The 72089-nt window shown below is 39.7% G+C and overlaps 2 protein-coding genes across 2 annotated transcripts; one reads left to right on the top strand and one right to left on the bottom strand.

Annotated features, from left to right (window-relative positions):
* Nucleotides 1-33843: 33843 nt before the first annotated feature.
* Nucleotides 33844-37602, top strand: LOC147642226 (pentatricopeptide repeat-containing protein At1g06140, mitochondrial-like). The gene is made up of 2 exons (XM_086804121.1): nucleotides 33844-34052; nucleotides 34128-37602. Exons 1-2 carry the CDS (start codon nucleotides 33972-33974, stop codon nucleotides 36006-36008), a joined length of 1962 nt encoding a protein of 653 aa, XP_086660247.1. The 5' UTR covers nucleotides 33844-33971; the 3' UTR covers nucleotides 36009-37602.
* A 21906-nt stretch (nucleotides 37603-59508) lies between these two features.
* Nucleotides 59509-60784, bottom strand: LOC147642225 (uncharacterized). The gene is made up of 2 exons (XM_086776333.1): nucleotides 60469-60784; nucleotides 59509-60368 (listed from the first exon to the last, which is right to left on the bottom strand). The coding sequence occupies exons 1-2, from the start codon at nucleotides 60782-60784 to the stop codon at nucleotides 59509-59511; spliced, it is 1176 nt and encodes a 391-aa protein (XP_086632459.1).
* Nucleotides 60785-72089: the final 11305 nt, after the last annotated feature.

Raw genomic sequence — 72089 nt, 5'->3', positions numbered from 1 at the left:
AAGGCACTCAAGAATAATACACATGAGAGTTTTATTTTTTTTGGGAATTACACATCCAAAGTTAGACCCACGTTTGTCCGAGATGGGGTCAGGAACCAGACAACCATCCTAGTGTAAAGCATCTAGTGATGGCATTCACATGTTAACTATTCAAACCTATGTTGGTACCTTACACAGGTCTCTCCTTAATGGAGTTATAATCCTAATAACTTACAACTTACAAATTAATGAGATATATCTTAAACATTTCTCTAAACAAAGTTTCGGTCTATCCTTCTAGTCATTCAGTCACAGTGATTTCTTAATTAGATCACCCTATATTTTTCCTCAAAAGATTTCCTCCCCGATCTTATTTCTCAAATTTATTGTACAAATATCTTGCGTGTGCACCCCCAAGATACAAGCACAATTTCATAGAATGGTTGTCTCAAATCACTTCGATGGCCAGTAGAGATGATTGATTCGTCCTCATATGATAAACAATCACTTGTTTTAATCGCTTGATAGTTAATCTTTAAATAACAAATCCTAGGAACTAAGATTGGCTTTGATACCAATTGTAAGGTCCTCGCCCTAGCTTGCTCAAGGGGATCCTTTTGATAGGCAGCTAAGTCCCCTTTATCTTCGATTGATGACACCTTGATCCCTTGGAAATACAAGGATACGAGCAAACAAAGGGACCTAACTCTATCTCGCAGGGGAAACATAATTATTCTAATAGAAATCTATTCCTTCGATCAAATGGCACTCAATGTGCGTAATCAAGGATGGAACAAGTTCACACTTGGTTCAAGGCCTTTTCCCTCTTTTCTTTATTAGGCACACGACCACTAGCTCATTCTCTTAAAATTGACTTGTTTGGATGCTATTCTATTACGGATCGTAAATAATAATTATGTTGGGAAGTTACCCAACTCATCGAGTCCAGCCATAGGATGGTGCCATCGAGACATCCATCCACCCACTTTCCACCCATGCACCAAATCATTTTTGTTATCTAATTAGGTCCTACCATACTGTGAAACATATAAAAATAGGTTCTTTAATTATTTCCCGTCACTCACTGATTCATTAAGACAGTTCTTCCAAAATAGCTGAAAACAAATGGAAAGGAGTCCTTATCTATGTACGCTAAGAAGTATTGGTACCTTTCTTTCTTCGATCCGAATATCAAAGAAAAGGAAAGCATAAATGGATTTGTGCAAAAGCTAGACAAAGAATTCATGCAAGTGGTCCAATGCATTATGGAAGGTGATGAAGACATTGCTCTCGATGAGATCTTATTATTTGGTGAGATTATTTTGCATGCCTACCTCGTCACTTAGTGGGAAATCTACAAGGAGTTCACTTCAGTCCAAATTTCTCATTAGAGACCATTACTTCCATGAAGACTCTTCAAGTGAATGATGATGCCGATGGGGAATGCCAAGAGATTTCTATGTATGCATTGGTGGCTGAAAATGAACCAATGGGGATAACCATGGGGATGCAAGTGTAGATGAGGATAATGAAGGAAAATTGCATGGTTCTCTTGATGAGAATGGTTATGGGAGTAGTGATGCTTGTGATGAGACTTTTCTCGATGAAGGGGATGACTATTATAGTAATATTCATGATGGTGAATTTCAAGAGGCCAACGTGTATTATGATCATGAAGATGAGATAAATGTTGAAGATCCATATGATGATAATGTGGATGATAGTGGGGAAGCGAATGATTGTGATCCATATGAGTACGATGCCTATGAGGACATCTATGGTGATGATCTACACACACACACACACACAGGTATATATATATAGATATATATATATATATATTGATGACTCATGTGAGAAATATGATGGTGGTTCATTGAATGGCCATGATACCCATGCCTCTAATGATGTGATGATGCACATCCTTTTAACCTCGGCATAAGTGTGAGAAAGAGCTTCATCGCTTACACTTTTCTTATGAGTATGAGTGGATTCATTTCCTTATCATCTAGGTGGATGATATACACATGATGGATATATGTGCGTTTATGCATCTACAAATGGGGTTAAGGGATATACATATTATGGATATAGGTACGTTTATGCATCTACATATGGGGTTAAGGGATATACATATTATGGATATAGGTACGTTTATGCATCTACATATGGGGTTAATGGATTTCCTTTTGACCCGAGCATTTTTGGTGGCTATCTTTCTTTGGTTGGGAAATGGCATGGATTCAAATTTGATCCGAGAATAAGACATTCCACATGATGAATGTGCATGGATTGAAGTTTGATTTGGGAATAAGACATTCCACATGATGAATGTGTTTGAGGGGTTAAATGGTGCTTGAAAACAGTGATATAACTTGCTGAATTTCGAAAATTCATTGTTTGGACAGCCCTATACCTTTTGTTGTTGGATGCAAAATCATGGAAGCTTCACAAGGTTCATATGCCATTATGGAGTATGTGATATGGCTTGATTCGAGGGCATTGGGTGTAGTTTACAACCCATATACATGTGCTTTTGGCTCCAACATACATGGCTCATGCATGAGCATGCTACTTAACATGAGTCCTTGATGGTATTCTCCATTCATACGAGATTGCACATGCATACCTAAGGTTTCAAGGACGAAAACTCTTGGGTGGGGATGGTTTATAAAAAATTTAAAAAGGGGCTTAAGTCAATTCGAGAACAAGACCAAGGGATCAAGGGTGAAAGGGGACAAGGGTTGGGACTAGTTTTGGCCATGCCCATGAACACTTTTAAGTGTGGTGTGAAAGGTTGGCGTAGTATATAAGGCAATATGGTTCCTAATCTCTTGGTAACCTGGACTAATCACTTTGCTAATAGAAAATTACCATTTCTTTCCCTAATCATAGGGTAATCATCCTAAGCTAGACTAATCCAAGGCTAAGCTAGGTTAATCCAAGGCTAATCTAGGGGTAGCTTTCTTTCATGCTTCAACTAGAGCTAGGGGCATGCAGGCAAAGCATAACACTCCTAGAGAAAACAAAGCCGCGATGAAGGGGGTCAACGGTTCTATGGCCAAAAGGTAAGACAAGGGCACCCAAGAGAGACACAATGAACACTGGCTAATGGTTATGTTATGCATCATCATTGAGCCTAAGAGCTCTATGTTGTTTGTTGACCATACTTCTTCTTTTTAGAGAGAGAAAATGCAGCAAAAAGAAGGTGCATGGGAGGCCATCAGAGCAAGCAACATCACCAAGCTTAAAAGAGCTCTCCATTTTGGAGTTCTAGAAGGAGCAGGAAGGTTGTGCCACCATAGCATCACGAGGTGAAAGGAAGAAGAAGCCACAGGACGCTGCCATATCATGAGGGGTAATATGAAGTAATAAATTTCTAAAATTCCAAAGCCCTAGATTTCCACCCCATTTCACATCTTGTCCTCTTGTCCACTCACATTGGGCATCTAACTTTTTTGCATCTTCACACTATGTCCAGCCCATTACCCTTCTTTTTTCAGGCCCATTACCTCTTTTTTCTAGCCATTGCTTTTCTACATTTTCTTGGACCTTGGGGTATTTCACATGTAGGTGTATGTTGAGGCTTGTTGGCACATTTTGGCATGTACATAGGGGCTGTTTACATGCAAGTCACTGATTTGAGCACTTTGGGTATTGTTTACATGACTTGTATTTTGTGGAGGTTATTCACACACGCGGATAGCAGTTAGTGGTGATTTTGGTTTGGATTTGGCATGCTTTTATACATGGTGCCCATGCATGTGGACAAGGAGGCTTATACAAAGGGTGTCTCCTAAAGAGCCTTGTAGCCCTTCGTTGTTGCTAATGCCTACCTCATCGCATGCATTTACAACATCAACATACCTCTTGTATGATTTCATTGGAAATAGCCATACGTATCTTCTTGCACGCAGATCCCTAATCATTTTAAGCACATGCTCCCTCGTTTTGTGAAAGAGCTCAAGAGCTCATGCTCCCTCGTTTTGTGAAAGAGCTCAAGAGCACATGCTCCCTCGTTTTGTGAAAGAGCTCATTGTAGCCGTATGTATTAACAACACCAAAATTATGAAATAACTCCATGATGCACCAAAATCCTGAGTCTTGGTCAAATTTGTCAACCCCTATCGAAATCCCTAATGACAAGAACCGATGTATCCCCGTGTCAGAAGATACGTATGGCTGTTTCCAATGAAATCATACAAGAGGTTTTCCAAAGTATCAGCAATGTTGATGTTGTTAATGCATGCGATGAGGTAGGCATTAGTACAAAGGGCTACAAGGCTCTTCATCAATTGCTAGGAGACACCCTTCGTATAATAAAGGTATCATGCACAACCTTTTCCTGCTACCAAAGAGGGTTCATCTAGCAAAGGGAGTGAGCAATGAAGATGTAAAATGTAGGATTTGGGATTACTACCACATCAATGATACACTTATCATTGCAACATGGGGAAAGAAGAAGATTGTGGATGGTAATGTTTCATTCAAATTAAATGAGTTCAACAACATTTTTGTTGAAATGCGAAAGCTAAAAAGGCAATTATATTGTTCTATGGTTTTCCTTGTGGATGTAAGTATCACAAGTAACCTTGTACGCATTAGGTCTGTGCTCATTTATAGGGAACGACTTAACATTTTGTTTGATTTTCGTGTTTTTTAGGTTCCAAGGTCTCCTTCGTGCTGAAGTTGGATGAGTGCCAGATTGTGAAGGGAAGAAGGCTAGAGAGAATGAGTGTCACACTCATGAACCACACTATGGTGGTAGCCTTTAAGTCTCCATCTACTACCACTGTTGTTGCAGAAGGGCCCGATGATGAGGTAGAGAGCACAGTTGATTTTAAAGAGCAAGGGCATGACAATATTTCACACACTAAACCATTGTTCAGTGTTCAATCAGAGAAAGATATATGGTGGTTATTAGGAGCATTTGAGGTTCCCAAGGAGACACACGAGGTGCTATCATGGGTCTTTGAGAGGTTGCCTTGGGTTAGTGATATGATAAAGTCACAAATAGGGGGTGAGAAGCTGGATGTTGATGGTTTAGGGAGCTTTGATGTTGATTGGCATCTTGGCAAGGATCTGATAAAGTGTATGCTGGGTTGCACTCAAGGTGCAAATACAACTCACCCATGCCCTTGGTGCATGCATGGATTGAAATAAAAAACCAAGAAGAAACGCAAGGGGACGGCCAATGGTGAAGAGGAATGCAAGGAAACAGGAAATTATGAGGGAGAGTGGGATGGTGGTGTCCTTTCATCACCTATGTTGGTGCCTCCAAACAGGGACTTAAGGGATAATAGTTGGAACCCCATAATTCCTTTCCCTATTAGGAATGTTCACTTTTGTACTTTGCATGCTTTCATGCGTATCTTTGACCGCCTCTTAAAGTGTCACATAGACCATGCGTTCACTATGCCTAATAAAACTCGACAGGATGAGGTGATTGCTAGAGTGGACTGCTTGGATGCAAACATTGATGTTTGTGTGAGCAAGTGTGGACAAATTTCAATAAGATAGTGCGGTTGATGAGTCAAAGCAGCACAACAGACAAAAATCGTAAATAATTTCAAGAAGAGTTGAAAAGCTTCATTGAAGCTGTGGTCCACACATGAGGTGAATTGAATATTGTGCATTACATGGTAATATAATACTTTTAAAGGTTTTGCAAAATACATTTCTTCTTCTAATATGAATGGTGGTTTTGTTTGCTATCTGCAGCACATCTTATACGCTCATGGTGAATATTTCATGAATGCCTATGGGGCTTGCTTGACATGTGGAGCACCCAAGGAATGGAGAAAAGTCATTACCGTGCAAGGGGAGTCTATTTCAAGAACACAAGACATGGAGGTGGCAGGACTCGATCAAACTATCTGTGGGATCCCACTGCCCCCTCTGCGCACCGGATTCCCGGATAGCGGAAGCAGCCCCCTCATGCGCGGGGCAGGGTTTCTCACTCGGGGCCTCGCCCACGAATGTCCGGGCACGAGACTAGACTGGTGGTCACTCCGAAAACCGAAACCAGGAAAATTTTCCATGCCCGGAAAGCGAGGACGATTCCACCTTTTTGAATTTATCTTAACGAGTTTTCTAACAAGATCACAATCTAAATTATCCTCTATCTGAATAAACCAAATAGAAGGAAACTATCACTGATATAATTTGATCATTTGAGCAATTCAACGCTTTTTTCCTAATCAAGATTAGGCACAACCGTTGATCCACTCAATCGAGAAATTTATCAGGGAATTAACTATCTACTCGAATCCTAGTATAATCCTAAGATTTTCTAGTTTGATTATTAAAACTCCACTGATTCCAGCCTAACCCCATCCGGCCCATGGGTTAGCCACCACCCTGCCACCACTGGAATCGATAGATCCAAACAAGTACTCACCCACCCATAATTGAAATGCCTTTCTTTACTTTAGCTTTAGAAAACAGATATGCACACACTCCTCTTTAAAACTTTAAAAAAATCCATTGACAAACAATTTACTGGTTACATATGTCATACTTCAAAATTTCCATTGAGTCTTTGTTTCTCACAAAACACTATCACTCTGGACTCTCCGTTGAGACCAGCGAGTCAACAACGAGATCCAGGTGATAGATTACAAAATAACATTGGTCTGTCATACAATATCTTCCTCGACATACGTATGGGTGTCCTCGGCACTGCGAGCCCGTGCATCGCCTGGTCAGAACCCTCCAAGATCCTCCTTAGGTGTCTTGGCACTTCACTCAGGGACCGCTTCGTCGGCCCTCATCCATCGTACCGGAAGCGCACCTTTTTAGCCATACCGAGGCTGGTTAAGACCTCAGTAGGCTTTGTCGCGTGAGCTGTCCCTCGAATACTCCCCGTCCTCGCCAGCTATATTACAACCAAACTTCCCTTAGATAAACATATATGCCAAATGCTCCCTCCAGCATTTTGGTGTAAGACAGTCTTTTAAGAAAACAGGGTTTCTATGCAAGTTTATAGTTCTGGTTTTGTTTGAATACCATGAATAAATCTTAAATCCGTATCCCAATACCTCTAGATCCAGGTCTGAATTCTAAATAGAATTCCTCGAATTCTGTTAACTTGATCCTCAGATCAAAATCAAAAGTCTTAACTAGTTTCAGATTCGGTGGGTGTTTTGAGTGCATTTTTCCTGAACTGATCACATCGTCATTGACGAAGGAATTAGGTCTTGGTCAATAGTCTGAATCAGAGTTTAGGTCTAGAAAGGTTCTTCCTAAACTATCTTTCTCGAAAGGTACTATTTCAATTTCTCTTTTTCTAAATTTCGTTCGATGAATATTTGCTTACAGATTTCTAAAACATGAATTTCTTATGAGGAATAAAATAATCATTTATCTCAATCTCCGACTTCGATAGTTTAATTGAATTTTCTCATTACCATCTCAATGAATATGAAACGGTAGCATTTCTTCTCACAGATTATCTACTTATTCATTTTTTCATTTTTTACGAAAATTGAACAGAGGATTAAGGAGAACCTTTATTTAATTATTATAAAGATTCTATATGCATCTAATTATGCATAAAATCCGATTCTGATGAAAGTCACACTTTTATCATTAAAAAAATCATTTATGGTGAAAATCACTCTTTTAATTTTAAAAAAATATCTTTTATGCACCCATTTATGCATAAAAACCATTTATGATGAAAATCACACTTTTAATATAAAAAATATCTTTTATGCACATGTTTATGCATAAAAATCATTTATGATGAAAGTAACACTTTTATAATAAAAAAATAATCTTTTATGCATACTTCTATGCATGAAAATCAAATATGATAAAAGTAACACTTTTATAATTAAAAAAAATCTTTTATGCATACTTCTATGCATGAAATTCAAATATGATAAAAGTAACACTTTTATAATAAAAAAATAATCTTTTATGCATACTTCTATGCATGAAATTCAAATATGATAAAAGTAACACTTTTATAATAAAAAAATAATCTTTTATGCATACTTCTATGCATAAAAATCAAATATGATAAAAGTAACACTTTTATAATAAAAAATAATCTTTTATGCATACTTCTATGCATGAAATTCAAATATGATAAAAGTAACACTTTTATAATTAAAAAAATAATCTTTTATGCATACTTCTATGCATGAAAATCAAATATGATAAAAGTAACACTCTTATAATAAAAAAATAATCTTTTATGCATACTTCTATGCATGAAAATCAAATATGATAAAAGTAACACTTTTATAATTAAAAAATAATCTTTTATGCATACTTCTATGCATGAAAGTCAAATATGATAAAAGTAACACTTTTATAATAAAAAAATAATCTTTTATGCATTAAAATCCATTTTGATGAAAGTAACACTTTCATAATAAAAGAAAATTAATCCTTTATGCATAAAAATCTATTTTTATGAAAGTAACACTTTCATAATAAAAGAAAATTATTCCTTTATGCATAAAAATCCATTTTGATGAAAGTAACACTTTCATAATAAAAGAAAATTATTCCTTTATGCATAAAAATCTATTTTGATGAAAGTAACACTTTCATAATAAAAGAAAATTATTCCTTTATGCACAAAAATCTATTTTGATGAAAGTAATACTTTCATAATAAAAGATAATTATTCCTTTATGCATAAAAATCTATTTTGATTAAAGTAACACTTTCATAATTAAAAAAAATTATTCTTTTATGCATAAAAATCTATTTTGATGAAAGTAACACTTTCATAATAAAAGAAAATTATTCCTTTATGCATAAAAATTAATAATAATCAATATGCATCTTCTATGCATGAAAATGACACTTTTAGAGTATAGAATTGATAGGAATTACTCTTTTAGCATAATAAAAGATAATTCTTATTTCCAAAAATTTCACCATAACCTCTTTTGTATGGGTGACCATTTTTCAATTTTTTCTACTTAATTTTGTCTTTAAAATTAACTCTAATTGATTTAAAGTAACCTATACTAATCAAAATTCACTTATAAAAGAGAAAACATTATAAAAGTTTAATTCCAACAATTATCACTTAACTAGGATAAAGAAGGGTTGATTCTAAGAAAAGAGAGGGGAAAAGCCTTTCGATCAAGGCAAAGCATCCATTTATCACTTCAAACAATCATAAACATTAGAAAAATATGAAATCAATAAAGAAAATTACAAAAAAACTCTACTTACATAATTTCTTGGAGCTTTCCTTTGGCTTGATGGTTTGAGGGTTCAACTCTTGTTTGTAACAAGAGTGGCCACCAATCTTTTAGAAGAAGGAAGGTCAAAAACTAATGAATTATTGAGTGTCAACAAAGGAGGAGAGGGCTTCTATTTATAGGAAAAAGTGAGCTTCTAACCAAGCCAACTGATTCTAGAATTTTCCAGATCAGTTTGGTCAATTTTTGACCATTTTTGGGTCAGTTTTGGTCACTTTTTGGGTCTAGTTGAAACATGAGAGAGGAGAGATAAAAATATCCCATTATTTGGGAGTTTAAAACTCATTCAAGCATGTGAAATAGGCGTCTCCTTCATGAGGGGAATTCCCCCATGCAGAGGTGTCAAAAATGCATCATTTCACCTAAATATCTCTCTTTTTTAACTATTAACCTTGTCCTTAGTCAACTCTTCATCTTATGTGAGTATTTACTCATTTTTGGGAGATTTTTCTTTTATTCTTTTATTTATCTCCTCCCTACATTTGGATGAATCTTATTGGTCCATAGGAACCTTAATTTAAAATTTCGAAAAAATCTTCACCCCCAGGATAATGTCTCTTGAACAGATTATACTTAATTTCTAATGCACCTTCTGAAAATCTTTTTGAACTTCTGTTTCAGGGAAACTTATTTTAATAAGATGAGAATTTTTTATATCCAAAAATATTTAATATCTGAATATTATCTCTCTAGAATATTTTCTCTCTCTAGGTCAAAACTGGTAGAAACAAAATCTTTTATATTTCTGAAGAGGGATTTGATTATAGGGGAAGATGCTGGACATCTTGAGAGCCTGGGGAGGAATCTTACATTCTCTCCCACTTGAAAAATGCGAGATGCCCTCATCTCGCAAACTGGGGGTAAAACCACAACAGATCGACTTCATTCTCCTAGGTGGCATCTTCAAAAGGATAGAACTTCCATTTTACCAATAATTCTCTGAGAATTCTGTTTTCCTGAGAATCTTTTCTAGAACATCAAGAATTTCTTCAGGTTGGAGTTCCATCTGCCCTTGGGTTGAAGAGATTAAGATTTCATCATCAAGCACATGATTTGGGCTTGGCACATATTTCTTTAGAAGGCTTACATGAAATACATTATGAACTTTGAGATGAGGAGGCAGAAGAAGCTCGTAGGCTAAGTCACCTACTTTCTTTGTAATCAGATATGGCCCACAATATCTGGGGGATAACTTCTTGTACTTCCCAAGAGATAAAGAACTTCTTTTGGGCCGTACTCGAGTGAAGACCATATCTACTTCTTTGAATTCTCTGTCTGTCCTCTTCTTATCTGCATACTACTTCTGTCGATCCTGGACAGCTTTAATATCTTTACTTTTACGAATTGCCTGCATCTACTGCTCCATGTCGTCAAGCATTTGTTTGGACATCTCGACCCTAATCAATGGGTTGGACCAAGTTAATGGAGTTAAGTAATCTTGTCCATACAAAGCTTTGAAAGGGCTCATCCCAATACTTCTGTGAAGAAGCATTGTAGGCGAACTTGACTAGGTGCAGATAGCTTAGCCACTTCTTGGGTTCCCTGCCCACAGTATGACCGAAGTATATCTTCGATTACTTGGTTTACCCTTTCAGTTTGACCATCGGTCTCAGGGTGATAAGCTGTGCTGAGATCCAAGAAAGTTTCCACTGCTTCAAAAAATGCAGTCCAGAACCTTGAAGTAAACTTGGGATCTCGATCACTTACTATTCTCCTGGGTAGGCCATGCAATCTGAAGATTTTTTTGAGGAACACTCTGGCCACATCCACTGCAGTGTAGGTTTCTTTTACTGGGATCAGATAGGCAACTTTGGTTAGTCTGTCAACTACCACGAAAATGGAGTTGTAACCTGATTGTACTGAAGGTAATCCAGTAATGAAGTCCATACTGATACATTCCCACTTCATCTGGGGGATGTCCACTAATGGATGTAACTTCCCAGGCATTTTTACTCTTTTAGCTTTGACTTTCTGGCATGTGTCAGGCATTGACGTACATGATTCAGTATATCCTTTTTCAGACCAAGCCAAAAGAAGCTTTTCTTTACAGACATGTAGGTTTTGATGAAACCTAGATGTCCTGCTATAAGGCTGTCATGGGCTTCATTCAAAATTTGACCCTTGGTTCCCTCATCATTGGGAATGCATAGCCTGCGATTATAATACATAATGCCATCATCCAGGCTATACCCTTGAACTCTGTTCAACTCCTGCGGAGTTTTGCTTTCCTGCATAAGTAGGGTAGCAATAGGGCCAAAGAATCTATCCTGCATGATCTTCTCACTTGCTTGAATAATCAAAGGATTTGATATTACAGTAATTGCAAGCAAGGAGGCTTTTCTGCTAAGGGCATCTGCTACCACATTTTCTTTGCCTAGGCGGTACTTGATTTCAAAATCAAATTCCTGCAGGGTCTGCATCCACCTTCTTTGGCGCATGTTGAGGTCCTTCTGAGTAAAGATCCACTTTAAGCGCTGATGATCTGTCATCAAAGTGAATCTTTTTCCCAGTAGGTAATGTCTCCACAACTTTAAGGCATAGACTACTGAAAGTAATTCCAGGTCGTGGGTGGACAGCATAATTCCTCTCATGCGTTCTGAGCTTTCGGAATTCATAGGCCACTGCATGACCTTCCTACATGAGTGCACCTCCCAGGGCAAAACCACTTGCGTCAGTTACTACCTCAAAGGGTAGAGAGAAATCTGGCAGCTTTAGAACGGGATTGGTTACCAAGGCGGTCTTCAGCTTATCAAAAGCACTCTGGCACTTGGCAGACCACTGAAATGGGGTTTTGTTTTTGAGAAGGTTAGTCAAGGGGGAAGCTATGAGAGCATACTTTGGTACAAAAATTCTATACCAACCAGTCAATCCCAAGAATCCTCTGACTTCTTTCACTGTCTTTGGTTCTGGCCAGTCTATGACTGCTTGGACTTTTGCGAAATCTGGAGAAATTCCATCTTTGGATACCAAAAAGCCCAAGTATTCAACATGGTCAGCAGAGAAAGTGCATTTGCTCTTTTTGGCAAAGAGTTGATGCTTCCTTAGAATCTCAAGAACTTTTCTAACATGAGTCTCATGGTCAGCTGCATTCCTTGAGTAAATCAGAATGTCATCAAAGAAAACTAGAACAAAATCATCCCAAGAATCCTCTGACTTCTTTCACTGTCTTTGGTTCCGGCCAATCTATGACTGCTTGGACTTTTGCGGAATCTGGAGAAATTCCATCTTTGGATACCAAAAAGCCCAAGTATTCAACGTGGTCAGCAGAGAAAGTGCATTTGCTCTTTTTGGCAAAGAGTTGATGCTTCCTTAGAATCTCAAGAACTTTTCTAACATGAGTCTCATGGTCAGCTGCATTCCTTGAGTAAATCAAAATGTCATCAAAGAAAACTAGAACAAAATCATCCAAGTATTCTCTGAGGATGTCCTGCATTAGGTGATTGAATGTAGCTGGGACATTAGTTAATCCAAATGGCATGACAGTAAATTCATAATGCCCATAGCGAGTATTGATGGCTATTTTTGGTATATCTTGATCATTGATCCTGATCTGGTAATACTCGGATTTGAGATCTATCTTTGTGAAGATTTGGGCTCCATTTAGCCTGTCCAGAAGCTCATCAATTCTTGGGATTAACTGTCAGCAGACCTCTATAGTCTACACAGAGTCTAAGCGTTCCATCTTTCTTTTTCTGAAAGAGAACTGGCTGTTACCATATTATAGTAGTGATGTGTGTGAACACACTTAGGACCGCCGGGGCACTTTTTCCCTCACTAGGAGGTTTTTTCCCCCGTGCATTGTATATACGCCCATTATCTTCTAGGGCTTGTCATCTTTCATTTTTGGCACTCATAATACACTACTGTGTTGTGCTCAAGCTTCCTCATCTTCTTGAAGTTGTGTGTGCATTCCTGCAACCCTAATTCCAACAATTGGTATCAGAGCAGGCTTCCTCCTCCCGGGCAGCATCACCGACACCTGCCGCTTCATCTCCTCCGATTGCAACGAGGTTTCACGAGCGTCTGCAAGTTAGTATATGCCGTGGGTGAGCCCGTAGGGCTCGGTCGTTTCAGAATTTTGATCTGAAGTCATTTCGCCCTCCGTTTTTGCATTCCAAGTACTGCGCAGGCAAAATCGTCCTACTGTCCAGATTTTCTGTCAAGATTAAAATCTGCAGGACAGGTGCCCATTCGTCTGTTTTGGGCTGTGCAACATAGCACAGGTCGATTTTATACAGGTTTACCTCTTACAGACAGCATTTACATCTAGTAGTACAGTCATTGGCCATGGCTGACAACAATGATGTATTCCGCATGTTGGCTGCTGAGGATAAGTTGGATGGCACCAACTATCCATTGTGGGCATATATGATGCGACATGTATTGGTAGCAAAGGGGTTATGGAACATTGTGCAGGGTATTGATGCACGTCCTATTGTGGCTGGGAATGCTGCAAACACATCAGAAACAGGTACTGTTGATGATGGTGCAGGCACAAGTGCTGTAGCAGCTGTTCGAGAACCACCACTTTCAGCAGAGCAGATTCGTTGGGATGGTAGAGATGCGCAGGCTCATGCCTTGATTGCGCTGTCTGTCAAACGTACCATTATCCCACATATTCGCTCCTGCAGGACTTCTAAGGATGCTTGGGATGTACTTGCCACATTGTATCAGGCAAGAAATGAGGCTCGTGTTGCTTACCTCCAAAAACAGTTGGAGAGTGAGCATATGAACGAAGGTGATTCTATGGATAGCTTTTTGACAAAGATCAAGGATTTCAAAGAGCAGCTCATTTCTGCAGATGAAATCCTGTCAGACAGTTCACTTGTGCAGACTGTTTTGAATGGTCTACCAGATTCTTATCAGGGTTTTGCTTCCACTCTTCGCTTGATGATGAAAGGCAATCCCAATGCCTTATCATTTGAGGAGTTAGTTTCTGTTTTGCTGCAAGAAGACCAGTCAAGGCAAAACAGGAATATTATGCGTGTCGCAGATCAAGCTTTCGTTGCTAGTCAGAGAAGCGGGAAAGGTAAAGCTGGCTTTTCTTCTAGTAAGCAGAAATCTGCAAATGCTGCGCAACCAAAGAAGGAAGACAAAGATGAGAAGAAGGGTGACAAACAGAAGACATTTTGCAAGTACTGTAAGGGAAATGATCATGTCATCAAAGCGTGTCCTAAGCTGGCTGCGAAAGAGGCTAAGAAGAAAGAGGCTGGTATGGCTGTTGCAGATGCCTCTCCTTCTAACAATGAATCTGCTAATGTTGTTCAAGATACAGAATGGGCATTCAATGCGCAGTGCAGTTATGACCCATCTTTGCATGACACATGTATGTCTGCAGTAGATTCAGATGTATGGTACTTTGACAGTGGTGCCACTAAGCATATCACCTCGCAGCGCAGTTTATTCACTTTCCTTGAGTCTGCTCCCGCAGGGAATACTGTCACTTGTGCCAATAACTCCTCTTATCCCGTTAAAGGAGTTGGACAGATTGTGCTGAATGTTGCAAATTGCAACACCTTTACACTTTTTGATGCATTGTATGTGCCAGGGATCAAAAAGAATCTGCTGTCAGTATCCGCATTTGCCAAAACAGGTTTGGTTGTAAAATTTGTGGATGACAGATGTACTGTTCATGATCTCTCTTGTGGTGACATCATTGTAGCATCTGGTTCACTATGTCGAGGGCTGTATAAGCTCAATATGGATGGCAAATGTGTAGAGGATTTAGCATGTGCTATTATGGATACGCAGGCTATTTCAGATGCAAAACTGTGGCATGCACGTTTTGGTCATCTGAATTTTGCAAGTTTGCTGCGCCTGCAGAAATCTGAAATGGTGTCTTCTTTGCCTAAGCTTGAGGCACCTGTCAAGCATGTTTGTGAGGGCTGCATATTGGGTAAAATGCAGCGTGCTTCCTTTCCCAAAGATGGATCAGTGAGAGCTGAACGCAGATTGCAGCTTGTTCACAGTGATGTTTGTGGTCCCATGCAAACTCCATCATTTGGAAACTACCTTTACTTCGTGACTTTCATTGATGATTTTACCAGGCATGCATGGGTATATCCTTTGAAGGCAAAGTCCGAAGTGTTTTTGTGCTTCAAACAGTTTTTGGTTATGGCTGAAAATGTGTCAGAAAGTAAGATGGGCACCCTCCGTTCAGATCGAGGGGGGGAGTATATGTCTTCAGAATTTAATGCATTTCTGGCTGAGCGTGGGATAAAACACCAATGTACAGTGCCGTATACACCACAGCAAAATGGTGTGGCTGAGAGAAAAAACAGGTCTCTCATGGAAATGGCAAGATGTATGGTTAAGAGTCAAAGTCTACCACATGGTTTTTGGCTTGAGGCTGTCATGTGTGCCACTTATGTACTAAACAGGTGTCCCACCAAAGCATTACAGGTTGTCACTCCATATGAGGCTTGGCATAGCCGCAAGCCATCTGTTGGCCATTTACGTGTTTTTGGTTGCCTGGCATATGCATTAGTGCCTGTGCAACATCGCAGAAAATTGGATGACAAAGCTGTCAAATGTATTTTTGTTGGATATAGTGCTGAGAGCAAAGGCTATCGTTTGTATCATCCACAGACAAAGCGCATTTTGGTTAGCCGTGATGTTGTATTTGTGGAAGATGCAGTTCAGCCCTTGGTTTCATGTAATAAGGAGACAGATATCAGCTCACGTGATGTCTATGATACATTGTTGCCTCTTTTCAGTGGTGCACAGTCAAGTGCAATACCTCATGAGGCAGTTTTTCAGCCTATGCAGGTTTTAAATGATGGCACAGATCAGCCTATATCTGATGCAGATGTGCATGATGCACTTGAGGATGAGAGACAAGAGATTGAGGGCTCTAGGAACATGCCTAGATGGCTGGTGCAGACTTTGCGTGACAGCAAGTTGGATGCCCCTTTGTCTAGTCGCACTCGTTCTGGCTCTCATGGTGCCTCTTATGCGTCAGATTGTTATGCATTGGCTGTTTCTAGTATGTGCGATGAAAGTGAGCCTGTTTCATTTGATGAGGCACAAAGTTCAGAAAATTGGATGGCTGCTATGCAAGCAGAATACGATGCTATTATGAAGAATAGTACATGGTCTTTATGTGACTTGCCCCCTGGCAAGAAGGCCATTGGCACTAAGTGGGTATACAAATTGAAGCGTAAGCCTGATGGCACAGTGGATCGCCATAAGGCTAGGCTTGTTGCAAAAGGTTATGCTCAAGAGAAGGGCATTGATTTTGATGAGACTTTTGCTCCCACATGTCGTATGACCACTGTTCGTAGCATCTGTGCATTAGCAGCTCATAATGGTTGGAATGTACATCAGCTGGACATAAAGACTGCGTTCTTAAATGGAGATTTGCATGAGGAGGTGTATGTATCGCAGCCTCGTGGTTTTGTTCAAAGAGGGCAGGAAAACAAAGTGTGCAGGTTAAAAAAGGCTTTATATGGTTTAAAGCAAGCTCCACGAGCTTGGTATGAAAAAATACATGCATATTTGACTGCACATGGGTTTCAGAATAGTCCAACAGAAAGCACTTTGTATGTTAAACGTGTGGATGGTGTACATCTAATCATTGCTCTCTATGTCGATGACATGCTGCTCACAGGACCAAATGAGAGTCATATTGCTGATTTTAAGGCTGATTTGAATGCCTCTTTTGAGATGTCAGATTTGGGGCATTTGCATCATTATTTGGGGATACAATTTAAGCAGTGTGATGGAGGTATTGCTTTGTGTCAGACAAAGTATATTGAAACATTGTTGCGGAGATTTGGCCTTGAAGACTGCAAGCCTATTGCTACTCCAATGGAGACAGGTTTGAAGTTGAGTCTTCATGATGCTGGAGATCACTTTGATGTCACACTCTATCAGACAGCTGTTGGTTGCCTCATTTATGTATGCATTACGAGGCCAGACATTCAGTTTGCAGTCTCACAGGTGAGCAGATTTATGCATAGCCCAGGCATTAAGCATTGGCAGGCAGTGAAGCGTATCTTTCGCTATTTGAGTGGTACTCGGCATCTTGGGTTGTTTTATCCCAAGGGGGGATCATTGCCGCCAGATTTACATGTTTTTTCAGATTCTGACTGGGCTGGTTGTTATGACACACGCGTGTCCACGAGTGGTTTTTGCTTCATGCTTGGAAGCTCATGCATATCATGGTTGAGCAAGAAGCAGCCTACTGTGGCCACTTCTAGTTGTGAAGCTGAGTACAGGGCAGCTTTCACAGCTACGGTTGAGTGTGTGTGGCTCAGACGCCTTATGGCTGATTTGGGTGTTGGGCAGCCATCTGCCACCACCATCTTCACTGACAGTCAGAGCGCATTGGCAGTTGCGCGGAACCCAGTGTTCCATGCTCGTACGAAGCACATTGAGGTGCACTACCATTATGTCAGGGAGAGACTCTCTGCAGGAGAGATCAGTTTGGCTTATGTGCCAACACAGGATAACCTTGCAGACCTTTTCACAAAGGCTCTGCCTCGTGAGAAGTTCGAAGCTTTTCGCAAAGCTTTGGGCTTACTCCCTTTTGTGGATTCGTCCACATAGCTAGACACTTCCCTATACATGAGTGCTAGCTCTTGTTCACCGCATCACTCCAGGGGGGATTTGTTACCATATTATAGTAGTGATGTGTGTGAACACACTTAGGACCGCCGGGGCACTTTTTCCCTCACTAGGAGGTTTTTTCCCCCGTGCATTGTATATACGCCCATTATCTTCTAGGGCTTGTCATCTTTCATTTTTGGCACTCATAATACACTACTGTGTTGTGCTCAAGCTTCCTCATCTTCTTGAAGTTGTGTGTGCATTCCTGCAACCCTAATTCCAACACTGGCGCACCCCAAGGTGAAACACTGGGTCTTATAAACCCTTGTTCTAATAGCTGCCTAAGCTGTTCCTTGAGTTTGATGGCTTCAGGAACTGGCATTTTGTACGTGCGTAGGGCTATTGGTTGAGCTCCGGGGGTTAATTCTATCACATGATCTACTTCCCGGATTGGAGGCATTTCAGTTAGCTCTACTGGGAATAGATCATCAAATTCACTTAACCATCCTGGTTCTTTAGCCTTAAGCTTTAAGTCTACATTTTGACAACATAAATTTGCTGCTTCTTCCTAAGTCCTTTCAGCAACCTAGAAGCTTTTACTAAAACTTTGTTCCCGTGAAGGTCATGGAAGGAAATGGTTCCATTGTGACAGTGTATGTTAGCTTGATTTTTATGGAGCCGATCCATTCCAAGGATCCCGTCAAAAACTACCAGAGGTAAGACTTTAAACTGACAGTCGGTTTCATTACCATCTAGATTGAATTGGATAAGATCTGTCTCATGGTGAGTGAAAAGAGTCTTCCCACTGGCCAATTCAACTTGCATAGGTTTCCTTGATTTCTATTCTAAGACTAGCTTACGCAAGCATCCAGGGGAAATGAATGAATGAGAACTGCGTGAATCAATCAAAAGCTTAAAAGGCTTACCCTGATACTCTGCTGGAGTATGGATGACGGAGAACTGCTAGTTAGGCCCTTGATTTTCAATTACAGCATAGATCTGTCCTTTTTCCTCTTCTACTATATCTGAAATTATGACTGCTCTAGCTGCTGCAGTCTCTGAGGTGGAACTCTTTTTCTTTGGTTGCCTGATTCTGATTCGGGCCTTGCTGCCTCTTTGGGGGTGGAAAGTTTGAAGTACTTCCCTGGACTTGGAATCTTTTAAAGTTAGAGGGAGCAGGCTTTGGTGGGACCTTTACTACAAAGGCTTTGGCAAAATCCTTTGCCATTCTTACTGCTTCAGCCATGGACACTGGTTTGGCATTTTTGACCAGTGTGTCCAAGGGTTCGTTCATTCCCCGAATGAACCTGGCCATGAGTTGTTCTTCATCTAGAGGTGGTGAATATTTGAGTAGAAGAGCAAAGGCCTGGTGATATTCTTTGATGGTTTTGCTCTCCTGCTTTAGCTCTAAGAATTCGTTCATTTTAGTTTCCAAAATTCCAGGAGGACAAAATCTCTTTCTTAGATAGGTTTTTAGATCATTCCAGGACTGAGTATTTCTGTCGTCTAGACGGTTGGTGTCACAGTGGTTCCTCCATGCTACCCTGGCTGTTTCCACTATTTTCAGCCGGGCAAGAGCCATTTTGCTCTGCTCATTGTAGCCTGTGACGTCAAAATACTCTTCCATAGCTTCCACCCATTTCTCCACAGCCTCGCCCAGGTTCTCCCCTTCTCCCTTGAAGGGTCCTGGGGCTGAGTCCTATGAAGTGCCTTGCGAACATCAGGGTCAAGCTCGTCATCTTCAGAGAGAGGGTCTGGCTGACGGCCACGGTTTCCTCGTCTCATGATTCTATCAAAAATTTTATATATTATTAAATTTTTATTTTGATATCATCCATGAGATCCTAAGACTTAAGAGGTTCGGAAAACAATTTCTTAAACAAGACAATGATCTTATTGACGATCTATGACATATGTCCGATAACAGATTTTTCTTTATCAGATCGTCCATAAACAATCACTTATACAACAGGGAACTTTTTCTCCGAAAAACATTTCTTTATTTATATAAAAGTTACAATATGTACATAGAGCAGCTCGGCTCCAGAATTCAAAATCTCTCGGGAGATGCATATGACGACGGTATTGGGCCATAGCTGCCCTGATACAAAATCCACTTACTGACAAGGGAGCTATTATCTTCCATTTAGGAATAAAGCAACTAAGGAGTCTGTAGACTTGGCATGAAAGTCTGAAATTTCGAGGCGTCGAATGATATAGAATGACGCCACGCACCATTTTCAGCTTTAACAGGATCATAGCCAATGAGAGGTTCTACCACAACATTGCACGGCGGTCGCAAAGAGGCGTGGACATATTGCCCTGCAAACCACTTATGTTGTCGTCTCTCCGCTGGGTCAGGAAAATATAATTTCTTGAAATGGCTTCTGAGTCTTGCTCGGCTTGTTCGAGTTGAAGCGGAAGAGATAAGATGCTCGAAGGCGAACGCAGTCATATCTTGAGACTGGGTGAGGTCAGGAATACCAGATAAATAGGGAACTTCCATCTATAAAAACAATTTCTTTAATTAAAAATTCTTCATTAAAGAAGCTTACGGAATGAAAATACATTATGAAATTGCTTTTTCTGAGTTCTTATTATCAATTTTTGATAAGAATTTATTTATCTTTATTAGCTTTCAGCAAAGCTCTGATACCAACTATGGGATCCCACTGCCCCCTCCACGCACCGGTCGGATTCCCAGTAGAGCTGAATAGCAGAAGCAGTCCCCTCATACGCGGGGTAGGGTTTTTCACTCGGGGCCTCGCCCACGAATGTCCGGGCACGAGACTAGGCTGGTGGTCACTCCGAAAACCGAAACCGGGAAAATTTCCCATGCCCGAAAAGCAGGGACGATTCCACCTTTTTGAATTTGTCTTAATGAGTTTTCTAACGAGATCGAAATCTAAACTATCCTCTATTTGAATAAACCAGATAGAAGGAAACTATCACTGATATAATTTGATCATCTGAGCAATTCAACGCTTTTTTCCTAAAATCAAGATTAGGCAAAGCCCGCTGATCCACTCAATCAAGAAATTTATCAGGGAATTAACTATCTACTCGAATCCTAGCGTAATCCTAAGATTTTTCAGTTTGATTATTAAAACTCCACTGATTCTAGCCTAACCCCATCCGGCCCATGGGTTAGCCACCACCCTGCCACTGGAATCGATAGATCCAAACAAGTACTCACCCACCCATAATTGAAATGCCTTTCTTAACTTTAGCTTTAGAAAACAGATATGCACACACTCCTCTTTAAAACTTTAAAAAAAAATCCATTGACAAACAATTTACTGGTTACACATGTCATACTTCAAAATTTCCATTGTCTTTGTTTCTCACAAAACAGTATCACTTTGGACTCTCCGTTGAGACCAGCGATGAGTCAACAAGATCCAGTGATAGATTACAATAACATTGGTTTGTCATACAATATCTTCCTCGACATACGTATGAGTGTCCTCGGCACCACGAGCCCGTGCATTGCCTGGTGAGAACCCTCCAGGATCCTCCTTAGGTGTCCTAGCACTTCACTCAGGGACCGCTTCGTCGGCCCTCACCCATCGTACCGAAAGCTCACCATTTTAACCATACCGAGGCTGGTCAAGACCTCGGCAGGCTTTGCCGCGTGAGCTGTCCCTCGAACACTCCCCGCCAGCTGTTGTTGCAACCGAACTTCCCTTAGATAAACATATATGCCGAATGCTCCCTCCAGCATTCTGGCGTAAGATAGTCTTTTAAGAAAACAGGGTTTCTATGCAAGTTTATAGTTTTGGTTTTGTTTGAATACCATGAATAAATCTTAAATCCGTATCCCAATACTTCTAGATCCAGGTCTGAATTCCAAACAGAATTCCTCGAATTCTGTTAACTTGATCCTCAGATCAAAATCAAAAGTCTTAACTAGTTTCAGATTCGGTGGTGGGTGTTTTGAGTGCATTTTTCCTGAACTGATCACATCGTCATTGACGAAGGGATTAGGTCTTGGTCAATAGTCTGAATCAGTGTTTGGGTCTAGAAAGGTTCTTCCTAAACTATCTTTCTCGAAAGGTACTATTTCAATTTCTCTTTTTTTAAATTTCATTCCACGAATATTTGCTTTTACAGATTTCTAAACTATGAATTTCTTATGAGGAATAAAATAATCATTTATCTCAATCTCCGACTTCGATAGTTTAATTGAATTTTCTCATTACCATCTCAGTGAATATGAAAGGTAGCATTTCTTCTCACAGATTATCTACTTATTCATTTTTCTAATTTTTACGAAAATTGAACAGAGGATTAAGGAGAATCTTTATTTAATTATAAAGATTCTATATGCATCTAATTATGCATAAAATCGGATTCTGATGAAAGTCACACTTTTATCATTAAAAAAATCATTTATGGTGAAAATCACATCCTGGGGGTGAAGATTTTTTCAAAATTTTAAATTAAGGTTCCTATGGACCAATAAGATTCATCCAAATGTAGGGAGGAGATAAATAGAAGAATAAAAGAAAAATCTCCCAAAAAAGAGTAAATACTCACATAAGATGAAGAGTTGACTAAGGACAAGATTAATAGTTAAAAAAGAGAGATATTTAGATGAAATGATGCATTTTTGACACCTCTGCATGGGAAAATTTTCCTCATGAAGGAGGCGCCTATTTCACATGCTTGAATGAGTTTTAAACTCCCAAATAATGGGATATTTTTATCTCTCCTCTCTCCTGTTTCAACTAGACCCAAAAAAGTGACCAGAACTGATCCAAAAATGGTCAAAAATTGACCAAACTGATCTGGAAAATTCTAGAATCAGTTGGCTTGGTTAGAAGCTCACTTTTTCCTATAAATAGAAGCCCTCCCCTTTGTTGAAACTTAATAGTGTTTTACACTGTTACCCTGTCTCTCCCAAGTGCCAAAAACAGTGAATTATATTCATAATTCATTAGTTTTTGACCTTCCTTCTTCTAGAAGATTGGTGGCCACTCTTGTTACAAACAAGAGTTGAACCCTCAAACCATCAAGCCAAAGGAAAGCTCCAAGAAATCATGTAAGTAGAGTTTTTTGTAATTTTCTTTATTGATTTTATGTTTTTCTAATGTTTATGATTGTTTGAAGTGATAAATGGATGCTTTGCCTTGATCGAAAGGCTTTTCCCCTCTCTCTTCTTAGAATCAACCCTTCTTTATCCTAGTTAAGTGATAATTGTTAGAATTAAACTTTTATAATGTTTTCTCTTTTATAAGTGAATTTTGATTAGAGTTAATTTTTAAGACAAAATTAAGTAGAAAAATTTGAAAAATGGTCAGCCATACAAAGGAGGTTATGGCGAAATTTTTGGAAATAAGAATTATCTTTTATTATGCTAAAAGAGTAATTCCTATCAATGCTATACTCTAAAAGTTTTATTTTCATGCATAGAAGATGCATATTGATTATTATTAATTTTCATGCATAAAAAAATAATCTTTTTATTATGAAAGTGTTACTTTCATCAAAATAGATTTTTATGCATAAAGGAATAATTTTCTTTTATTATGAAAGTGTTACTTTCATCAAAATAGATTTTTATGCATAAAGGAATAATTTTCTTTTATTATGAAAGTGTTACTTTCATCAAAATAGATTTTTATGCATAAAGGATTAATTTTCTTTTATTATGAAAGTGTTACTTTCATCAAAATGGGCTTTTATGCATAAAAGATTATTTTTTATTATAAAAGTGTTACTTTTATCATATTTGATTTTCATGCATAGAAGTATACATAAAAGATTGTTTTTTTATTATAAAAGTGTTACTTTTATCATATTTGAATTTCATGCATAGAAGTATGCATAAAAGATTATTTTTTTATTATAAAAGTGTTACTTTTATCATATTTGATTTTCATGCATAGAAGTATGCATAAAAGATTATTATTTTTATTATAAAAGTGTTACTTTTATCATATTTGATTTTCATGCATAGAAGTATGCATAAAAGATTATTATTTTTTATTATAAAAGTGTTACTTTTATCATATTTGAATTTCATGCATAGAAGTATGCATAAAAAAAAATTTAATTATAAAAGTGTTACTTTTATCATATTTGATTTTCATGCATAGAAGTATGCATAAAAGATTATTTTTTTATTATAAAAGTGTTACTTTTATCATATTTGAATTTCATGCATAGAAGTATGCATAAAAAATTATTTTTTTATTATACAAGTGTTACTTTTATCATATTTGATTTTCATGCATAGAAGTATGCATAAAAAATTATTTTTTTATTATAAAAGTGTTACTTTCATCATAAATGATTTTTATGCATAAACATGTGCATAAAAGATATTTGTTTATATTAAAAGTGTGATTTTCATCATAAATGGTTTTTATGCATAAATGGGTGCATAAAAGATATTTTTTTTATATTTCTGAAGAGGGATTTGATTATAGGGGAAGATGCTGGACATCTTGAGAGCCTCGGGAGGAATCTTACACTATCTCAAAGAAATGTTTGATTGGTTCTTCCGTTATACCTTTGGGAGAAACCTTTCAAGCGAGTCCATGTTTCCTTGTTGGAGTCGTCGAATAGGAACTCCGCTTTCACCTTGAGCATGCTCAAGCACTCATCCATGTGGAGGCCACATGACTTTTCATCATTAATGCCACATCTTCTTGCCACCTTTGCATGCCACCTCGCACTTGGTGACATGGCATGCCACATCATAGAATTGCCACATCCGCCATAATAGTGCCATGTGTCAAGAAAATACCACGTGTCATGCACGCATGTGACATGTGGCACCTCCTTTCCACTTTCCCATTTTTTCGAAAACATATTTTTGAAAAAGTTAATTTAGTATATTTTTAGTATTTAAAAAAAGATAAAAATAAAATATAGAATTTTAAATAATAAAATATATATAACTTATTAATATAAAATAATTTAAAATCACTAATTTTAAAGGATTATATTTTTGAATTAGATAAATAATATAAAATTTTAAGTTCATGTTATTTAAATGAAAAACTCCCCCCCTACCACAATCAGACATAGAGAGTCAATCTCTGTCTTAGGAAGGGGGGAGTGTCATCTTCATCTTCAATGGTAGTGCCGCTTCCACTGGCCTCAAAGCGACATGGATTTTCTACGAGCGCCAGCGCACCTCCTGGGAATTGTGATGACAAGGCTTTCATTAACACCTATGTGCGCTGCACTTTGAGGCTCTTCCTTGTCGTGGATGAATCCGCCAAGGCGCAGTTGTGGCATTTCGACGTCCTCTTCCTCCTCTCCTTCTGAAAGGAAGAAAACAAAGCAAGCCACCCATGATATGAAGCGATGGCCAATGGCACCTTTGTTGAGCTTGCGTACTTGCTTCTTGTCAAGCTCTAGGAAGTGTCTAGATTTCATAGCCATTGCTTCAAATCTTCTGAGCCCCTTTTGGAAGGGCCTATGGTTGTGGTTGATGTACTCTAGGAGGTTGGAGGGCACCCACAATCTGTCTCATCGGTGGCCAAAGAGACAGAGTGTGGCTTGATGTGGGTGTCCATGTAAGATAACGTGTCCACCACAAATAATTCTTCATGGAGGCGGAGTGTGGCGATCCAATCGATCTCACGAGTGAACATTGCATGCAAGTGTGTGGCCTGTGGAAACTCGCTCTCACGGAGGAAGTCCATGAAGCGTTCATAGGCAGCCATGTGCTTTGAAGCTCGAGAGTGGAGGTGGCTTGTGCTGTTGAGAATGAGTGAAAAATGACACATAAGGCCTTCAAAGTACTATTTATACAAGCTAGTGGCCATTTCGCACCGGGGACCCAAAAAAATATTGATTTTTAAAAAAACAAAACCACCTCTTCAAGAAACTAGACAACACATTTTGAATACCGAAGTATCTCAGAAAATATTTTTTTATACAAAACTCCGGTGGAGGGATATTACAAAATTGTTCCAAAGCTTAGATTCTTTGAACCAAGGTGACATCATCTAGCCCCCAATTCGAGGACACCTTGGTGTTTGCTTCCATCCTCCTTCCAACCTATCCAAACACCCAACATAGTAAGTGACTCCAGAAAGGGGTGAGCAAATACAGAGGTTTAAATGTCAAACAATGCTTAACTTCCTACCCTGCACATTGAAGCAAGCATTATTGATTCCCTTAAATCCCAAAATGCGTAGGTGATCAAAAGGCTCCAATGCTTACTTGCTTGGACAATCTCTACCCCCACATTAGGTAGGCCTATAGAGAGATATATAGGCTCTACAACCTCCTCTTGAGCTTGTAAGGGTATCCATGCACCCTTCTTTCTCATCCGCCGCTCGTAAGAGAAACGAGTAGACAAAGTGGTACGAGCTCACATGAATCGAAAGGAGACAGTGGAATGCACTACATTACACTTGAAATTCTCTCCTTTGTGCTCCCCCTCCACAATATCCCACCCTTGGCCCAGCAAATTGACAATCTCTTCATAGCCTACCACCTTGCACATGTACATTGTTGGCATTCATGTGCAAGTAATGGCCCGAAACATGTGGGCAAACACATGCACATGGCATGCCCAGCTAAGACCAACCAATTTTGAGGCCTTTGTGTACGTCAAAGGAGAATGTATATCATTGGCCATCTTTTCTTTAAGAGTAACAATAGTCCAAACATCAGGCATTGGCCATTTAGCACTAGAGAGGGAAGGAGAGGGGACCTCTTCAAGCTTACCAAACCCATTGACCTGTGTCGCGACTACATATTTATGGGTGTAGAAGAAAATCTTTCGACCTGTAAGGTCAGAAGGATAAGAGGATGATGTTGGAGAGAAGAATAATGTGTAGGGAGAGAAATCTGAGGTGAAAAAATAAGTTTTTTGATATAATAAGATTTGGGTTGGGTTTTGAGAGGGAAAAATACAATTTTGAAATTTTTTGAAAAATCCAAATTTTTAGGGTTTTTTGACCCATGAGAATGATGGGGCTGAAATTCCTCTACTTTTTAGAAGATACCTCCTTACTTTATGGCATCCTCCTACTTTTTAGAAGATACCCCCTTACTTTATGGCATCCTCCTACTTTTTAGAAGATACCCCCTTACTTTATGGCATCCTCCTACTTTTTGCACTCCACCTCCCTAATTTATGAAGGCCACTCCCTACTTTTTGAACCCCACAAATGTAGTAATGAGGGAGACAAGCCTAGTTTCTCCCTACTTTTGGGAGGAGACCAAATGTGCACACTCCTCTCTTCCTATTGGTCCATTGCTAATGAAGGTCATTCGCAAAGGGCCCAAAAGATGTTTCCTAATGTTGGAGCCATTGTTTTGAGGTCAATTAATCGAGGTTCCATGGCCAAAAGACAAGACAAGAGTGCCCAAGAGAGTCGGGAGATGAACACCAAAGTCAATGGGCATGTTCTGCACCATCATTGAGCTTAAGAGCTTTATCACATCATTTTATCCACTGTGATTGGCCATTTAATTGCCTTTTTTGCATCTTCACATTGTGTCGAGCCCATTACCTCTTTTGTCTAGGCATTACTTTTCTATATTTTCTTGGACCTTCGGGTATTTCACATGCACGTGTGTATTGAGGCTTGTTGACACATTTTGGCATGTAGATAGGGGCATGTAGATAGGGGATGTTTACATGTGGATGATTGATTTAAACACCTTCAGTATTGTTCACATGCCTTGTGTTTTGTGGAGGTTATTTATATGCAGATAATAGTTAGTGGTGATTTCGGTTTGGATTTGGCGTGCTTTTACATGGCACCCATGCATGTGGACATGGAAGCTTTCTTGGCATCAATTTCCATCATTAGAGTAGTGGGTTGAGAGATTTGACCGAGCCTCAGGATTTTGGTGCATCATGGAGTTGTTTCAGGATGTGGGTGACTTTGCCACACACATTCAACATGGGCATGACCTATCAAGAGTTTCAGGATGGTTGGATGACGTATGATCATGATTTTGGTGTTATTAATACATATGACTACATGGTAAATGATGATCATGATGGTCATTCATTGGGAGCATTTCGCGAGTTATGGCTTGGTAGGATTAAATCTTTGGAGGACACATGTTGAGCATGCTTACACATATGCCATTATCGCAGTGGTGTTTGCATGGATCTCGATAGCTTCTACTATGACTCATCTACAATATCTACTAGCCTAATTCCCATTCACTTAGACTAATTCATCCATTGTATTATGATGTGGATGATAGTAGTGATGATGATATTGATATTAATACATGTTCACATGATGATACACATGATATTGATATTAATACATGTTCACATGATGATACACATGCATGAGATGATATTGATACACATGATGATCATACACACATACACATGCGCACAATGATATTGACAATACACACATAAACATGATGATATTGATACACATACACATGATGATACACATGCACATGATGATAGTGATACTCGTGCACATGGTGATATTGCTACACATACATATGGTGATGATATTGACACATATGCACATGGTGATATTGCTACACATACATATGGTGATATTGCTACACATACATATGGTGATGATATTGACACATATGCACATGATACACATGATGATGATGTATGTGATATTGGTGTGTGAGTTAGATCATGTGGGCATGATCTCGAGGGCAGGGATGGCATCGAGCATTGTGGGTGATGACACTCTTATGCCTACCTACTAGAGGATCATGGGGATGCATTAGACATTAATAAGGATCTATTAGAGGATCATGAGAATTCGACTTATGATGCATCCATTATTACACATGGGGTTGATGATACTTCACATGTTGGATCATATGAGCATACGATGGTGGACCATGAGGAGCATAGACCTAAGTTCCTTGTGTTAGATGTGTGAGGCTACTCCTCTAGAGTTTTCACATGTGGAGGCATTCTTGAATTGATCCCACTACTCTTAGTTCTCCTTATCTGGTAGCGTTCGATTGGGTATAGTTCATGTCTTTGAGCAGTCAGGCATAGTGCATGAGAGTAGTGATGATTTTGTTGAGATGAGGCCTCATAGGAGAGGCAGGGGCAGGATTATGCACATTGATCATATCTTTAGTGGATCATATGATATAGATCTTGAGAGTTTTCTACTTGATCATATCTTTAGTGGATCATATGATATAGATCTTGAGAGTTTTCTACTTGATCTAAGCATCTTCTTAGATCCAAATTTGATGGAGATTGATTTATCTTAGGTTATATGTCATATAGGAGCACCATTGATGAGGATATATTATGCTTATGAGGATGACCTTGGAGATTTCAAGGATGCCATGGATAGTGATTTGGTAGATGATACCACTTATCTCTCATGTGTGGATTCATTATCAGTATTCAGTGATTACTATGATCCTATTGATGATGCTTTTGTTTTGGAGGATATCACACATAGATGATCTTGCACATGAGGATATGGTGCATGGTATGGATCCTACACATATTGATGTAGTGGGCCATGCCTTGGATTGTTTGAGAGGTGCTACATGGGGTGATGACATTGATTTACATTTAATCTTGTATGATATTGACCTTGAGTTATGTTCATTTGGCTTCCACGATTGTTGTCAACATGATTCTATGTTCTTTGGAGCCAGGACATTTTTCTTTGGATGCATTCTACTTGGGGTGTATGGTATTTGATTATGTGGCATTCTACTTAGGGTGTATGATATTCGATTATGTGGCATGTCATTCGACGAATACATACATGGTGCATTTTGGTTTTGGCCTACATAGTGATCCATTTGTGCCGCGACCATTCAACATTTCGGGCCATGAGTTATGGCTTCATTTGGTGGATACTTTGGATCCCGGATTTACACTATGGTCAAGTGGATGGCCTTGTGAGATTTCCCTTCGACCCAAGAGCTGCATTGGAGTTTGGGTCCTGTGACGTATATTACAACTATCCATTCAACCAAGGAGGATTTATGGTCTAGCCTCATCATCGACATTGGTTTCCTGTATTTACCATTTGACCCAGGTGGTTGGAAAGCCATTCTCTTGGAGTTTGCATAGCTCAAATTTCCATTTGATCCAGGTGACTACATGATTAGCCTCATCTTTGACAACATTCCACCTTCCTTTCCATTTGATCCTAGGGGTCATGTGATTTTGGCATTAACATCACACACGTGTTTTTGGCATCCATTTGCCCTCAACATCAATACCTAGTTATGGTCGATTTTTGTCTTTTGTATATAGCCTCTTGTATCTGTTTGTTTGCACACGACCACCCTTTGATTTTGAGGATGAATCATTGTAGGAGGGGATGGTTTATAATGAAGGTAATTTAACTTCTCATATATGTTTGTATAATGAAGGAAATTTAGCCTCTTGTATATGCTTGTTTGCACATGACCACCCTTTGATTTCGAGGAAGAAATCATTGTAGGAGGAGATGGTTTATAATGAAGGAAATTTAGTATGCACATGCACATGGGGCATGGGCCTAGGCACATATGGCTTAGGGCATCTTTATGAATGTGGGACTAGGAAACATGTGGCCTTAGGACTATAAAAGGCACATGGCCTATGTTCTTTGTACCCTTTTGATATCCTTTTGAGATCATTTGATCATTATATCCTTCTTGGAGCTTATGGCCCAAGATTTCATGGTGACCTTCACCCATGTCTTGGACTCCATGTAAACGAGTCTACCCCCCCTTATGCCCGTGTTATGGCAAACATTCCATGTCTAAGTGTTACTCCCTATGATGAGTGGATCTATGGTGGTACTCTCTTCATGAGTGCAATCTATGGTGCTCCTTTCACGGGTGTAATCTATGTGTACTCGAACTAATGAGTGCATCCATCATTCTCAACCCCTAGATCCCTTTCTTGTAATGTATACATGTTACAAGAAAGGGATCTATTATATATACATATATACATACATGTATGTATGTATGTATGTATATATTATAAAAAAAGGTTATGTTATACATGTATGTATGTATATATGTATGTATGTATACATACATACATACATACATACATATATATATACATACATACATACATACATACATACATATGTATGCACACACACACACACACACACATACAAATCTATAGTAGATTCGATTTGTGTCCCATTCATGGACCAAACATGTGTCACGCCTGAATGAACAACCAAGAATTACATTAAATATTCCAGGTCTTTGAAAATCCATCACGAACAAAGGGATGTTTCAAAGTTAAGCTAATTGTTTTGATTTTTAAATCATGTATTATCACTAACAGTTTATCTAAGGATCTGTCAATTACTTTTATAAACCATTTTGGCTGGTTAAAGTGTTGGTTTACTCCATTATTTCTAGCAATACTTAGTGAGGATATTGAGTCCAACATCGCCATCTAGGATTTCTGGTGCCTTTTGTTTTCCTGTCCATACTCAATGGACAAGATTGCATTAGTTTCACTCTTTCAAGGTATTGCTCGAGTTTATTGATGGGTATTTTTGGGGGGCTAGTGTGTCTCATGGTTGGTGGAGCGCCATGGCCCCACGACACATGTTTAAGTGCTATGGTAGGTGTCTTGACAGCTATATCTCGAGGTTTACATTCATACAATCACAAGGTGGTGGACCAAGGCTTGCTATCTTATAGGGTATGATGGCAATGCTCTCTTTGTATGAAGGTTTTAATGGATCTTTAATCTTTTGATGCCATAGATCCTCAATGTTAATGGGCTCATTGTTAGAGTCTTCTACCAGGATATGTTCAAGGATTTTGAGGTTGTGGTTGCGTGGCTTATGTTCACCTTTGTTTCTTGGGCCTCCACACCAATTGTTCAAGGATTTTGAGGTTGTGGTTGCGTGGCTTTATGTTCACCTTTGTTTCTTGATTGGCTTTGGGCCTCCAAACCTTTGTTTCTTGGTTGACTTTGGACCTCCACACAAATTGCACAGAATTCTTGGGTGCGTACTCTCTAGGTGCAAGAGAGGGGGCTTCCATGGTTTTTCTCATGTAAGTGAGCTCTTGTGGGTCCTTAAATAATCTATCAAATAGATTGTCTCCCTTAAAAGGTCTTCATAAGTTTCCTCAAGCATTTATGTTGGTTTCAAAGTTGGTTTGGGTAAGAGCTCAGGGATTAGTTCAAGAGGTGTTAACAATCTATATTCGTGCAGCATAGGTTCTAGTTGTGTGTGAACACTTTGAACCGATTCTTGTGCATGCTCCATTTAAGCTTTTCTAGCATAAAGTTAGGATAATTCGTGTGTTTTTCTAGTGCCCCTTGACCTTTTGGTGGGACAAGTGCGTTAGGCGTAAGGATCCGCTTTGGATTGTCACTTTATCATTGGTCCTTTAGCCCCACTGGAGGCTATTGAGCTTTAGCTTCCTTTAATCCCAATGCATGTTCTTTCACCACCCAATTACGAGGTCAAAGCCTCTACAACCTTTGCAGTTGTTTTCAATTTAGCTTACAAGCATGAGCATGCTCGAGGAAACCGTCGTGATTAGGCAATGTTGCATACTTAGGAGTTGAATCCCAAGTAACGCAAGGGGCTTACATCTCTACATCCTCATGCGTCGACTTCTCGCTATGATGACGAGGTGGTATACTCGTACCATAGGTTGATGCTCGAGCTTGTAGATTTGATGCCTAGTCATTTTCAGCATTTGTTGATGAGGAGGAGAGATATATTTTTCCCGCACCCCTTTGAGGCTTTTTATAGAGAATTGTGGACCTTAAATAGAAAGGATATGGGTGAATGCATGCAAATAGAATGATGAGGGGGTCATCATTTTATTGCCTTAAATAGATACGATTGCAAATAGAAAGCATATGAGTGACATTGGTGAATGTATGCAAATAGAAACTATATGGGGGGTCATCATTTTATTACCTTAAATAGAGGATATGGGGGTCATCATTTCATTGACTTTGTCAAGCATTAATCATTACATACTAAAATGAAACCTTAGAAAAACATTCTTATTCTTGAAAATCTCACATAATATATTTAATGGAAATGCAAAAAACATTTTGATGTATACATATTCAGGCTATTGATGTATACATTAATTAATCAGGCCCTATCGGGCCTGATTATTTAATGTATATAAGAACCGAAGGTTTACACCTTCGCTTCTGGGGGCCCTAAACCTTAGCTTCTCGTGCCGCCATCTATCCCCCTCTCTCTCAGGGGCACCCCTCTCTCCCGATGCTGCCATCTCTCCCACAATCTTAGATAAGGCCTTCTACCTCACCCGCCCTCTCTCCACGCTCAACTATGTCAAGCTCCCCTAGCATCTAACGCACACTCTAATTCGCATCTCTCCTTGTCTTTTAGGGGTGCCTGTCTGTTTGAGGTATGCCATCTCTTCCTCCACCCTCATCTCTTTCCCTCTCTCTCAGGCTTGCACGGCATCTCTCACTCCACGCTCATCTCCCCTTTCCCAAGGTCTGTGGGCATCGACGCTCTCTCCCTATCTTACACCTTTTGCACCATTCTAGTAAATTTGATAAGCCCTTATTGCCACACGTCAAGCCCTCACTGCCACACGTCAAAGCGATATTCAATGTAGTTTTCCAAAGGTTCAATCAAACCCCATATTTAATGTAGTTTTCCTAAGGTTCACATAGTTTTCCAAGGTTTTCTTCTCTGAAGTAATTAATTAATGTGCAAACAAAATTTTGGTACCATATTTAACAACTTTTATTCATCTATATATAAACAACTTTTATTCATACTGTATATTAACAACTTTTATTCATACTGTATTAATTAATGCCTGCTATGCGCGGGCATACATTAATATTATGTTACAAAATTAAGGTGTCCTACATGCCCCCTCACTTCTCCTTCCACTAGAAGAAATCCACCTCCATGCAATGCAAAGAGGCAGAAACAAACAAGTGTCCATGTTCCCTAAATAGAAAAGTAATAATGGAGGCTTAAATAAATAGAAACCAAGGAGAAATAGTGGACATTGAAATTTGAACCTTACAAAAAAACCAAGGTTTGTAAACAACAACTAATTAACTAATTACCAAAAAAAACATTTTGGGTACTTATTTATTGGGTGATCTGGGTACAAGTGTCCACACTCATCATGGTGCCTCGGAAAAGTGTTTTTTAAAGCAATTACATTTGCTGCTGCTGCTGCTGCTGCTGCTTCTTCTTCTTCTTCTTTTTTTGCGTTCCACTCCTCTGCAGAGCTCACCACTTAACAACCCAAAAGAAGGGCTCACTCCCTATGGTATGTAGAGACATGGACTGCTTATGGAAGGAGTACTTCAGGGATTCCTCGCAATGGTGGGACAAGCGAACCAGCAAGGTAAGCACTGTTTTACAATTCCATGAGAGCACACGAAAACTTATTGGCTTTCCTGAGTATTGTTTTGCATCACAGAGAAGCCCAAGATCCCCTGACTTCAAACATAAAATGACAAAGGAGTCGCTGTGGATGGATGGCTGGTACAATCCATCTTGGGTCCAAGAGGAGCTCAGAAGAAGAGGACTGCAACGAGAGTTCTGTGTGCGGAAGGATGAGCGGATGACGAAGGCCAAGGAAATCCACCACAAAGCACGACAAGGAGATTGCAACAACAGAAACCACCAGGAGTTTCAAGAGGATACTGCTCTTGTAGCCTTACTAAAGGCTTGTGCCAAGCAAAAGGACCTGTGCAAAGGCAGCAGAATACATGCTGATATTCTCAAAAGGGGGTTGCTTGAAAAGAACATTTACGTAGGCACTGCCCTACTCAATATGTATGCCAAATGTGGTGCACTGGCAAAAGCGCAAGAAGTGTTTGACGAGCTTCCAGTTCGGGATGTAGTCTCCTGGAATGCCCTGATCGCAGGATATGCCCAACATGGGCATGGTCATGAGGCTCTGAACTGCTTTGAACGGATGCGAGAGGAGGGCCTCTCCCCAAATGCAGTCACCTTTAGTTGCATCTTGAAAGCTTGCGGCAGCATAGGAGCAGCTGAGAAGGGCAAAGAGGTACACGCTGAGGTTGTCAGGCAGGGCTTATTGGAAAAAGAGATTGTGCTTGGCAATGCGTTGGTGGGTATGTATGCCAAATGTGGTGCACTTGCAAAAGCGCAAGAAGTATTTGATGAGCTTCCAGTTCGGGGTGTAGTCACCTGGAATGCCCTAATCACAGGATACGCCCAACATGGGCATGGTGATGAGGCTCTGAACTGCTTTTTACGGATGCAAGAGGAGGGCCTCTCCCCAAATGCAGTCACCTTTATTTGCATGTTGAAAGCCTGTGGCAGCATAGGAGCAGCTGAGAAGGGCAAAGAGGTACATGCTGAGGTTGTCAGGCAGGGCTTATTGGAAAAAGATATTGTTCTTGGCACTGCGTTGGTGGATATGTACGCCAAATGTGGTGCGCTTGCAAAAGCGCATGAAGTGTTTGATGGGCTTCCAGTTCGGGATGTAGTCTCCTGGAGTGCCCTAATTGCAGGATATGCCCAACATGGGCATGGTGATGAGGCTCTGAACTTCTTTGGACGGATGCGAGAGGAGGGTCTCTCCCCAGATGCAGTCACCTTTATTTGCATCTTGAAAGCCTGCGGCAGCATAGGAGCAGCTGAGAAGGGCAAAGAGGTACATGCTGAGGTTGTCAGGCAGGGCTTATTGAAAAAAAATATTGTGCTTGGCACTGCCTTGGTGGATATGTATGCCAAATGCGGTGCACTTGCAAAAGCACATGAAGTGTTTGACGCGCTTCCAGTTCGGGATGTAATCTCCTGGAATGCGCTAGTCGCAGGATATGCCCAGCTTGGAAAGGTTGAAACTGTTTTTGACTCCTTCAACAAAATGATAGAAGAAGGTACAGAGCCAAATCTGGTCACGTTCGTTGTTTTGCTTACTGCGTGCAGTCACGCAGGTCTAGTGGATGAGGGGCAAATGTATTTTGAGACTATGAGCACAGTCCATAGAATCATCCCAACTTTAGAGCACCACACTTGCATGGTTGATCTTTTCAGCCGTGCAGGGCACTTCGACAAGGCAATAGAAGTGATTGAAAAGATACCACCTTCTGATTGTCTTCCGCTTTGGTCTTCTCTGTTAGGTGCTTGTCGAAAATGGGGAAATGTGAAGCTTGGAAGATTGGCCTTTGAACATGCAGTACAATTGGATGAAAAGGATGCTGCACCATATGTCTGCATGAGTAATATATATGCAGATGCTGGCATGCGAGAGGAAGCAGACAAGGTTGAAGCTATGAGAATGGAAAATGGAGCTTGGAAGATGCCAGGCCACTGCTGGTGGGACTGATGCAAGTGGAAATGTACATTCGTTTATTGTTGGGGATGACAGTCATCCCCAAGGAAAAAATATCTATGCGAAGCTAAAAGACATTGGTCAAAAAATATCGCAGGAAGGGTATTCCCCAGGTTTGCATTGGGTGTCACAAGACATTTCAGGTGATGCAAAGGAAGATGTGCTATGCAGGCATTTTGAGAAGTTGACCATTGCATGTGCCCTCATCAATTTACCTGAAGGGACACCCAGCTACATCACTTAGATCAAAAGTGGAGCAGCATAAAATTCAGGTCAGAGATGCAAACCGCATTCACATTTTCAAGGATGGAAAGTGTACTTGTGAGGAATATTGGTGATGGTAGTGCAACTGCCTAGAAATTGTACTTCCGAGTGGTCAGCTCAAACCAGTTTGATATCCTTTTCTCCATAGGCTACAATGTTCACACTGCAGCTTTGAATATCATTAGAAGAGTGGACTTTCCTCTATCTAGAACACTCCTTTCATGCCGCTGTATTCAGATGGGGAAAAGCATCTGATGGGGTGAGATGGGACTTTATCCTGGAAGTCCTAAGGAAGACGGTAATTGACAACACTTGTCATGACTTGGTCAAAATGCTCATTTCATTGGACACATCTTGTAACTTGTAAGGTTTAAGCAGGCAGGGCTCCCACTAGCTGCCTCAAGCATTTCAAGAGAAATGGGACTGAGATGACAAAACCAACAACTTACTGCATTGTAGTACTTCAATTTAGGGCACAAAATCGGATGTGAATTTATTTCTAATCCTTGTATGTGTACTTGGGACATGCGAACATCATCAACCATAGCATGTGTTGGTGCTTTATTTAGAAGGCATTAAAGAAAACATCATGAATGCTCGGTGTGACTCAAACTTGGCACCTCTACCAAGAACCATGAGCATCCTATCCTCTTGGGGTCACAAAGTTGCACCTTTTTCTTTCACAATGTCTTTAAAAAAGAAAACAGAATGAAGAATAGCTAAACACCCTTAAGTGGATTGCATGTGATTTGACAAAGTTTAAGCAAAGAGTGGGCTGCCCAAAGCAAGTGAAAAATAGTTTTTTGCAAGCTTTCCATGGAAGTTGTGAAGAGGCTTGTGTGAATGTATGGCATTGTGGAGCCTTCTGGGATTGATATATTTGATGTATATTCGATTGGACAAGAGTAGAGATGCATTGGCAAGCTATTGAGACAATTTTTGAGAAAGTGGGATAGATTTGCATGCAACATTGTGATTATGGAAGCTTACATGTATGGAACTTGCAAATGTTGATTCTATGTATCATTGAGGTGATTGGTGTGTAGCTGAGGGACATTTATCGCATCCTAACCATTACCCAAGCTCAACCAAACAACATTAAAGGAATTATATCTATTGGTGGCAGCTTGAAATTCAGTGTCGAAATCACTACGGACATGGAAATTCAAAAAAGAGCTCAAACGGAGGCATAAAATGCACAGAAGGCTTAGCAATTGATCCCTAAGCAAGCATACACGTTTGGATGAAACCCACGAGCACTCATTTGGATGTATTGATGCAAAACAAGCAAGATTAATAGGGATGTTAACAGTTATTAGCAAAATAGAGACACTTAATCATCTAATTACTCTCATTTGGTCAAAATTAGTATAATTGAGCCTATACATGGCTAGAGAAACTTGATACGAAGCCAATGAATGCATGGGCCTCAGTTTTGGATGTGATTTGAATGAATTGGAAGCGGATTAGTTTTGGTATTTGACTGTTTACAAGTTTTCGACTAGAATAGAGAGCTATTTTTGGCATATATTTGACACTTGGTGGCATTGAGTGATGATTATATGTAACATGGAGCATGTATGGATGTAAAGGCGCATGGTATACACTTGATTGGATCATTTCTCGGTGATTTGGCACATTAATAAGCTCAATATCGTGCGGCATTGCAAGCTATTTGCACTGGATAGTGGTGGATGTATGTGAGTAAATGGATGTAAAGCATCAAGCTTGAGCTATGTGAATAAATGGATGTAAAGCATTAAGCTTGAGCTCGTGTGAGTACATTAGAGTGTTTTAGAAAGTGGAGGACTCTTTTGGATATGTTTCTTAGAATTTATGAGCAGCGTCAAGTGATTTTCAACTTATGCACTGGTTTTGAGTCTCAGATTCTGTCGCCATAAAAATTGTGAAATGTGTGGATAGCATTGGTGATGAAATACATGTATGTATAAGTGTTTGAGTTGATTGGTTGCAATACTCAGTGAACATTATGCATAGCAAGCTGAGTGATAGTCCAGACAAGATTGGTGGGGAAAAGCTTGATAGAAACAACTTCCGGATTTGGAAGTACCGCATGATGAACTTTCTCAAAGGTAAAGGACTTTGGAATTTGGTGATAGGTGAGGAGACAAAGCCAAGGGTTCCATCAATGAAGACAACACCTACCTAGCTTACAACACATAGGAATTGGACAAAGAGGGAATTTAAAGTGTTGTATTATTTCTCGATTTGTGTGACAGATGGGATGGTATGCCATTCAGGATATAAATAATCACAAGGATGCATGGGATACATTGGTGAAGTTGTATGATATAACTACTCAACCAAAGAAGATGCACTTAATGCAAGTGACTTTAAATAATAGGAGCATCAATAACTATGTGTAGAAGATTAAAGGATGTACAGATCCTATAGATGCACTTGCATGTATTGGTGTCTTTATGGAAGGTGATGATTTGGTTGCCATTACATTGAATGGTTTGGGCAAAGACTACAAGGCATTTGAAACCTCTATCAGGGTTAGAGTGGAGAATCCCCAGATTTTAATGTGTTGGTCTCTTTGCTTATTATGGTAGAGATAAAACTTGGTTTAGGTATTTCATCTAGTTCATGCATTCTACAGTCATAGAGGTGTTAGAGGCAGGGGGAGATCTAGTTCGAGAGAATGTATAGGTGGATATGGTTGTCATGATAAGCCACCACAAAAACAACACAATTCACAACCATCATCTGGTGCACATGGTGGTAGAGGTTTTTACCCTTATGCTAGAGAGATCTGGATCTCGTGGTATAGATGGTTGGCAACCACAACAGTAGAATATGCATGGCATTGAATGTCATTATTGTGGTAAACTTGGATATATGGCTAGAGATTGCTACAAAAAGAAAAAATGATGTTTGTGGTGGTGGAGTACAACATGGTAATTATGCATCATCTGTACAGATCATTTGTTTGCCATGAAGCATGTGATAGGCACTATGACATCTTGTAAAGAGAGTGATGAAACATGGTATATGGATTTAGGTGCATCAAACCATATGACATGTCATGGAGAGTGGTTTGATAACATGATGCCTATACAAAATCAAGGTTATGTTGCTACAGGTCATGATACTCATCATTCTATTACACATGTTGGTAGTGTGCTGTTGAGGATGCATGATAACAGAGTGAAAACTATGTTAGAGGTGTTATATGTGCCATCTGTTGGGTAAATGGTGGAACAAGGATTACATGTGAGATTTAATGAGCATGGATGTTTTGTTGATGACTTTAAGCATGGCTACAAATTGATTGTCAAAGGTTAAAAGGAAGGGAGATTGTTCAAGCTAGACTCAAGCATATCAGAATTAAAGTCAGCCATGTTTTCTCATAGTTGTGGGATAGTGCCAGAGATTGATATTTGACACAAAAGGATTGGTCATGTAAACATACAAAAGCTAAAATCTATGCAAACAAAGGGCATTATTGGTGGTCTACCAAGATTCAAATATGATGGGAGTACACATGTTTGTGATGTATGCCAATTTGGGAAACAAGCAAGGTTGCCATTTCCCAAGGATTGTCAAATGAGTAGAAGACCACTTGAGGCTGTGTATAGTGATATTTGGGATCCCACACTCAAACCCAATCAATAAATGGGAGCAGGTATTACATGATGATTTTAGCATATTGACATGGATTTATTTTTTGAAAGAGAACACTGAGACTGAAGCATTGGACAAGTTTAAAGAATTCAAAGCACTTGTGGAAAAGCAACATCTTCATTAGATTAAATGTTTGAGGATAGATGGTGGTGGTGAGTACATCTCACATGCATTCTTGAGAGACCATGGTATTAGATGGTAACTTACATGTAGGTATACTCCTTAGCAAAATGGGGTTGATGAGAGAAAGAATCGAGTCATAGGTGAAGTGGCAAGAGCATTAATGAATGAGAAGAGTATACCTTTGTATTACTGGGCAGAAGCATGTGCTACAGTGGTGTACATCTTGAATAAGACATCTACTAGCTGCCATACATGAGAGTACTCTTGAGATGAGGATGAGAGATTTTAGGCCGGGGCATGCATTGAGTATGCTTAGCAAAATATGTTATGATAGGTTGTAAGCCATTGGAGAAAAATGTAAAGTTAAGGGCTGATTGTGATGAAGAGATTGAGGATGTGACATTGTATAAAAAGATGGTTGGTAGCTTGATATACATGACTATCACTAGATCAAATTTATGCTATGCGGTTGGGCTTGTGAGTCAATTTATTTAAAGCAAGGAAACCAAATTTGAATGCAGTGAGAAGAATCTTGAGATATGTGAAAGCTACAACACATTATGGAGTCTTTTATGAGTATGGCAAAGCTATGGTGTTCATGGATATACAGACGTAGATTGAGCAAGCAATTCTTATGACAAAAGATCTACTAGTGGCTATGCTTTTACATTGGGAAGTGCAGTGGTAAGTTGGAGTAGCAAAAAGAAATCCATAATTTCTTTATCTAGCACCACAGAGGTAGAGTATAGAGGAGAAACTATGGCTGAGGGGGTATGGCTGAAAAATCTGCTCAAAGATTTGGGACAACAATGTCATGGAAAATTTTTCATACATTATGACAACATGAGCAACATACAGTTGGCAAGAAATCTGGTTTATCATGCAAGGACCAAACACATAGAGGTCCACTATCATTTCATTAGGGAGAAAGTGTTGGATGGATAGATAGAGTTGACAGCAGGTTGCAGATATCTTTACCAGACCACTTGGTAAAGTAAAGTTTAAGTACTTTAGAGATAGGCTTGCAGTACATGAGATAGATATGGTGAGCTTGAGGGGGAGTGTTGAGAATGCAAGCTCATCGCTCGGGAATTGATGGATAATGGTAGCGTGTGGACACCAGTCTAGTAGTGTGTGTGTGCATGGACAATAATTCAGTGTCCAACTGGTCAAGTGTGTGGACATTAGCTTTAGGTTATTTCAATGTGAACTTATCGTTAGGAAATGTGCTATGTTTTGTGGAGTGCAATGAAGGAAAGCTATGGAGCTTCTTTACTTGGTCAGTGTTGATGAAATGAGAGCAAGTATGGTTTAGGTGTGTCTCATGTGTTCCCCTCTATTCTCTTTTTACAATGAAGGAAAGCTATGGAGCTTCTTTACTTGGTCAGTGTTGATGAAATGAGAGCAAGTATGGTTTAGGTGTGTCTCATGTGTTCCCCTCTATTCTCTTTTTACAATTGTGACCACTTGTATATAGACATTTCATGTCGTAAGGTAGTTACATTTTGTATCTGTATATAATCCGCATGTAAGAGTCTTACAAATAGTAGATGAATCAATACAAGTCAGTTTCTTATCTTGAACATTGTCTCTGCTATGTTTCTTTGATCAACACTATTAAGTACTATTAATCCAAATAATTATCCAAGTGTTGGCTATCCACCGTCGATACTTTGGACGATCCTACTACATTAGAATATTTGGATTAATAGTACTTAATAGTGTTGGCTATCCGCCGTCGATACTTTGGACGATCCTACTACATTAGAATATTTGGAAATGATCTCGTTTTCTTACTCTTATGGGGGCTAGGATGCAATGGTATGTATAGATTTGGTTTTAGTGAATAATTTGCCACTTCTAGTAAAAGTTTGGATTTTGTATTGTTCAATTTTTATTTGGTATGTTTGTTGTTATCTTTTTCAAGTACTTATGTTATCTTTGTTGATATGCATGCATTGCATTATGATGTTTTATTTACATTCCACATGTTACCATCTTGTGGCTTGTTTTGGGCGTCTGGAGAGTGGTTGTAGCCACAATGTCACCTAGGAAGCATGTGTTTATGATAAGCTAGGAAACCTCAAGGGTTGTCAATCCTTAAGTTCTAACATGGCTAATGCTTGGACTCCTATCAAGCTGCTTAAGCAAGGGGATAGCTATAGATAGCTCCCTCTTGAATCTTCTTTCTCACTCTCTCAATCCCTAGATTCACATAGGCTCTAGATCTCGAGCAAGCAAGTGCTCCAACTTCATGCATACACACACCCACACTCACTCCAAGCATGCATGTAAGAGAAAGCTAGCCCCATGAAATCACAACACAAATGCTCAACATAGAAGATAAGATAGAGCTCCAAGTTTCACTATTGCATAGGTAAAAAAGTGAAGTTCACATCCAAGGAGTTGCCTTATATACATAGTGTAGTGCCCGCATGGCCGGCTGCCCAAGAGCTAGTCTTGGTGCCCTTTCTCACTAGCTAGGGTATTATGAACATTCTACATGTCCTAGAATCAAAAGGGAAACTTATTGGTAATGGTACTACTCCTTGGATATAAAATTACATTTCTTTATAAATGTATGACTATAATGGGGCCATATGACAGAAAATGGAGGTAGTAGGGAATGGAGATAATACTCCCCCTGCCTAGGCCACTTCCGTCCTCGGACATGATGAAAAATTATGGAACTATGCGGGTGGAGGGTAGCGGGTGGAGGGAGAATTTTTGGATATGTCATGGCAGAGGAGAAAATTGATGAAGAACGGTAAAAATATCTTTCGTGATTGTAAAAACCATGTAAGGAAACACTCCTCAAATGTCTCGAGATGGTGTGAGGGGAGGAATCTCATCCTTTCATAATAGCCATATCTATCTAAATGTCTAGCTAATGACGAAGTTGAAAGCTAATTGTTTAAGTTCGCTTTCATAGTATATGTACATAATGTCCACCTTTAGTTGTACGGGGATGCTTGGACACTAGTGTGCCATCCTAGTGAACTGGTATCGTGGTGATGACTCCACATTGAATATTGATTACTTAGTGGTATTGGCATAGCTTGAGACCATGCTTGAGGGGTGTATGTTGTTGAGGTGTAACAAGTAGTGCCATGCTTGACAATTGTATTGTAGTCAAGTGAAACAAGTGGACTATGCTAAACAACAACACACAGTCGAAGTGAAACAAGTGGTTTATGCAAACTAATGCACCATGCTCTTGGAGTGTAACAAATGGTAACTCACACCATGCTAGATGATGTGTATATAATGATAATCTCATCATAGTGAAACAAGTGGTGAATATATGTTGTGTTTTTGCCTATCAATGTTTCATATTGGGATTAATTGTACAGAACGCAATTAATTGGGATATGTTTATAGAAATGTCATATTGGGATTAATTGTCAATTAATTGGGATATGTTTACAGAAATAGGTGATGAGCAGTGCGTGTGTCACACATAAGGGATCTTGTCTATATTATATTATTTTGTATTATTTGTGATTTGATGATGAGTGCGAGGATCACCAATTTAGGTGTCGCATGAGTTTTATTATTGCAGTCCATGTTCACCTGAGCCTCTAAGCCATGCCTTTGTGCCTCTAATCCATGCTTGCTCAATGAACCTCTGAGTCTATTTGTGGTACTCCATGTCCATAAGAACCTCTGAGCCATGTCTAATCAGCCTTTGAGCCATGTTGGGACCTCTGAGTTTACCTTGCAGGTTATGACATCGATAGCTACGAGCATAATGTTGTTGTTGTAACATTTTCTTCTACACAATTGAGGACAGTTGCTTCCTCAAACGGAAGGAATGTTACATGTATATATTTTATCATATTTTTTATGCTTAATAATCATAGAAAAATATGCTTGATTTAATGTGTGCAAAAATCGGCTTAATGGAATGTGCCAATGTGCACAAGGTTATTATATGTGTGAGTGTGCACAAAGTTATTTCATGTGTAAAGGCCCAGTAGCATTTATATTTGGGCAAAGGTTTTGATATGTACAAATCTTAGGAACTTTGATATGGTTAATAATATGTAAAGAAAAACCCAAAAGTGGAAAAAGTAAGCCCAAATTGTATGCACAACTATTATTAGCTCCTTGGGCTATTTTTATGGAATACAATTCTTAAAATACTCATGTTGTGGAAGTGGAGCTACACGCATGAGGGGGGAGATTGCACCCAATCTTGTCTTGATGGTGATGTTATTCTATTTCTCTTGTCTTATGCTATGCTATGCTCTTTGATATCAATTTGATTCAAGTCCTTGTTTTAATTTTTGATGTATTTGTGAGTTTTTAATTATTTCTTCAAGAACTACAAAAAGATCCCCGTGACACTAAATGTGCTAGTGTGTCTGAACTTCTTGATGTCTTAGAAATATTCTAAGCAAACATAGAGGGTTCAAAAGATTTTGCATGTCATTTGCACATGGAAGTCTTTTGTCTACATGTATTGGCCAATGAAATTATGCATCACCTAGAGCTGTTGGCTTGGTGATCTTTGAATTGCCACCACAAGTAGATCCTTTGGATTGGCATGAACTTGATATCAATTCTCTGAGGGGTGGGGTGTTGAGATATCGAGCTCAACTAATGCTTCAGGCATTGATGACCCACTTGGGTGATAGCTTTGTACTCATTCCACTAGCATGGTTGGTGGAGATTATGGTTGATATGTGCCAATAGATGGTAGGCTATGTGATAGCCATATTTAGACTACTAGAGTATGGCATATAAATGGATTCACACTATAGGACCCTCTTATGTTTTAGTTGCATACTTTTACATATAGTGTACTCTTATCTTATATATTATATACATTGAGAGAATGATAAAGTAGGGAAAATTCAGCCATCCATGTGTTCACATGGTATCAAAGCAACCGTTTGCAAAGAGAGCTCAAGAGGCAAGCAAAGGAAGCAGTACACATGTAAGGGTAATTCATCTCTTTCCCTGTGATTTGGAAGCAAATCTTTATAGGCAATTGCTAGTGAGGGCTATGACAATAGGCATAGTAAATTGGGTTATCCTCTTGGGTGAAGAAGACCCTATAGAGTGCTTTTTTTGATCGCGGAATGTTTCTATGCACGTTTTGCAGACTTTGTTGTGTGCATTGGTGAATGTAAAGTGCCTATATAGTATTTTGGGATGTATACATGTATTGTAGATGTATGTGTATGTGACTGGTTTGCATTAAGTGGTTGTATAAATAGATTTACAAAACCACTAATTATTATGTATGTATCTGTGAGAGACAGACTACTACAAATTATAAATTTGCTAGGAGTGCAAAAGTTACTACAAGAATACTCTTGGATGGCATGGCCATCTACATACCACATACGTAGTGCCAGGAATGATGAGATCATACATAAATAATAGAAGACTGGGGTCATTATCATCCCTCCTCCACCAATTTTTGTAAATTGAAAGGGAAAAGAGTGGTGGAGGTTAAGAACACAGTGGTGTGAACACCACTAGGATGGGTGACCTCTCGGGAAGTGGCACCCAATTTACAAAATGGTATCAAAGCTAGTAGGGAGGGAATGTTGGGATGTTAGTAGAGCTGGTTGACTTGCCGATTCTCCCTCCTCCACCAATTTTCATGGCTTGGAAGGGAATAGAATGGTGGAGGTTAAGCGTATAGTGACGTAAACACTACTAGGATGGGTGACCTCCCAGGAAGTGGTCCCCAATTTCCAACAAATACCATATTTTGTGCAGGTTGAAGGTTATTATAGGTCAACATATCTAAGAGCTTATCCCAAATTGTTAGTGAGAAGCTTGATAAGAACAACTTTTAAGCATGGAAGTTTCTAGAAGGTAGCAGGTGCATTTTTCAAGTCAAACATCATGACAGTTGCCATGAAGACACCCCATTCAGTTATGAAGGTGGTCTTCTCTCTGTCTTCTGGAGCCATCTTCACCTGGTTGTACCCTGCTGAAACCATCAAAAAAAGAGTACATCTCCTTTCCGGCTACCTCATCCAGCAAGGATTCTGTGAACGGAAGTGGAAAGGGATCTAAGTTAGTTGCAGCATTCATCTTGCGGTAGGCGACAAATTCTGAGTTTCATGTTCTTTTTAAGAACAACTACAATTGGAGATATCCAAGTAGCCACTGGCACGATGAAACCCACCCTTAGTAATCTGTCAATTTCTTCTTTGACTTTCTTTGCATAATTTAGGTTCATTATGTACCTCTGTTGTTTGACAGGTATAGCTTCCTATAGCTCCCTTTTTTAAGTTGATGTGTTGGAAGAATCTAGGGTCGATGCCCTCCATGTCTTCATATGACCAAGCAAAGATGTCGATATTCATTTAGCAACAAGGATACTAGCTCCTGTTTGAATTATTCTTCCCGTTCCAAACTGATCTTCACATGCTTTTCTTCTTTTCCATCCCCTAGATTTACCTCATGGAGTTTGTTCGGGCTTACTTTTGTGACATTGTTTTCCTGGTTCTCCTTTTGCTTTTTCACCCAGTCTCGGATCTCTCGGATCTCTTCTTCTTGTTCTAGATTTCGGGCCCATTTAGTTTCTTCCGAGGCTTTCTCCTACAAGTTTTTGCTCAGTTTTGAGCCCTCTGTTTGGCGGAATCTGCTTCTTTTTTCTTTATTTGTTTGTTTGCTACTTCTGCATTTTCATCCACATGTAACATGTACAAGGGCACCAAGTTTAGGTGTTCGCGAAGTATTTTGTTTTCATCATCATCATATCAAAGCCTTTTGACATGTTGAATGTTTCAGCATGAACTGGCCTTTGAGCAGGTTTTACTCATCCCCTTGCATTGAAAAGATCACCATGAACTTTTCGCTTTCTCTTTCTGATGATGATTCTGTTCCTGTCCTAGTCGTACTTTACCTTCCCATGTCTCAACCAGGGCCCTCCCAATAACACCTAGTAAGACGACCTAGTGTGGTTTTCTGTGGTAATAACCACTAAGTTGACCTTGAAGTCAACTTTTTTTATTTTCATTGGGACATTTTTTATGATTCCTTTAGGTATCACCCTCCTGTTATTTGCCATTCTTATGTTGAACAGAATGGGCTTCCACTTGAGGCCCAATTCTAATGCAATTTCCTCAGTGATGACATTCACTCCAAATCCTCCATCCAGTAGTGCATCATTGATAAGCACGTGTAGTTGAATTGGGAATTTGGCCACTTCATCATCTTTGGATGCTAGGGGTTCTTCAACTTGCATATTGCTATATTTCGGGGTTTCTTCTACTACTGAGTGCTTTAGTTCCTTGCTCATCTTCAATGCCTACCATCAGGATCTTGGCCTTGAATCTCGGACATAAGTCGACGAACACTTGTCTCAGTCGGCAGACCTGCCTCTCCAGTAGCATTGACACTACATTGGTTTGCAACAACTAGTCGGCATTCCTTTGGCTTTCTTTCGAGCATTCCTCATTGAGGTGCTCTGTGCGCTTGCTTCCGCTTATTTTCGGAAGATCTGTGATGATTCCAAGTGAGCCATCCTCTTTTTTCTTACCTTGCCTTCTCTCTATTTCCTTAGTAGTTTGTATCCTCAACTTTTCCTGCTGATCCCAGTCCACAGCTGCCTTCTTGGCGAGCTTTGGGTGAGTCTTGATTATCTAGTGAAGTTATTACTACACTAGATTCATTAGTTTTAACCCTTGTGACTGCCAAGATGTCATGAACCTCCATCTGTATGTCCTCTCTTTGCACCATGTTGGCACTTGGCAGATTTTCTTTGAGCTGCATCAATTTTGCTTGCCTTTCTTCATCATGCTTTTTCTTCATCATGCTTTTTCTTCATGGCACATTCTGCTTTGGTGTGTCCAGGCTATTGACAATAGTAGCATGTGAAGGTTGTAGAACCACCGGCTCGTCCTTAGCCTCTTCTTCCTAAATAATTTCCACAGCCTCTATGTCCATACCTTCCCATTCATGGGGGTCTTCTTTCCGTTCCTTCCATACTATTCACCATGGGAGCTCTATTTTTTATGTTGTACTTACAGTTCCATGTACTATGATTGTATATATTACAAATGGTACAAGTTGGTGGCACAATGCATTCCTCCTTGAGGTGACCTTCTTGTTTGCATTGGGAAGAAAACACATTTTTGTGGGAATCTGAGCCTTTGCTCTTTTTTATTTCTTGCATCAGAGCTACTTTACATACAACATCAGTTCTCCAGGACTTGCTCATGCCTTCCAAGTTTTCTTCTTTTTGTCTTTCTTTTTCTTTACCAACACTGGAGTGTCTTGTGAGGAGTTGCTTGAATCATCCTCTTTAGTGATGATGCTCTTCTTGGGCTTCCTCTTTTGTCTTCTTTCTCGACTTCATTTTTCTACCATTTTGGCCAACTCAACCAGTTCCTCAAACTTCTCTTCTGTTTCTGCATGCTTTGTGTTGGTTGCTGCATGAATGTTCGACTTAAGCCCTTGGACAAACCAATCAGGCAACAATTTGCATAGAGGGTCAGGTTTGTTCCGCCACTCTCTGTCTCAAGCTCAGCATCTTTTTTGCATAGGCTTCTACATACATGTCCTCTTGTCGGAGCTCTCTCTTTTGATCACATAGTTGCGTTGTAGACTTTATCTTGTGGAATCTTCCCAAAAAAGCAATCATGAACTCTTCATAGGTCTGGAAATGGTTGTCTTAATATCTTGACACCCACTCCATGGCTCTGTCTTTGAAGGTATTCATGAAAGAATCCCTGTGGACTTCACTCAACTCTAGCTCTTCCACATCCCGAGGTCTAGCTACTTTCTAGTTGCTCAAACCTCTTCACATGTAGATTTACAACTTCCCCTTTCTCTCCTGAGAAAAACAGGAAATTTTTGGCTGATGATGTCATGGCTCCCTTGAACCTTTTTCGAGGGTTTTTTTGTGGTTGTTCTTCGTGGTTTTGTTGCTCCACACTTTTTGGGCTTCTCAAACCTGGACAGTGCATGGCTTCTCGTGCTTTTGGCACTCCTTTTCTTGGTCCAAATTGTGCCTGAATTTTGACACTTCCTCTTGCTTGTGCAGGGTTGTAGAAGTTTCCACACCACTGACTTCTTGATTGTGACAGTTTAAGGCACTCCTAGCTGTGAGATTCCTAGAGGATCTCTTGGAAGGTATTACTTTTCACCATCCTTAGATTCTTGAACATGCGAAAAGCATGCCTAATTCTGGTTGGGTTGTGTGGTGAAAGGTTTTTCGTACTGACTTTTTTGGAAAGTTCCTTCCATGTTATGGTTTCTCCGTAGACTTGTTTTAAGTGGACCCACAACTTTCCTTCGCCTGAAGGTGTGGAATGCTACTCAGCTGAGGTTTTCCTGCTTTGCCCTGCGATTTCCTCAACTTGAGAGTTTTCCAATCAGGATGCTGTAGAGTTTCTTCCACAAGAAGTTTCCTCGTGGAGTTGCAATAGTGGTTCAGCAGAGTTGCGTTAAGGGTTTTCCTCAACACAGTTCTCAGTAGAAAGTTTTTCCCAGCAGGAAATTTATTTTCCCTAGTAGAATGTTTATATTCCCCAGAAGGACCACAAGGTGTTTCTTGCTGATTTTCCTCTCAACAAAATGGCAAGACAATAGTCTTGTGTGACAGACCAGTCAAGCAATGCCGTGGGAGATGTGTAGTCACCCGCCAGAGTTTCTGGATACGAACAAGTGGTCATGGGGTCACACAGAAAACTACTCTACTATGCAAACCTTCAAACACACTCTCTCAATTCTCACTCCACAACTCTCCACTGCATATCTCACTTACTCTCTCACACATAATCAGCATGTTTACTAACACAGAGACACAACGTGCTTAATCAACACAGTGCAGAGAGTAACACAGAAATAAGATGGAATGGCAACATTGCTCTTGATTACTTTCCAGAAGTATTACTACAGACTATTATTACGGAGCAATTGCTCGACACAAGCTATCACTTCCTGCACTATCTCTATAACAAGCTTCATAACACAGACTGTCAACTACCAATTGAGAGCATATAATAACTACATCCTTCATACAGTCCTCTCTGAGTGTCTATCTCTCTCTCTCTCTCAGTAGTGATCATTTGCCCTTTTAAGCTGAGACTTCCATTAGGGAAAAAGGGAGCTCATTTTGGGGCCCTGTAAGAAATTCACTATTTTTCGATTTATTTCTCTCCTAAAAGACCTCAAAAATAATAAAATATGGAAACGTGGCTCAGAACTGTCAGTAAGGACTACCGAACTGTCAGTTCAAAAAAGAATAAGATAATCTTTTGTCTAACTAACACGATTTTGCATTAAATATCTCCTTAATTTTTTTTTGTTTCTCGAAGATTCCGCATCTCTTTTGACGACGTGTGCAGGCCTCTCATAAAAAATCCATCACTGAACTTAATGATTGTATGGATATCGCCACACTTCCACGATTCATGTTACAAAAAGACTATGAGATTGACAAGCAAACTTTGCAACCTCAGAAGCACAAAAAATGGCCGATACTAGTGAGTTACAATCTCAGAAGAAGCGATTACACCATCTTCACATCGACTTAGAAGAACAATATGCTCCAGCACAAAAAAGACGAAAGGATATGGTGCTGAATGCTCAACAACGGAAAAATATGAGAAGAGAAGGGCTCCAACATATTGACTTATGGTGTGATGGAAGTATATATCCAAAATGTCTAGTAAAAAACTCTACACCTCCATTTGTCAATCCAACCACACTACTGAGGTTTGCGGGCGATGGACAAAATGGACTTCTTGGTTATATTTCAGCACAGTCTGCATTTGCAGAAACATATAAAACAATGTATCTACAAGAAAAGGGGGCCAGGATTCAAGAGATAGCTATTCGTGCAAAATTGGAGCAGCAGTTGTTGCAGAATGAAATTGAGGAGCATTCAAAGAGTAAAAAAGAGTTGACAAGATCAAGAAGGAAGAGAACCGTGCTTGGAGACAGACAACGAACCAAGAAGATTAAAAACATTGCAAATTTGAAGGTTGGGACTGGTGGATGCAAGCGAAGAATTCAGGAAGCAAGGCTAGATTGTAATTTTTTATTTTTTATACTAAAAAATGCTCTCAAATGACTATATCTATTTTGTCCATTATTAACGCAAAACAGGATTGGAAGTGTTGAATAATATAGGCATATTGTGTTGTTACTATAGGAAACTATTGGAGCCTGAAAAAGAAAATATGGATCCCAACCTTCTTCCAGTTAAACAAATGAAAGGATTGCTTTCTTGTGGTGTAGCAAAAGGTTTGATTGAAGAAAAAAAATACAAAACAATCAAACGCAATGTTGTAGAGGACTTTATATCCAATAATCAAGTTGATGGTACTACAATCCAAGAGGCTCTTGATGTTAGTGGAGTTAGTAGGAAGGGATATAGTTCGATTTTCCATGCGATATCCTCAACTTTGAGAGATCAAAGGATTAAACGAGTTTTACTGCCAAATCCAGCAACAGTGTGGAAGATAAGAGGTCATTTGAATGAAAGTATAGATGAGTTTATTGGACAATATATCCATATTGAAGAAATATTTCATGGTGGTAAAGGAACCACTGTGTATGACCCTTGGAACAATATATTTGTAGATCTACAACAACTTCAAAGAAGAATCATTAGGGGAAGGTTGAGGTCTATGGGGGCCCTTTAAGCTGCCATATTATGTTTTTAAGTACTTTTGCTTAAGGACTCTAAGCATACTTTGACTAGGCCTGACAAGGGGATCTTTATGCATTCATTATTTGAATTTCTATTTTTTCAAATATATATTTGCTTGAGCTAAAATGGGGGTAACTTTTTGGTTTCCCCAAATTCAAAATGGCTGGAAAGCCTTCCCTCCTCTCTTCCCTCCACGTTTAGCTCCCCCCCCACTTTCTCTCTCTACATTCTCTCTCTAAGACGCCCTCGTTTCTCTACCACTCTCTCTCTTCCCCTTTCTCACATTTGGGTGTGCCATGGCTCTGCATCTCTGATTAGTAAGCTTCCATAACCTCTGAACTTCCAAATGCAGATATCTCACACTCTCTCATCCTCCATGCCTCATCTTTTTTATCATTTTCTGCTCTCTCTCTCTCTCTCTCTCTCTCTCTCTCTCATGTCTTTCCCCCATTGAAGTGCAGAAAATCCCTCTGTCAACCTCCATAGCTTCAAAGCTTACCATTTTTCATTCTTGCATTGTTTACCATACATATCCCCTACTTCTGTCTGCAATCTACATCTCTCTCTCTCTCTCTCTCTCTCTCTCTCTCTCTCTCTCTACTGCATTATGCTGCAAAACCTCAATCTACCATTTTCTATGCCTCTTGCCATCTTCCTTGTCCTTTCTCCTATTACCTAATCAGAAGATCTATGACCTTCTAATATTTTTTACAGCAAAACTTCATTGCACTCTCCTCAGAATACCCTATCCTCACTCTTGCATTGTGTTCTACTAGAAGGTCTTTTCAGCATTGCCTAACCCTAAAGAAAATGCCACTTGAAGATATATCTAACAGAGCCCCAAAGTTCAGGTTACATGTAGATTTGGCTGCTGAGTATGCTACAATCCGCAGCACAAAATCAAGTGGTGTGACCGATGTGCCATTGGGTACTCTTCGATCACAAGGGCGAAAATGTATTGACCTCTGGACGAATGGATTCATATACCCTATTGACCCGCTCACCAATGCTCCACCTCATTTTGTTAATATCACTACATTTCTTAGTTATGTAGGTGATGGAGCTAATGGTCTATTTGGCTACTGTAGGAGGCTTTCTTTTGTTGCAGCTCAGGAATCGCATTCAAGACTGCATTTCCGAGGCTTATGGCTTGAGTTGCAGAAGCAACACAAGAAAGACATTGATAGGCTTGAAGAAGTGGTGAACAACTTGAAAACTCAGAATCAGGAGCTCCAGCAGAACAACTTTTTGCTTAAGCAGGCCTTTGATAATGAACGGGACAAGGTGAATGCAGCCAAACAGGATGCACGAAACAAGCAACGACATCTTGCAAGCCTGAAGAAGCTTCCAGTAGGCTTTCGACAACGGAAAAGAAAGCGTCAGTCCCTAGAAACCTTGGCAATCCTAAGTGGAGCAAGAAAACGACGTGTACGAGCAACAAGGTAACTTCTATTCTTGCCATTGTTTTGCAGGCCTTTCTGTTTTGTGAAACATATTGATGTTATTTTGTATTTATGTTCCATGTAGAGATATTGTTGGGGATATGATGGGATATGAAGGTGGTGCTGAGGAATGTAGAGCAGGCATATTGAAACATGTTGTTAAGTTATCAGACATATATAAGCTGCTAGAAGATCCCACATGCAAAATATCTAAGCAAATCCGAAACAGAATTTCTGGAGAGCTGCAAAATATGGTAAGCCCCATACAGATTATGGATGCATGTGATAGTGCTGGTGTCAGTAGGAAGGGATATGAAGCCATCTACAGGGTGTTTACACTAGGTCATCGTGCTAAAGGTTTTCTTCGACCCATGCTACCAACTCCATACAGTGTAACCATGGCAAGAAAAAGTGCAAACTCAGAAATTGCGACCATGTTAGGTGGCTACCGTCATGTGGAGGATGCTCTGCCTGTATGTACTACAAAGGTATTTGAATACAACAAGTACAACAATGTCTTTATTGATTTAAGGACCCTTCAAAGAGCTATGATTTCTTATTATGGTCTAAGCATTGAGGAGTGCCAAGGTCAGGCTGTGTTTGTATTAAAGCTTGATGAGTGTCAAATTGTAAAAGGACGAAAATTAGAAAGAGTCAGCCTAACACTTATGAACAGGGCTATGAAAGGAAATCTGGAACAGGATGATAATCTTCTTGACTGTAGTGCACAAGCCTCAAATTCCAACAAGGGAAGTCAATCTCAGGGAAAAGATTACTATGGAGTGCAATCAGAAAAGAATATATGGTGGTTGGCAGCATTTGAGCTTCCATAGGAGACGAATGATACATTGCGATGGTACCTTACCCGAACAGGCATCCCAAATGTCATATCATTGCAATCAACAGGAGAAACTTTGCATGTGGAAGATGCAGGAACATTTACAGTTGAGTGGCACATGGCAGGTGATTTAAAGACATTGAAGTGTATGCTGGGATGCAAGCTAGGAGCAAATACTTTTTTTCCATGTATTTATTGCTGCCATTCAAAATCAGAGTATATTGATCGCGGCAAAGCTTCAGGCAAGGTTGCAGCCACCAAGACTACCAAATCTCATGCAAAGGGCAAGAAAAATGTACAACCAACTTCAATGAGTGCAACGCAAAACAAAGATCCAAAGAAACCTATGCAATGGGTTAATGGCATCATGAATTGTAATACCAATTGTCCGCCTAATCGTGATCAAGAAGATATCTCATGGAGCCCTATATTAGAGATTCCACTTTCCCGTGTTCATATTTGCACGCTTCATGCTAGGTTACGCATAATGGACAAATTACTGAAGTTACATATCAATTATGCATGGAATATGGAGCCTGAACATCTTCGCAACGAATGCATCAGTAAGCTGGAAGATGTCCTTTCAAGTGTGGGGCTTCATGGTGGTGCTGTAAAGCTGACTAAGGATACTAAAAAGTCAGGACCGGGTCAGGATAATCCAAACAAAATATGCATGGGTGGGTCCAAAGCAAGACACCTTCTCTCAAATTACGAGGGGTACAATAGTCACACAAAATATGAATTATGGAAGGCCATTTGTGAATGCACCACTTATCGTGGGAATAATGCAGAGCTTGGTCTCAAGCGGGCAAGGCTGTGGGAGTCACTTGACAAAATGATTCAATTGCTAGAAAAGGCTCCACTTGTTGCCGAGGAGATTGCAAACTTGAAGACTGCAATACATACATTTACTCAGCAAATGGTTGATGCATGGGGAGAAACACATATCACCCACTATATGGTATTTACCTTTCTATCTATTTACTGATATTAATCGCCAAATAGTAAAATTCTGATATGATCTTTGTTGGAGCACATTATATTTGCCCACGCACAGTTTTTTCTCGACGAATATGGTCCAATGGCAATTTGGAGCACCCAAGGAATGGAGCGCTCTCATTATCAAGCTAAGGCAGCATACTTTAAGAACACGCGACATGGTGGAGGTGGTAATGCCTTGCATGAGATGTTTAATTGGTTTTATCGCAGTTTGGGAGGTCGACGCCGACAGAAACCAAAAGGGCAGGTGTCATTACTACGAAGGGTTGTAAAAAATGTCAATCTGCAACGAGCAATTGCATGGCGAGCATCAAGTGCCGTGCATGGGATGCGTGAGTGGTTCGCTGCGCGGAGGCGTATGGGTCGAAAATGGGTTCCATATTAGAAAATTGTAACCTTTTTTAAGTTAGAGCTTTTTTTATTAATGTCGAGATTTTTTTTATTAATAAGTTATTTTTCAAAAACTATATAAACCTGTGAAAGTGAGTTTTAAAATTACATTTTCACGTTCATTCAGTCGTGTAAGTCAATGGATGGCTAGAACTAAGCACACTGCACGCAAAACTGAGAACCCAAACGTACCGTCTGGTGCACACAACTTAATACACGCAGTAGCCGCGGCACAGGCATTTCAACAAGTGCAAAAACGTATCAAAAAGGAGCATACAAGCATGGACAGAGAGGTAGAGACCAGACAGGAAGATGTACAGCCGGATGTGTTCTCAGGACTGGACAATATTGAGGATGTCTCCAAGCAGCCTGGAGACACCGGCTCATTTAGAGCCACGCGTACACCATTCCCCCGACCTCTCTCAGAGGCTGAGCAGCAGGAGCGTGTGCTGGAAGAGCAACAACGCCAGATTGATGAGGAGGAGCATAGAAGAAGAGAGCAACAGCAAGCCCTATTCCCTCAGCAGCTACAAGAGGAGCTAAGGGTCGCATTTGAGGAAGACCAGGAAGCACTTCTGTGTATTGAGCAAGAGCAGTTTCAACAGGCTGCTGACTTCTATGAAGCAGAGGAAATAAGCCATCGTGAAGAGCAGGATAGGCTCTTAGCACAAACACTACATGAGGAACTTGAGAGGCGTCAGCCCCCGTCTCCACCTAAAAAACAAAGAATAAAGATTCGTGTCAAGAGAAAGAAGGAACGTGCAAACAGGCAGCAAGAGGTGGAGATGGAAGATGAGGATCGACGACAAGTAGAGGAGCAAAGGGAGAGGGAAAGACTGGAGCAGGAGGAGCAAAGGGAGAGGGAAAGACTGGAGCAGGAGGTGCAAAGGGAGAGGGAAAGACGGGAACAAAGAATTCAAGAAGCACGCAGATTAAAACAAGAACAAGAAAAGAAGAAGGCAGAAGCAAGTAAGAGAAGACTAAATCTAGATCCAGCCGAGCAAGAAAGGCGAAAAAAATTTAGAAATGATAGACAACCATGGGAAGAGAGGTCGCATCCACCACCACCCCCCGTAGCCAACAAGAAGAGAAGATGGAAACCAGGGACCGTGGCTCTGCGAGAAATCAGAAAGTACCAAAAGAGCACAGACCCCATCATGGCGAAGGCCCCCTTTGCAAGAGTTGTAAAAGAAGTCATCGACAAGTACAGTGACAGGGTCACTCGGGTACAGAGTACGGCACTGGAGGCCCTCCAAGAGGCGTCAGAAACAATTTTGGTCTCTCTGTTTCAAGATTCGGTGCTATGCCATGCTCACGCCAAAAGGGTGACCCTAAAGCCTGTTGACATGGCACTTGCACTACGTTTACGTCAGGATAAAGCGCTCCATAAGGAAGGCTTTATAGGATAGGATTAATCTTTTAGGCGGCGGCCTTTGTGCCTTTTGTAATCTCGACATTGTAATACATTTTTTTGAATCTATAAGATATTGTCAATGACTCGTTAACCAACGTATTCATTTGTTTCAACTGTTATAAAAGCAGACATTTCATTTCTTGTACTGTTGTTTGAATGAGAGAAACTGTTGATCATGTATTAAGAGCCTTAGTTAAACAGGAACAAAATTTATATTACTGATAAGGTGATTGTGAAACATTATCTTGTTATACGTGGCATTGTTGTTGGCACTGAACAGAGGATCCTTACATAGTGCAGAAACAAAATTATATTGAATTTATTTTCGGTCCGAAAAAAAGGCTTAAAGCTCAATAAGGCCTTAGAAAAGCTCAGGGACAAAAAAAAAGTTATTTGGTGCTCAAAATCACCTGGTGAAGTCTGGCATTAGATAGAACATTTTTTATAAAAGCAACAGTTTTCTTTTTTTTTATGGTTCTAGGCAGAGTAATCATCAAAATAAAGTGCACACAATGCATTTTTTTGTGAAAAAATGATCAAAAAAAGGGCTGTGCGCTACGGCGCGAATTTAAGCCTGCCCTGCATTTTGAAAGGCTGAAATTCGCGCCGTAGCGCACAGCCATTTTTTTTTTATTTTTTGACTCTATCCAAGAGTATGTGCACTTTTTTGATGAAAAATATGCTTACAAATATCAAAAAACATAAAAAATTCTGATTTTTTAAAAATTGTTCAGATTTTGTACTGCCAGATTTCGGCTGGATGTTAAGTGACATTCAAAGAACAAATATTTGATCATTATCAATGAAATTTCTTACACATTCACATGCCTGCCAAAAGTTTAGAGGGCACAGTGCTGACACATCAAATAAACAAGAGAAATGGTTCAGACTTCTTAGAAACATTACAATTAAAAAAGTATACATTTTGTATTGATTTCGTAGAAAGAAAATTACAAGTTCCTGAGAAGATTTCTGAGAGCTTCTTTAGCTTCGTCACTCTGTGTGGTTTTCTCACCTAGGCTATTAGCTATACTAATAGGATTGGTTACACCTTTGGAGATTGAAGTGGCACAGTGGCTTAGCACGTGGCCGGTGTAGTTGCCTGCAAATGTGTACATGGCTGCCTCCCTGCTAATAAGTATACATTTGTTTGCATTATTTGCTAGCCCATCTTCAGTGAGAACCCCACTTAGAGCTTTACACTTGATGAGCTCTGCTTGTGCCTCCTCAGAGTACTCTAAATGGATTACTCGAATAAATGATGGAGAGAGGCTAGGAAGGTAATGAATCAGGGAGGTGTCTCGTCCATCGGATTGCACACGAACTCCACCTCCACGTGCAGCAAACTTGTCAAAAATATAAGCTTTCTACAAGAGAAAAAAATCAGGTGTTAGTAATAACTCACTTATAAATATGAAGGCACAACTTTGATTTAAACCCACCTCAATGTCATCATCACATTGGCTAATGCGTGGGTTGCATATGTCTATACTGCTTCCACGCTGCTCAACTGATGTATCTACATGCAAGCGCTTATGTGGTTGAAATGCTTCTTGAGGGACACTTTCATACTCTGCTGCTACATTTTCTATAGCAACAAGAGCATTGGAAACAGTTGCCTCAATTGTACGTTCTGTATCATAACCTTGGAATGCTAGCGCTTTGGTAAGATCATGGTCATCAAAATCAATCTGTACACCTGCAGGCTGTTGCTCAAGTGTGTCTTCTTTGCAGAAACCAGACCCAATTGCTAATATGCTTAAGGCCTCATCCTCCCTTAACCCCAAGGATTTACAAATGTCATCAAGGAAAAGAAATTCCTTGTTATCCATGATGATGGGATTCAAAGTGGTTACATCCAACTCAGGGATCTCTTCCACAATTTCATCCCCTTCGAGGTCACGATGAGGCTCTTCATCCTCAGTTGACCCTTGTTGGAGAAGCACCAAGGCCATGGACGCTTCAGCTTCTTCTGAGAAAACCTCTTCCACCTCGCCTTTGGATTCCTTCACAAGAGCTACTTCCTTTTTCACTGCCTTTCCCTTCTTTTTTTCTGTATCCCTGGCTTCTTGCAAAAACAGTGCTAACGTCATATCCCATGAAAGGAAGGTGGTGCCTACATTACCAACCTGCAATTCATAAACGGTGTCATCATCTTCGACCCTATAATTGCTAGATGTAAGCCCTTTCAAAAATCGGTTGAGCCTGAATCGGAACGACTTGTCACCATGGTACAGATGCCTGATTAAGTCCACTGGAACCCATTTAGTGGTGGATTCAGGCAATTGCACGACATATTGTGCCACTACATCATTCATGTACTGGACCTGCTCTTGAAAAGCCTCTGCATGAAGGTCTATAGTTTTTTGCATATCGATCACCCCCTCAAAAATGGCGATGTTCTCACCTGCACCTGCTGAGAGCCCAATTTTCTCAAGTTTTGCGCGTAGCGAGTTAGAGCTTGAAGCCATGGCGGGATATTGAAGGGAAATAGAAACTGCAAGATCTTAAGAATGAAATGAGCTTTATAGAGCAAAACCTATTCTTATAAAGCATTCCACTATAAAGTTTAATAAATTTATAGAACATACTTAAAAATTTTAAATTTAACAAAATTAAAATCCAAGTTGCAGTGAAATACAGAGGACATTGGGACTATGGTGCAATCAATAATTTTGTATTCAGAAGTACACCGCTACAAATTATCGCCCAAAATCACTCAAAATGTTACCTAAGTCTGCAACTTAACAGTCTTTCAAGCTAAGGACCCTAGGGGGCTCCAATGACACACAGAGTGTATGTTTCTCTGACCTTTGACGCATGGGTCGATTAGAAACAACAAACTTGAATTGGTTCCTTACATTAAAGGACATGACAATACGATCTCTCAACTGAGCAAAATTCCAATCATCATTAACTACCACTGTATGCTCCTCTCCTGGGTGAACTTCAATATGAAGTTCTACCTCCTCCCTAGCATAGAGATCAGAGTCCAAAGCCTCCCATTCACCATGCGAGCATTTCCACCTTCTAATAGGGTACACCATAGTTAGATTTTGCTTGCCTATCTGATACCTGCATCTTACCATTGACATTACCGCTGAGCACTTTATTACATCGCCCTTATGTTCTGCCACCTTGGTGGTCCAGTCGCCTTTTAGAAATGTATCTAGAGCTTCAAAGGCCCCATCTTTGCTTATCCACATTGTTGGGGTGCGATGGAACTTGCCTGCTTTGAAAATAGCAATAAACACATGTAAAGGCATGAAAAGAGATACACTTATCCTGTGGGATCCATATGCAGCCTTTAGGCTTGACTGAATGTCATGGAAAATCCTGCGCTGAAAGCTCTCCATTGTAGTGGGGTCTGGAATGGGCCATTCCGGGCTATTTAGTGCAGGAGGAGAAATTGGCTCAAGTGCTCCAAACCTTCCCCTCTGTGGCACAACATATGTTGCAGCAATGAAAAATACTCCTCTATTTGCAAGTTCGGAACTTGTTTCCCCAGCATACATAAGCCTACCTAGATCAACATGACATGCTTCGAAGGTCCCTGTAAAACATTCTAGAGGCTGCCATTCCACACATGTTGAAGGGAAAACATCTGCATACAATAGAATACATTGGAGTTCTTGATATTCACATAGTCTTCATGCAAGCATTTCTCCAAAGCAAAGAAACATTAAACAAGGACTGAAACTTACAGTTAGTTGGGAACCGTGGTGAGTTCTCATCTTCAAGATGTATTTGGCTTGAGGTGTAAACATGTTGCACCTTTGCAAGCCGCTTTCCATCCTTGTTGCAAACTTTGAATTCTAAGATCCTTCCTTTCCAGTGATGGCTTGTGGAAGCCATGTGCCTTCGAGGAACCTTGTGTGCACCCCTCAAACTGGGCTGCATTGTTATCCACATGAACCGCTTAAAAACGGTAGGAATCCAATAACCTTCATCATCCTGTACTGTGGAAATAGCCATGGACTCGATAGTGGATGATGGCCTGCGTACACACTGAAGAGCCATAGATGGCCCAAATGAAAAGAAAGTGAATGTTAAGAATATGGCAAAAAAGCAAATACCTGCTCAGAGACAGAGAGAGAGAGAGCTAGCTAAAGCTTCAAAGAAGTTTGCTGCAAATCCATACACACACACACAATACACACACACATGCACACACACACAGAAAGCTAAACCTTCAAAAGAAAGCAAATGAGAGATTGCATTAGGTGCCTGCATGCAGAGAGAGAGAGAGAGAGAGAGAGAGAGAGAGTCTGATAACAGAGCTTCCTCTAGAGAGAGAGAGAAGGGCTGATAACAGAGCTTCCTCTGAGTAGCTGGTAGCAAAGAGCTTTCCTCAAAAGAAAGCTAATGAGAGATTGCATTAGGTGCCTGCTTGCACACAGAGAGAGAGAGACCTAGAGATAGAGTCTGATAACAGAGCTTCCTCTAGAGAGAGAAAGAGGCTGATAACAGAGCTTTCTCTGAGTAGGTGGTAGCAAAGAGCTTTCCTCAAGTTGGGGATGAAGATAGGGCTGCAAGTGAGGGTGTAGTGAGTGGTAGATGGGGAAAGTGGGTTAGTCTAAAAGGGAGGAGAGAGAACCACGCCCCTACTTTTGGAGGGAAGAGGGAAGTGAGGGGGGGTAACTTTTTGAAACTTTTCCTTTAAAAAAATATTTAAAAAAAAGATATTGAAGATTTTCTTTGCTGGCAGATCTGAAAAAGGCAAGATTCCACCTTTGACCACAAGATTTAGGGTCTTAATCAACCCAACGTTTTTGTACACATATATTTTTCCTATTGGCCTTCACACTAATCATCTCCTTAATCTCATGGCAGCTTAAAGGGCCCCCATAGACCTCAACCTTCCCCTAATGGGTCGAGTTTTATGGAATAACATTTGAAGAGTGCAAAGGCATTTTGAAATTTGTTATCAAACTGGATGAGTGTGAGGTTGTAAAGGAAAAGAAAATGGAAAGGATTACTATTACATTGATGAATGGAGCACTTGATACATCATTGACTGAAGCGAGTTCGAAGTATTTTAGTGTGCAGTCGAAGAAACACATATGGTGGTTAGGCTCATTCCAGGTATGATCATTTTTTATTTCGTACTTGATTTTAGTCAATATTTTCAAATCTTTTATAGTAAGACTTTTGTTTTGTATAATCACAGGTGAAGACAGAAGACCATGAAACACTAGATTGGGTGTTTCACCACACGGAAATACCAAGAATAATTAAAAGACAAGTGCAAGGAGAGAATCTCCATGTTGCAGGAAAAGGTGATTTTCAAGTAGAGTGGCACATGGCGAGGATCTTAAAACACTTAAGTGCATGTATAACGTTAGTAAAGGAGGTAACTCAAAGTCTCCTTGTCTTTACTGCAAAGAATCAGCTCAAGTAATGGATTCTAAATGGTGGAAGAGAGCACCTAATAGAGATAAAGTTGACCCTGACTTCAAGGCCATTCTTGACATTCCACTATGTAATGTTCACATATGCACATTGCATGCTCTATGTCGAATTATTGAGAAATTGGTATTTTTGTATATTGGATTTGCTTGGAAACTCCGTCCCGAAAGAAATAGAAAGGATGCTCTTCATGCATTGGAAAAAGTGTTATCCGATATAGGTCTGCATGGAGGTGATGTTCATATCACAAAGGATTTTAAAAAGTCTACCAATGGCAAGGAGGTACCAATCAAGCCCTCTATTGGTGGTGTTAAGGCAAGAAGATTCTTGTCTCGACCCAAACACAGTAGTAAGCAAGTAAGGCAAGGTAGAACGGTTTCAAGGTTTTTTTAGGGATTGTGGAAGCAAGTCCATAATGCCGTGAAAGATCATGAGGCAGATGGGGAAGCACGAAATGTGAAGGCAGAGGTGTGGAGGTCTCTTGATCACCTCTTCATGTTCTATGACAATGTAACATGGACAAAGAGTGATTACAAGAACTTTGAAGAGGCAATTAAACATTTTGGGAAGTCAATGAAAGACACGTGGACAGCCTGCAATATAACTCACTACATGGTAAAGTGATGTCTTCTTCTTTTACTTAAGTGTGATCCTCTTTTCTTTTATAACTTACTATGCATTCTCATGTCTCTGTGAAAACAGCATATCATCTACAACCACCTTCCCTATTTTGTCAAAAAGTATGGTTGCCCAGCAATTTGGTCTACCCAAGGCATAGAGAAGTCTCACTACATGGCACGTAATGCATTTTTCAGACACACACAACACTATGGAGGGAGTCAAAAGGCAAATAGTCTGAAGGAAGTCTTCCAATGGTTTTATCGAGGCATTCTACAAAGGCTGCATGCTAAAAGAAAAGTTGCTAGTTCCAAAGTCAAGCTTGCTTTTATTCTAGCCCAAAAGCAAAGATGAAGACAAACTTTGGACAATTCAATGGCAGCAGAGACATAGACAATGGAGGGATTCGAAGATATTTAGAAACCATAAATGGACAAGTAAACATAAATAGCAGTTTGTAACTTATTGGTGTTATGTCCACATGTTTTCAAACTCAATCAATAGATTTTTGTTCTGTGGAACAAGTGACTCTTGGTGTTATGCCTATATGTTTTGAGACTCCATCAAAAGTATTTCTTTTGTGAAACATGTGATCTATATTAACAAGCATCAATACATCCATGAGCTACACACAAAAAATTCAATCAATACTACTTAATTATGCTAGACACACTATTGATCCTTACCAATAAGGTACTGAGTGTCAAACGCTTTTAGAAGCTACTGAGTGTGGGAAGAGTACTGAAGTGTCGTATGGTGATTGGACAAATGCAAAAGGGTACTGATCATCCGTACGGACAAGGAACTGATGAGGATCAAAGACTTTGTACAAATCAGTTCAACTTCAACATAATGTTTGTGCTATATTTGATGACTAAATCCTATTACTCCCAAGGCCTGCCAGTCGCTCGGAACTGTCTTTTTGAACTTGATTGGACTCTTTTTCTTCCTTGTTGGCTTGATGTCGACTGTCTGTTTATCAATGCTTGCATCTGTTGCTTGTCTGAGAGGGGTATCCTTGTCTTCAGCTATCTCCACGTGTTCTTCTTCTTGGATTGTGTGGCCTGATGCAATCATGGGTGGCTCTCGAAACCTTATGAGCTTGTGTTTTCCATAGCCCTCCAGACATTTGGGCTCCTTAACACCACATGCTAATGCATAAGAAGTGTAAGACAAAAAGTAAGAGTCACATAATCCCCAAATATATCTATGGCAGACAACCTCTCTATTAAAATGATCTTTTCCTTTTGCCATGGAAGATCATGTCCACCTAAAACCCTAGACAAACATTTAAAGAAGTAAACAATGGCTTCTCCATTGTTGCTCAACTGCCTATGGTAAATCAAGATCTTAGCACTGCCTAGATCATGAATATAATGAGCTAGGCTTGACATTTTGCCAAACCCAGCCGGCCTGCTTCTACTTGTTCTCTGGAGGAATGTGTCATCCTCAATTTGTAGCTGCCATGTATCAAAAGATTGGAGTGAGACAATAATACATAACTACAAAACATTTAAACACAAGATAAAGTATTTGATTTGAAGTAATAATATCATACCTTCTCATTTTCATCAGCAACAAGAAGTTCATCTTTCCAAAGATTTATTCCTCTCCCCTCTAGTCCAGCCTCTTCTTTAAGCTTTTCCTTATGAAGTGCTGAGAGATTCATAGCTTCCTGGGTGAGCTGGAAGGTAGCTTCATCTGGCTCTTGGAAATTTTCAGCCTCTTTGAAACAAATAGTAAGGGCCTCTGCAGGATCAAAAGTTGTTTCCAAAGCCAGTAGTGAATGGTCATCCTCTATGCCAACCTCCTTGTCAAGCCTTGAAGCCTGGGCAATAAGGGAAATGGCATAGTCCTCCCTCAAATTGAACATACACTCTATATCATGGAGGAAAACATAATCTTTACCACCAATCAAGACACCTAGAAGCATGGGCACTGCATAGTTGCTACTCTGAACATCAAAATCTTCAACTGGCTGTGCTGCCCTAAGAGTTTCAGTCCTCAGTTGAACAAGGTCAAGAGCAGCCACTTGCAGCCCCTCATCCTCGAGGTTGATATCTTCTTCCTGCTCTGCCATATCTGTTGCCATAGGAATATCCTCTTTTACCTCCACTATAGATATATCTTCTTCTTCAGCCTCCTGCCCTTGCTCTTCTAGAGATTGCTGATGGAAGACAATGTACATAAGGAATGCCATGGTTTCCTCAAGCACTCTACACTTTCTAGTGTGCAAGTTATAACTGAATTTATATTCCTCAGGCAGGCTGTCAAATCTTCTATTCACATGGTACCTCAGCCTGTCAATGGAGACAATATGATTTATATGCACAAAAACCTTTTCACCTTCCACAATTCTTCCTGCCTCTTGTCAATTGTTTGAAGGTATCCCAATGGTCTGAAAGAAAATCTCTGTGATGCTCCAAAACAGAGCTCATAGAGTGAACTCCCTGTTCAAAATACTGTGGTATATGTGGAAGTTCCTCTGAGCCTTGCACTTGTGAAGAAAGTCAAATAGGAGCAAATCTGGAGATTTGTCCTCTTCTAGTTCCCTTTGTTTTGAAAGGGAAGACTCACCTTTCTGCTCTAGTCTCTTGCTTTTGCCTGAACAAAAATTTATATATCATGAATTCTATATGCTAACATATGCAATCAGGTAATGTATAGGATATCACCAAACAACTCTCTTCATGAGCACACATGAATCACCTGGTGATTGCTGTGGTCTGAGTATAGCAGCAAAAAAGTCCAGCTTCCTCTTGAAAGGAGGGGCCTGAGAATCAACTGTTCCAAAGCAAAAACTTTTCTCATCATCAAGAAAGAAATCCCCAGGGACATAGAAAGCAAAACAATGAGGAAAAAGTGAAAACCAAAAGGGACACAAGAATTTACAAGAAAACGCGATGCAGGGCCATTTGAAAAATGTCAAGTACTCTCCTCGCATTTTGTTGCAAATTCTCCATTTCTATTGACATCCATCTCCAATCAAATGCTAGGAACATCTCACAATGTTCTGGACAGTAAATGACACTAGGAGGAATTCCCCAGGGCAAAAGAGAGCAAAACAAAGAGGAAGAAATAAAAACTGAAACTAATATCAGAATTTGTAGGAAAACGCGATTTGGACCATTTGGAAAATGTAAAGCACTCTCCTCACATTTTGTTGCAAAATTCTAAGTCCTATTCATAACCATCTCTAATCAAATCCTAGGGTGATGTACCAGATTCCTAGGCAGTAGGATTCAAGAATTATATAGATGGAAGAAATATATATCAGAAAACATTGAAAAGAGTATAGATCTCTGACCTTTCTTTTCCTCTTCCATACTGTTGGAGTTGCCCTGGTGATTCTCTTGCTCTCTTCCAAACTTGAGCTGCAGCCCTGGTAACCTGGAGATCTGGCAGTGGTAGTAGTCTTCAGGCAGGTTGCAGAGTGGATGGAGTGTGTTGGGTAGGAAGTGATCAGAGGGGGAAGGAAAAGGATGATGGGAGGGTGCTGGCAGGGATGGAAGACGGGGAGGGAAGAGTGTTAATGGATCTGATTATGAAATCATGATTGGCACAATTTCCAAGGCAAAAAGTGACTTTCACACATGTCAAATTTCAAATTCCAAAAGATCTGGGTGGGACCCACACGTGTGAAAAAACGACTACATTTCACACGTGTGGTATTTAATAGCTACTTTATTTGTATTTTGCAATAATCTATTCTCCTAACTCAGGTCTCTTGCATCTCTACCTCCCTACCCTACACCATCAGCATCCAGACCAGTAGCACAGGTTCATCCCCAGCACAGGATACTCATCATCAGCACAGCACACCTACAGATAGCTTCCAGGTCAGTAAGACACTCTATTTTCTTCTCTTCTTATTTAATAGTATATTAGGGTAAGGTACTGATTGATGTGATGTAGGTTAGATATTATGATAAATATTATATGCATTTCTTAGATTTTTTCCACTGCAAGTAGAAGCAGGAAGACTTTTTAATTGGGCTTGTTGAGTGAGAGCTTGATCACTTCTTGCTTTCTATAGACTCAATCCATCTTGCACCAAGTTGTATACACACTGAAATGACTGAAGGCATGCTCCAGTATGCTGCCTCAAGAACTTGCAGTAAAACGCGAGGAGGGGGCTTTAGAAATCTCAAATAGCCCAAATCGCATTTTGTTGCAAATTTGAAACTACTGCTTCATCCACCCCTACCATTGTGATTTTGTATCTTTCTAGGCTATTCAAGGCTGTATACTCCTTGCATAAACTCAATCCATATTGTTTGTAGTTGTAAAGACAGAGAATTCACTGTAGGAATGCAATAGCATGTTGTTTCAAGTATTTGCAGAAAAACCTGATGATGAGCTGTTAGAAATTTCAAATTATCATAATCGCGTTTTGTTACAAATTATTAAATTTTGCTTTATCCAATTTGTCATTACCTTCTTTTATCATTCCATGTTCTCCATGGTTGTAATCTTTTTCCATTGCTTTGTATGCAGCTTTTCAGAGTGATGGCAAGAACCAAGGCAACTGCAAGGAGGTCTGGCAAGGGGCCAGGGCTTGTAGCAGCAGCTGGGGCTGATATCAAGGAATCTAGTGTGCCTCCAAACGGAAGAGTTGCACATGGCAGGAAGGGGAAGCCAATGAGCATGCTCCAGCAAAAGTCCAAGAGATTAAAATATTCTGCAGGTGTGCTAAAGGAGATCAGGAAACAACACATAACAAGTATGTGGGTGACTGCTTCTTTTGGGATTTTTCTTCAAGATTGAGTACTCTTGTAGCCTTTGATTTCTTAATGCTTTTTTCCTTATGCAGTGACCACTGGAGCTTTGCTTCTATTGACATCCAGCAGAAGCAATGCTTTTTATTCAACTCTCTTAGAAACACACACAGAGAGGTGAAATTGTAAGTGGTTTGTGTGCTATTTTTAACTTTAAACTTCATTTTTTGGATTTAATGCACACTAACTGAATTATATGTATTGCAGTTATATTAGAAGGCTTCTAGATGCATTGGATCACTATCCTCCTAATGTCAATCTTTTGGATTCAATAGAGCCAATAGATTTAGAGGTAGAAAGTTGTTCCCTCTACTGATGTCTATTTCATGCTATGCCTTTGAACTTATTGAATAATTTTATTTTGTTCAGATATTAACAGTTTCTAACATATCTTTCCAACTATCCAGACACCACAACAAGATGATTCAAGTAGCTGCGGTGGTTGGAGAGTGCTGATTAGTGCCAAATATATACTTTCAAGCTATTTTGAGATAGGACAGCCAGAGCTTGTAAGAAAAAATAATTTTCATTTAGCTTCAAAAAATTTGATATTGGTACAAAGTGTTCTAAATCATCATATCTCATTGCAGATGAGAGAAGATAGCTTCAGCTCGAACTATGTATATAGTTTCAGAGCTGATATAATTTGGAAGTTTTTGAAGTATGCCTCCCCCAAACCTATTGTACCAGCTACTGTCGAGTTGGGTGAGAGCTCTAAAGTCCGAGAAGGTGTCATACACCTTGATGACATAGATGATGCACATGTGGTGCCACAGGAACAAGGACCTAGTGCTGATGAGGAGAAGCCACAAGAACAAGGACTTGCTGCTACTGATGTTATTGAGGAGATGATGGAGCAGCAGCAAACAGATGCTCCAGGGACAGTAGAGGAGACAATGGAACAGCACCAAGAGACTGTACACGACAGGATGGAGCAGTAGAAAATAGATTCTCCAAATAAAGATGATACGGTGAGCTTGGACCATGTCTAGATCAGCCTGCAGATAAATAGAAAATTGTTGTCAAGAATATGTTCTACATATATAATTAAACACTTTTGTACAGAATTTTACTTTATTGAATATAATACCTTTGTTTATGGAGTCTGTGTTATCTCAATTTTTAAATTTTCAATGTTTTTGCATTTTATTGAACTCTCTCTTCTTTTGAGCACCTGCAAAAAAGCAATATGAAACAATAGGGTAAAGTAAACTAATATCAGTGCTTAATGAGACTAGGATAAGTCACATGGTATACCTTCTTATTGTTGTAGATAAATAAAAAGTCCTTTGAAATAGAACCTTCTGTCTCAAATAGAATGTCATTGCGCAATTGAGCTAGGGAGCAACATTGTCTTAATGAGATATTGACTAGCACATCACCATTCTCAACAACATCAATATCAAGAAGTTTATTTTCTGCACCAAAAGAATCTTCATCTTGATCCATTGGGACTAGTTTTGTACCTAGCATTCGACTGCGCTTATAATAAAAAGAGAAAATGAAATTTTTTGATGCAACCATGTACTTCAGTTGCATAGAAGGTTGGACAACCTCACAAAACACTGAACTACATGTCTTCTTATCCCAACCTTTATCCAAAAATTGTGGCATGCATACCAGACTTGTTGCTTTAACTGTGAACATTGTTTTTGAAACCTTCACTGGAAAGGTATTAAACAAGTCTACAAAAACTGTGAGAGGCATGCAATAAGAAATTTTTATTATCCTTGTGGCAATATTGGCCCTCAGAGCTTTCTGTACTTCTTTGAAAAGCTTGGCCCTATATGCCTCTGTAACACTAAAATGTGGGAGAGGCCAATCCACTGAATTCCATGCCGGAAGGTCTTGTTTTCTTAACACACCATGTGTGTTTGCATTGTCCAGCAACAACTGATAAAAATGATCAGTAAAAAATATACCGGATTGAGCTAGCTCTGTTGCACATCGACCTTGGTATTGTTGTTCTCCTATCGATCCATGCAAAACATCTATAAATCCCAGAATACAATCGATGTTTTGCCATGTCTCATACGATGAAGGGTATAAATCTGAAATAAAATAACACAAGAATGTCAATAAGCAAAGAAAGAAAGCTTTATCTTAAAAATCCATACACCTCATAAAGAACAAAACCACAATAGAAAAATATACAATTAGGCCTGTGTTGCGGAAGATCATTTGGATAGTCTCGCAAGACAAGTTCTTTATGCATGTACACATGCTGAATCAAAACTTCTTTCACCGATATCTTCCCTCTGGTGATTTTAAAATCTCGTACTCTTCCCTTCCATGATGCTAAGAAAATGTTTTTTGTCTGGGGTCTCTTTCTTTTGCTAGGTTGCATGAGCACCCATGCTCCTTTTGAAACACTAAACCTTTTCCAAGTTCCTTCCGTTTTGACTGTACTTGAATTCTCTACCGAAGAAATAGAAGAAGCATGTCGACGGGGTAAGGATGTGTGGTATAATTTTGCCTTCATAGCATTATCATCCACAGAGCGTCTTCCACAAGAACGGCCATAGTTTTTATTCACCATGGAGACCTTGTGAATCTGTAACCACAGCAAAGTAATGTAAACAAGATAACAAAGTGAAGTTTCAAGAAAGAGAAAGTGGGCAGACAGACAGTTGACAAATAGTTGACAAGAAAGAGAAAGTGGGCAGACAGAAAGTTGACAAGAAACATCTTACTCTAAGCCAAACAGGATCAAGGGAGAAGTTTTGGAAAAGAAGAGGCTGCTGCACAATGAGGCAGTGGTGTAGAATGGTAGACCTTTCGAAGGAAAGGTAGCACAACATTTCAAAGTTCAAAGGAAGGTGGAAGCAGGAAGGCCCTTGTCAGAGAAAATGTCAGACTAGATTCTATCTTCATGTCCAAAGATCTTGTGAGAATAAAAAACCAATCTCCACATTAATGTAGCACACTTGTACCTACATAAAATATTGTTTCTTTTATCTATTTTCTCTTATTTTTGTGAATTTCCAACGTTACGTTGGCCCTCTGTTCATTGGTTGAGAGCTTATTTTTCCAAACCGTAAAAGGCCCCAAAATGAGCTCCCTTTTTCTCTAATGTTGTTCTTGGCAATGACTCTCTGGTGGTTACAGTCCGCCACCTCCACCGTGCGATTCCGAGGTGGTGCTCACAACATGTGGAGTGGGTTGGCTGCACCTTTTGCCACCACTTAGCTGCTGGGCACAATAAGGATATTGGGAATTCATCATAGGTGAAGGGGATCCAGAGCTTCCTAAAGAGAATCTTACTGCACAACATGTACAAAAATTTAAAGCATGGCATGAGAGAGCTAAGAAAGTCATCTATTGGTTTTCCATTAGTGTATCAGATTTTATGATTAGTCATATGCAAGATCCACAGACGCCTAAAGAGTCATGGAACACCTTGGTCAAGTTATATAGCACAAACACTAAGGCTAGAAAGATGCACTTAAAACATAATGTATCAAGAGGCAAGTTGAGTATTGAATACTCGCTAAATTTTAAAGGGATTGCTCATGCCCTTGGTTCTATTGGAGACCTTGTTGTTGTTGAGAACTTGGTGGTGTCAGTCACATTGTGAATGGGCTTGGAAAAGAGGATGAGTAGTTTCAAAGACCTATCAGACTATCAGAGTTTGGGAAACCTTTCCTAATTTTCAAGATCTTATAGCCCTTTTGATGAGTGAAGAGATGCAACTTGAGAGTAAATCATCCTCCAAAAATATGCAAAATCAAGCCTTCTACATAGACACATGTAAATGTAGAGGTAGATCATCTAGAGGGGCCAAGGTGCAAGCCATTATAGAAACATAAATCATGGACAATGATAACAGGATTCTCAATCACAAACAGGTGGAAGAGGCCACTCTAGAGGCAGAGGGAGCCAGTGCGGCGGGGATGTGGTGGATGGCAAAGAAATTAGAGTGGAAATACCAAGAGATCTTATTATTGTGGCAAACCGAGTCATATAGCAAAGGATTGTAGTTGTTTATAATGTAACACATGCTTATAATGTAACACATGCTTAGTTGTTTATAATGTAACACATGCTTAGTTCTATGACATGGCATACATGAGATTCAAAAGATGTATTATTTTGCTGCTTCTATCATCCACATGACCAGTCATGGTTAGTGGTTTAGAGGTATGCAAAAAATGAAAAAACTAGGGTATGTGGAGACATGTGATGATATTGCACAGTGTATTCTGCATGTTTGATAACAAAGGGTAACAAAAAATGAAAAAACTAGGGTATGTGGAGACATGTGATGATATTGCACAGTGTATTCTGCATGTTTGATAACAAAGGGTAACAAAAATGGCAGAATGTTTACTTTAGATGTTAGCATGCCTGAGGTAAGGCCAACCATGTTTGTGCATGGCACTGGTGTTATTGTAGACATTGACATATGGTATAAACACATTGGTCATGTGAGTATACTGCTGAAGCATAGCAAGAATATTGCAGGTTTGGCAAAGTTTAAGGCTAATGGTATGCATAAAGTGTGCGAAGTATGACAACTT

Source organism: Cibotium barometz, chromosome 1 (genome assembly GCF_041138505.1).
Source record: "Cibotium barometz isolate CiBa-2024 chromosome 1, ASM4113850v1, whole genome shotgun sequence".
NCBI classification, from domain to species: domain Eukaryota; kingdom Viridiplantae; phylum Streptophyta; class Polypodiopsida; order Cyatheales; family Cibotiaceae; genus Cibotium; species Cibotium barometz.
This window is presented reverse-complemented; position numbering and strand designations above follow the sequence as displayed.

What these genes read in the sequence shown, in the direction of transcription:
- LOC147642225 (XM_086776333.1), bottom strand. Translation starts at nt 60,784, where the DNA reads ATGGCTCTTCAGTGTGTACGCAGGCCATCATCCACTATCGAGTCCATG. An exon ending in ACCACGGTTCCCAACTAACT is followed by an intron (nt 60,369 to 60,468) that starts GTAAGTTTCAGT and finishes TATTGTATGCAG; the next exon opens with ATGTTTTCCCTTCAACATGT.
- LOC147642226 (XM_086804121.1), top strand. Translation starts at nt 33,972, where the DNA reads ATGGTATGTAGAGACATGGACTGCTTATGGAAGGAGTACTTCAGGGAT. An exon ending in GGGACAAGCGAACCAGCAAG is followed by an intron (nt 34,053 to 34,127) that starts GTAAGCACTGTT and finishes TTTGCATCACAG; the next exon opens with AGAAGCCCAAGATCCCCTGA.